The 72089-nt window shown below is 41.2% G+C and overlaps 1 protein-coding gene across 6 annotated transcripts; it reads right to left on the bottom strand.

Annotated features, from left to right (window-relative positions):
- Positions 1–36319: 36319 nt before the first annotated feature.
- Positions 36320–69767, bottom strand: TFAP2B (transcription factor AP-2 beta). Of its 6 annotated transcripts, none has more exons than XM_071807135.1 (10): positions 69539–69767; positions 66135–66161; positions 64458–64916; positions 59167–59227; positions 51309–51383; positions 50825–51044; positions 48132–48250; positions 45422–45563; positions 42879–43138; positions 36320–36385 (listed from the first exon to the last, which is right to left on the bottom strand). In XM_071807135.1, the coding sequence occupies exons 1-10, from the start codon at positions 69617–69619 to the stop codon at positions 36336–36338; spliced, it is 1494 nt and encodes a 497-aa protein (XP_071663236.1). In that variant the 5' UTR covers positions 69620–69767; the 3' UTR covers positions 36320–36335. The 6 variants fall into 6 exon arrangements, with proteins under 6 accessions (XP_071663236.1, XP_071663238.1, XP_071663239.1 ...); XM_071807136.1 differs by lacking the exon at positions 36320–36385 and adding an exon at positions 37342–41538; XM_071807137.1 differs by lacking the exon at positions 66135–66161.
- Positions 69768–72089: the final 2322 nt, after the last annotated feature.

Genomic DNA, 72089 nt, shown 5'->3' with positions numbered 1-72089 from the left:
GCCAAGGAGCTGCACCAGTGTACAAGTGACACACAGAACACATGCATCAAAGTAGCAGCTCAATCTGTACTGCAAATAACACTCTTTCATGTCTCAGCATGGTTGCTGGCCCTGAGCTGTAGTTCCAGTAATTGACATAGTTGCCCAATGCTAGAAAACAAACTCAGAAACTATTCTCATTAGACGTCCCCCTGGTTTGCTGCTCCGTTATTGTAAAACCCAAACACTGAGCTTCCTACCAGCGTGGCTCTGTTTTTAATTAGTTCTGATGGCACTGGGCAACGCGCCAAGGAAAAAAATGAACTTCCTGCGATTGCGGCTTGTTGCTCAGTATGTTGCTTCCTCCACACAGAGATTGTTTTCACAACATTTTCTGAAAAGGAGCTACTGACAGAAATAATATAAGTTTTTACTGCTTTTGATTTTTTTTTTTTTTTTATTTTGCCTTCCATGCTTATAAAAGGCAGCTCAAAGTCAAGGATCCTTAAAGTTACTGTGTCATTATTTTGCCTCTGTGTGACTTGACTGATTAAAGACATCCTAGCAGATTATTTTTTTACTAGAATACGGACAGGCTCCTGTTAAAAAATTTAAGACCAAGGACTTTTTAGTGTTTTAAATAAATTAATTTGGATATGTTCAGGCATGAGGTGGGGAGGGACTTGAGGCTTATATTCAACAGCGTAAATTGTCACAGTGTGAGTAGGGGTGAGTAAAATGACAGATGAATGTGATTCAAAAGCAGAATTAGTGTCTGTATGTGGGGATGAGATGAAGCATTCCATGTCTTAGTAGTCTCCTTTATTTCTTCTTATGACGCTTCTCAAGTTAATTCCTTACAAAACAAGGCTCAAACATGATCACTTTGTGCCAGTGTCTGTAGGTGAGATTCAGACCCAGACATCTACATTTAGGTGCCTCAGAAGTGCGTGTCTGCACTTCTGTTCTTCCTGATTTGAGTCAGAGCCAGTGAAGATCCAGATGATACCATCAGTGGAGTCCAGGGAGTAGTTGGCCTGACCAAATGCACGTAGGTATTTCTAGTCTCCATCAACTTTTACAGACAGGATTTCCATCAATTATAATGGTAGCATAGACAACTAGAACAGATGAACAGATCCAAATTTCAGATTCCTAACTACAGATCTATATCATAGACATCTGCCCTCAGGTGCATGAAACTTTCATTGAAAACAGTCATGAAGGGCTTGGTTAAGCTGCCCACACAGGTATCCAGAGCAACCTGAGATGCCCCAAAGTCTCATTTCACATCCACATGCTTCTCTAGAGGAACATGCATCTCCTGTAGGTCCAGTGTTATATCTGTCAGTCCCACATGGATGTCTAACAGACCCTTGGAAGTCTCAAGAGGCACCAAAAAAGTGTGCCAAGTCAGACTGAAGGGAGCTCTAGATTTTTATTGAAAACAATGAGAGTTTAGGCACCAAGTACACAGACAAATTCCCACAACGACATCATCAAAATTAGGCAGCTGAACAAGGGGACGAATCTCCCCTTCCATGAGACTTTCTATGGATGGATGCTACTTCATTTGATACATGGATAGGTCTCTCACAGTAAATTCTGTGTTTTATAAATGTCATTTTAAAAGACAGTTTGTGAGACAAGAGATAAACTCAGTCTGAAAGCTTCTGAACCCAGTTTGTACGGTTGAATGTAAGCTGTGACAGGCTGTGTGCCATTGCTCCATTACTGTGTGACAGTCTCATTTCTATAGGTATATGTAGAGATAAAAGATCCATCCAATTCAATTATTACATCAGTCAAGTTAAAGGAAAAACAGCAGCTCAGTTTTTCTCTGTCATTGTGTTTCTGGAATAACTTGTTTTGCTTTTCAAAATAAAAATGTGAGGTGCATCAAGGCAGATAATGAGTATGAATTATTGATGGCATTCAAGAGTACAAGATGGTAGATTTCAGAAGTGACCAGCTCCTGCAATAGGTGTATAATGGCTTCTGCAGACTGAGCATGTAATTGTGTGTTAACACCGGGGCACTAAACAGGATGGTTGATTATAAGACTATTCTTTAGTTCTGTTTTTTTCTTCTTTTTTTTTTTTTTTTTTTTTTTTTTTTTTTAGCATCAAGACCCAGTCTCTTTGAAATACATCTGTAAATAAAGAATATTATCATCAATTCAAATAGGTTGTCTCCTCTGCTAAAAAATATTGAGACAGGTAGAAAATGGCAGAAAAGTCTACTGACAACTATTAAATAGAAAGACTCAAATTCCTGAGCCACAGATCACCAAAGGCTAGAAGAGCTACCATATATTTGCCAGTTTATACAAGAAGTTAGGTACACTTGGTTGAACTCAGGCAGACACAGGATATTTGACCCAACAGACCCATTTCCATTCATGGAAGGGGTTGTCAGGCATTGGAAAAGTCTGCCCAGGGCAGTAGTGGAGTCATCATCCGTGGAGGGGTTTGAAAGATGCATAGATGCAGTTCTTAGGGACATGGGTTAGTGACAGTGTTTGGTTAATGGCTGGACTTGATCTTGAGGATCTCTTCCAACCTATCATTCAAAAGCTTCTAGGTCCTGTGTGTGGGCAACTGAACTGAGCCCAAAGTGTTCACAAAGCCATCGAATAGCTGAGGGGTGTCTCAAGATCATCTACCCCAACCCTTCTGTACAGAGTGTGGTCATCTTGAACAGGTTGCTCATGGTCATGTCCAGTTATCATCTCAGAAGTGTCTGGTTTTGTCTTGTTTACTGTCTCCCATTAACTATTTATACACATGAATACCCATGAGCCTTCTTTTTCATACTGTTATTTCTTCACAGTATTTTCTAAAGAAAAACAAACACTTCTCAACAAAAGCAATCCAAACTAAAAACATTGATTTTCTGATTAAGAGCTGGTGCCTTTACTTTGTTCTTTTTCCTTTCCCTACCCAACCCTTGGCTCCTTTCCCTGCAAGAATTTTTCCAGAAAGGTCCTTTCAAATCACCCTTTTCCTGTCCTAGCTCTTCAAGGACTTTGTTGAAATATATTGCTTTCCTGATGGTATCTTAGGTGCCTAACCACCAAAAGCATGTAATTCTCTCAGCCTCCTTTACAAATCTCAATTTTCAAATGGCTTTACACATCAGGTAACAGGAGTTATACAAGTTGGCTTAATTAACAAGGCTCCCCCTGACAGAACAGAGTATCAGAGTCTAGTCCTCAAAATCTGTGCATTTATATTTAGTTTACACTTTATAAGACAGGGTAGGTCACAGTTTTCGGTGCTGAAATTCCAAAGCAGGCACTGGAGTTACAGAAGGGCTTAATTTGATTCTGTATTTAGATTAACAGTACTCATATAAATAGCGAATTAGAGCTGATGTCAATCTTTTATGCTAATTGCTAGTTAGACCCCATACAAAAACATGCTTTACTTGGACCACTTTTATAAGATTACTATCTATCTACTGTGGAGAGATTTATGCATTTGCTTTCCATTAGCATTAATAGGAGCTGTCCACATAAATCACTCATCACCAGTAAGAAAAGATAAAGTCCCGGTAAGTTCACAGAACACAAGCTTTCCCAATTGAAAAATCTATTAATAATAAAAAATGTACAGTATAAATATCTGACATCTGAACTGTGTAATAACACTGTGATATGAAATAAAGTGGGCCGTGAAGTGATTGCTTCAAGGGGAAGCAATGCTTGGCTATTTCCAACCTTTTTAAAAACTCATATAACTCCTCTACTATTGGTAAAAACATAAATAGAACAAATAGCTGCAGAAGGAAAAGGAGGAGCAGGAGCATAGTAATTTCAATTGTTATTTTGATTGTCCTTCATTTTTTTCTGCAAGATAGTGAGAGACCCAATAAAACACCTTGTTATACATGCAGAGAGGACAAAGATTTCTAGAAATAATACAAAAAACTGCTCTTATCTAATCTAGATGTAACTGGGCATCAGATCATTTAGGTCAAGTTAAGGTGTCCGGATGCAATGCTTGCTGCTTTGCTCCTTGTTGCTGTTCTTTATGAAATGGATGCAATTTGTCTCACTAGGCCAGGAAAACACATAGATCATTGGCCAGGACTCCCTGGTACTTGGCATTGGGCCAGCCCTGATTGTGATCTGTGTTACTGTACAAGCTGATGACATATAAAAAATAAAAGCAAAATTGTGGGGGTTTTTTATTATTATTTTCCTTTCTGGTGATGTAAATCTGCATTGATTCTAGTGAGGCTACGATAAAATAACACCGAAAAATCAAAAATAACCAAGTTTCATCCATCATGTTGTCACCGCTTAATCCTTCATGTGGCACTGGGTACTGTTTTTTAAGGAACACTATACATGGATTGCCAAAAGTCTTATCTGTGTTCCAACATACGTACATACATCTATTGCTTTGTGTTTCCTTCTGCACTTAACAGGACAAAACTGAACATTAATTAGAAGTCATTGGTCCTGCACTGCACCACTGAAAGTCACCTATTAGAAGGCAAACTTGATGCAATGTTACATTTTGCAATTAATGCCTAATCACTTAACACTAATGAAACTAGCAAAGTGAAAACATTGTGTGCATGTGTGGCACATGAGAGAGGGGAATATTTTCTCTTCATAAACCCTCATTATGTCTGAATTAAATTACTTCATGGGAATATATTTGTTTTAAAATATATTTCTTAGTTTCACAGTTAAGTGTCTAACAAAATTATTTTGGTGGTTTTTTGTTTGTTTTTTTTTTTTTTTCTAATTCATTTCTTACAGTGAACACATAATTTCGGCTTTCTAATGTCACAGTGTTCTGTGTCATTTGGCGTATTTTATTAACTTCAAAACATCCCAGATAAGTTCCTGCCATGACCCCAAGAACCTGTAGTAGACCCCGAATGTCTTCTTCAGAAAGACAAACAGCCTTAGAGAAATAAAATCTGCAGAAGCTACTGTTTCTCCTGGAAAGTTATCCTGATGGATAAGAGGAGCTATCAGATAGAAATCTGAAGTTTCAATTTATCCAGATACAACGTAACTGGATCTTATGTCTCTATCTCTTTGTTACATTAAAGAGCTTCCAGTATGGCATGTAACCTCCCAGGATTGGTAACTCTGGTTGTGCTGATACAGTTCACGAACTGATATACTATACTTCATTTTGGGTTTGGCTGAGATTTTACCACTGTCCCTGGTTATTAGGTGGAGAGAAATAATTCCTCTCTCTTAAGGAACACCGTGGCAGCCAAAGGTTAGATTGATTTTGGCTGCCACAGGGCAACATCTTTCCGGTTTATCAAATGCCTGATAAGCTTGGATTCACACTCAATACTCAGCCCCAACATCCATTGAACTTGTGTAGGAAGTTGGTTGGAAAGAAATAACCAAAAGTGATAGAGATACCTTAGAAAAACTTTGATATCTGCATGAATGGATTGGCAGGGTGGGAGTGAAAGGTTGTGCTTGGCAGGGAAATGATAGAAAGAGACAGAAAACCAGTAAAATGCTTAGATATTGTGACTTGGAATATCATACTCTGAATAAGCTGCTGTATTGTATTCCTTACATTTTTAGGTTTGTCTGAGATCCTCACAGAAGTATCACTTGTTTCTTATCTGTTCAGGAACCATAAAAAGGAAATAAAGATAGACAGGCAGACAGACAGGTGGGTGCTAAGAAAATCTTTGTGCTCTCATTTATAACACAGTACTGTAATGGGATTTATAGCACAGTGGCAGTCCACAGAGCTCTATATGTAATTTACATGTCTAAAAAAAAAAAAAAAGAAGTAAAGAAGTCATGGTGCAAATGCAAAGGACAAGTAACTATTCCTTATCTATACACAAATATATCAATGGGTTTCTGGTGATAATATTTTAATTAGGAAGCTTTATTTATTACAGATGCAGGTCATTCTGAGGATGCACAAAAGGATCCAGCAGAACAAAAATAACATAAACAATTATTAGGATGACCCTTCCAAAAACGAAGAGGCTGACAATGAAAAAGAAAGCATTGCTCCTGTGAGTGCTGAGAATAACAAGACAAAACCTTTCAAAAAAGTATAACATTGATATTTTGCATCTAAACACTTTGAAACAAGAATGTTGGGATGCTCCATAAAAAAATCAGCCAGATTCTCCAGCAAAAGCAGTGATTGCATGGATACATGTATATGTAGGCAGGCAGATGTGGTGAAAGAAGAGATGCGGTGATGGAAGAAGAAAATCAAAAAAGGACAGAAATGGCTGATTCTTTCTTTGTGACATATTTTCTCTCTCATCCTTGCATATTTGCATTAAAGTGATTGTGAATAATGTACATTTGACCAGTGCTGTCTGCGGAACTAATGCCTATTAAAGTGATGGGAAGTAGCATATGTTGTGCCTTGGGCAGAGAAAGTCCAATCACCCCCACTGTGTGCAAGTCTCCAACTAAAATGCAGGACAGCCTGGGTTTTATCCTAAATGAACCCAGCAGGGAGAAACAGGACATAGTCCCTCATTCCACATTTAAGCTTCTAAACTGAGGTTTAAAGAGTTAGATTCAGAAAAAGGGAACTGTAACATCCATCATTTAATTTATACTTGGTACTGATGTTATTTTATCTTTTACTGGTGCTACCAACGCAAAGGAAAGCGGTGAGGCAGGGGAAGTGGACATGTATTCAGTTGTTTCAAAAACTGAGATGCATTTGCTTTATTGGAAATAAAAAAAAAAAATAAAGGGGGGGGGGCAGGAGGGGAAAGAAGAAAGAAAAAAAAAAAGAAAGAAAGAAAATTAAAAAAAAAAAAGAAAGAAAAGCTCCACCACTCTTCTGTTATTCTTTCACATTTTCTGCCAGTGCACAATTTTGTCAGTAATTGCAAAACGGTTTGGGTTTGTTTGGTTTCACTTTTATGTTGTTGCACTGTACTAGAAGTGTTCTGCTATTTGAACAGTTTGTAAAGCTTTTTGAGTCATATTACATAATCTTTCCAATGACCTCCAGCATCAAGTTCAGATCTAAAGCTGTCTTTCTTCTACCTGTGTGAACTTGATAGCTGAGGCAAAAAAAAAGGCAATTACCGAACTGTATGAGAATAACAAATTCAGCTGAACTAAGGAAATAAAACTTGCCGAATTGTCATGTTTAGATCTGTATCAACGAATTTTGCTTCATTACCTTCAGCATCACAAAAAGGAGAGGGGGCAGGGAATAGAAGGGAAAGGAGGCAAAGCCTTTTTTTTTTTTTTAATATAGTATTCATAGGAGGAATTTATTTCCATGTCCAGTGAAACAAGTCTGTCTTGAATAGAACCGCATCTCTTAGTGATGTGGAAAAATATTTACTACCAATATAAATCAGGAGCGACTGTAGTGATATTAATGGATGGGCATGGGATCCCATTTATTGTGGTGTAAGTTCTGAATATCCCATGGACTTGAGACTAGTGCACAGAAGGGAGATTGAAATTTCTTCCTTTTTTCAGCATAAAGGTAAACTAAATAGATAATTTAATTTGTAGTCTTGATAGCAGATTATTAGTATGCCTTAAAGGGTAATTATTGCTTATTGAGAGTTTCAGAGTTAATACTTTCTGTTATCTCCTCATAGCATCTAAACTAAATGTTCTGATGTCAAATGGATTTGAATCCTGTATTAGAGCTACCACTGAAATTCAGATCCAGATTTGTACTCTGAAATTCAATTACATCCCAGCTTCAAAATCCAAAGAAGTATGCCAGTCATTTGCACTTCTACTCAGAGACTGCAGATAGGAAATATACTCATTTTTTTCTGTTTAGTGCTGATGTTGTTTAACTTTAAAAGGTAATGGGTAAATAGGGGGAAAAAAAAAAAGAGAGAGAGAGAGAAGGTATTGCTGAGATAGTTACAAGAAGAGCTTATTCTCATTAACAGAGCTTAAATTATGTTATTAATCTTCCATTATTTTCCTCACTGTTGCCTAGGATATCTAGTGTGGCTTTGTGGGAATTATTTTAGCTTTTATTTCCTCCTTTTTCTTATCTTCCTTGAATAACTCTTTACTACCAACAACAATAAAAGCATTATTAAATACCCAGAGAATCCAGACGAATTCCACCACAGTAAGTAACCTATATCGACACTCTGTGCCTCACCATTGCTTTAAGTCACCCTAAGCACATATGTTCTTAAAAATTGGAAGCTTCATCCAAAACCATAATGCTCTGCCCTTGGATTACCAAACTGATTTTGCTTAAGAGGAAGAGGAGAAACGGAGAATTCAAGTTCAGGAAAATCATTTAGATGACTCTTCAATTAAAAAAAACAATCAATTAAAAAAAAAAAATGAAAAGAAAGGAAGAAGATATGTGGGTACATGTGGAGGGTCATCATGCTACAATCCAGTAGAGCAGTTTGATCAGTTAAGAGTAACTGTGAGATCATAGTTATAACAAATGAATATCTTATTCAAACATCTGCCAGACTGGACAGATCATGAAAAAGTGCTGGTTTCCCCTTGAAAGGAACTGAAGCACACGCGGACCTGCCCTTGGCACTGCCTGGCCATCCCAGAGCTGTGTCTATCCCCAGTTACCTCCACTGGGCCTGATCCTGACCCCATCTCCACAGAGGTATCTGGTGCCTTGAGCAGGAAGCTGCCCCCAGCTGCCCCCCATCCTGCTTCAGAGATGGGTTTCAATTCAAGATTAAGACACCCAAATTTGATGTCTACATAGAAATGTCTAAACAGGCAGGAGGTGTTTCTGCTGCCATTCACAGTACAGATATAACCAATACAGTCAGCAGAGTCATGCCAGGATCATTTTGCCACCTGGCACAGTTCAACCAACTGCATGATTTACACTCTCCTAGCACCCAAAATGAGATGGGTAGATCCATACTCCCTATTGGGAAAACTTTGGTCTGTGCTAATTCACTTGAAGTGTCTAGTGCCACTTGTGATTATGTAGGATATACCATCCAAAGAGTTCAAGTCTCTTTTATGTCCTGTGTCATATCTAATAACCTGACTTGGGTGTCTGAGATACTTGGTAGTATCCATCACCCTAACAGAACTATGGAACCAGGTGATTCAGTCAAGCCTGTTTTGGAATTTTAGCCATCTAGACATGAACACTTACATTTTGGTATATTGATCAGAAAGGGAATCCTGTGATAGAATTCTTGAGCTCACCACTGCCTCCACCATCTCAAGAAGATGAGGGCAAAAAGCTGATCCCTCACAGGTCCCTCAGTCAGGTATTGTTAATATTGTATTAACTGGGTTTGAGACAGAGTTGAGTAGTTCCTGATGATATACAATCTACAATCATGAGTTCCTGATGCAGCTGGTAGGAGTAAACTCAAGTTGAAGTCTTTGCTGTAGTGATCAATTCAGAACTGTGAAAGTTTATTTCCTTTTACTACGTTGTGAGTACAACCTGACCCTTCAGAGTTACTAACAGCCTGAATCAACCCACCATTATATTAAATGTAAATGCTGTAGCCAGGTTAGAGACCCACAAGAGACAATTTGTATATGTCCATCTCTTTCTCTGTCCCCATGCTTATTCTCACAGGAAACAATATCTTAACATGTTCCCATTCATTTTGTGTGGGCTCCAAAATTAGTAGGAATCAAGGAGAAAAGTCCAGAACCAAAGGTGCATGAAATCCAAATAATACAAGGCATCAGCTGTGTTCCCACATAGAGGACAGCCATTCTTCCCCTGCAGTAGTGAGTGCTCAAATTGGACACAGACTGTGGCTACTTCAGACCAACAAGGTACTGTTGATCTCAATGTAGTTTAAAACCTTGATTCAGGTCATTAAAGACATAGCATTGAAGATGGTTCTAGTCACTGCAAAAGCCAAGAGACAGCAGGTTTCATGGGTTCTAAGTCGTTCTAACTAAAGGCCAGTTGTCCCTCACAAAGATAGATCAGTTCCTACTGGCCTGTGCCATGTCTGAGTCTAACCTTGATGTATTAAGTGGTTTCATTCCCTAGTTTATTTGGACTGGTTCTTTGCAGTCTGTATTTTTATATACTTACCCTTTATTAGCTCAATTCTCATAGTTACTGCTCTATTTTCAATAGTGTATTTTAACTACTGCCCAGGCACCAGAGTTCAAGCATGAGATACTCTGTGCACACTTTTTAGTGTACATCTTTAGTGTACATCTTCCATTTTTTTACACGTTCTGAGATGTGTTTGTTACTGTTTTCATTGTGTTTCCATCATGTTTGTGTTTTTCCCTCATTTTGCAATCTTTATTATTCTCAGTTAAGAAACTGAAATGGAAAAGAAAAAAAAAAAAAAAGAGAGACTAATAGATGTGACTTACAATCTTAAATAAATAATTTTTGAGACAATAAGAAATCCTTACAGTTCTCCATTTTGACTTTACATATGCATCTAAATGCTATGTGACTAACATGACCATTTATGATAGCCTTCCCCAGACCTATCAAGCAATGTAATGATGATGACAAAAGGATTAAACCAAGATGATGAGTTATGTACCAAAGCTAGCTTGAAATTTCAAATCCAAGTTCAAACATACGGAAAATAAGTTTTTGAAACACTAAATTTACAGACATTAGGTGTTGCAACCCCATTCACTATTGCAAAAACTATTTTTCAAAGACATAGCACAATTGGAGGAAACCTCAGAGATGTGTTAAGTGATTAAATTCTTGCTCTTTTTGAAGTCAATGAGACTTTTGTCATTAGCTTCAGTTGTGACACAGTTTCTATCAGTTGTGACACTGATATGTTTTTGAAGAAAGGTATCTATTCTGTGGCAAACTATGAGCTGACAGAGCTCATGGTTTGGCTTTATGCTAGAAGGCAGTTCTGTGCAGTGGTAGCTCTTTTAACCTATGGGAATATTGTACCTCACCGCTAAAAATCTTCACAACAAAATTAAGGAGACAGTATAAATAGATTCAGTGATGCTACTAGGTCAGTCAAAAAGTAGCTCCCTCTTTCAAAGATGGCTGGACAGTATGACATGTCTGTACATCTTGCTTTTTTGGTCCTTTTTTATTGCTCATCTCAAAACACATATATTTCTCCTGTGAGCAGATATGTTTAGCAAAGAAATTACAAGCAGCTACCACCGAGCACAGCTGTTCATTGTCATCATTGATAGCAACGAGCATAATCAGTCCAAAACAAGATCACTCCTCTAAGGGGAAAGTATATTTAGCTATCTTTCAAAATCCTCAGCCTGATATCCTTGATAGTTCAGTAACTCACTGTTTTGCCAGTGGGGCTGATAGAAGTTTCTTTGTTGTGATGGATGCATTTGCCATTACTCACCATACCGGTTCTCCCCTCCCCTCCAGCTGTTTTACTGTGGTACAATATCCAAAACCCATGAATCTTGCAGTATCCTAGCAGCCCAGTCTGTAACATTCCAGTCTGACAAAATTAGAGCTAATAATTCAAACAAACTAAAACACCAAATGGGAAGGAGTCAAAGAGGACATTTTATTAGAGGCATCGACTGTTGGGAAACCTGAAAGATAAATGGTGATCCAGTAATCATCCTTGTCAAATCAGAAAGTGCCAATGTATTGATTGCATCTTTATAATTGAATTAATTACAGTTGTATCTCCTTAGATATTTAACTTATAGCTAGATTTTAGGACTTATTTTCTTGCCTAAAAGATGTTTTGTTTCAAGGCCCTCAGAAGTTTGTTCCATTTGTTTGTTGTTTTTTGCCTTTTTTCAATAAGATTACATGTTTTGCAAAAGAATGCTGACCTGGAAAATTAATCTCTGCTTATCCATGTGAACAGATACAACCTCTCTGCAAATTTCCAGTCTGCCTGCTCCTTCTGAGATGTTTCAGTGAACCACAGATAGAAGAAAAAGAGCTTTGCATCTGTTTCATTAGAATCAGAATGACAATATATTCCATGATGTGAGGGAGTCTCTAATGACTGCATTTGTGATGTACCTGTTGGTAAGCAAAGAACTGCACTGGGAAAGCCAACTTAGTCCACGTGATCCAGCAGGTGGTCACAGCTTGCTATTCAATAAGATGTTTTCTCTTTCTATGATGTTATGACAACATCACTTATGTATCTTGTTCTTATTTTAAACTAATGTATTTTCTACTTTTATCTTTGAAGGTGTCCTCATAATTAATCTGGAGTAAATGAGATGAAATCTGATATTGGATCACAATGGTTGGTACATCAGAGCAATCATTAAGTCAAACACTGTTAGGCTTCTTAAGCTAATTTTTGTTTCAATGATGTAAAAAAACCACTTGAAGAAGAAAACAAAAATATGTAATTCCTTCATGATGAAAGGGGTGGGTCTTTTTCAGGTGTATGTGATACTGACTATTTTTACTCATACAGGATCAGGTCTTTTTGTGTTGTTGTTTTTGTTGGGGTTTTTTTGTTTTGTTTTGTTTTGGTTTTTTTTAGGTAAAATTGTTTCTGGTGTTTGATTTCAGGTCCACAGTGAAACACAAAAAGTTAAAGAGAACATGCATTTTTAATTGCCAGGTTCAGCTGTGAAGACCGTCTTCCCATGTGGTTCTACATCAGCAAAGAGAGTCACATTATCAAACCATCCCAAAACACTACTTGACTCCACATTCCCTCATCTGAGATTCATTCGCAGCTTCTTTCACCTGAAGTATATTTACATCTCTTGGAGGTTGAGTCCAGTTAGACTGCAATATTGACAGTTTCTCCATGTGCAGAAATCGTACTTGATCTTAGCCCTATGCAGTAATAGCGCAGAAACCATGAGGTCTAAATCGAGAAACATTCCTTCCCCCCCAGCATAAATGCAGGACAATCCTGTTTGCTGGCAGAGGAAAAGAATTATAATTTGAAGGATGCACGCGAAGAAACTACAGTCATGAAGTTTGATAGCAGGGGGAACGGAGGTTGAAAAAAGTGTGCATTATTCATAGTCTCTACTTGCAAAACCTCACCAAGGCACATATCTCTGCTTCCTGATCACTGTCTATGAAAAAGGCACATACAAACTGTTTCATCACTAAAGCCAGGCACACAGTACCCTGTGGTCCTTGCATCAGGACATAGTGTGCAACAGAAATTAAATGAAGACCCTTCTTGGATGTGTTGAATATATATCTATGGCTTGCATTAGAAAAGCATATTGTGTGTTTTCAAGAAATAGTGAGGCAGACACTTCTGAATCCAAATCTTCACAATAACACCTCCATCACTTTCATCAATCTCTTAATACCTCTTTTTTTTTCTTTCTTTTCTATAATATGGTATAACTTTTACAATAATAATAATTACCTCATAAGAAAAATATGAAGCTTAATTAAATAAAGTCCGATTATCAGAAACTCAGAGCATGTGCAGGGCCTGTTTGCTGTAGCTTTTCTGCTCTTAAGCTTTTCTACAGATCATGCCTGGGCTGTACTAGAAGTGATATGAGTCATCTGTATCAAAAGAAATATGACTCATTCAAGGCAGAGCCATCCAAGACCACAAATGAGGCACTATTTTGATAATGAGAGATTTATAGAGGAGTCACAGGGAGAAGTAACTCCTGTTTCTTTTAACCTAGCCCCCATTCTAGGCCCCTACACAATCTCCTTAAAAATGTACATAATCTTCATTCGAACATCTTGACCGAAAAGGACTAGCCAGCAATTCATAGCAGATATAAAGCAGATGAGCTTCAGCCATTTTTACACCTAAACTCAAACCAGACTTCATCAAGTTCCTCTAATGTTCTTCTACTGCCGGTTGCAAGCTGGGACTGGAATTGGAAATGCCAAAGCGTCCCAAAGACAGGCGGCATTTGTGATGGGATGAGAAGCAGATGTTGAAGAAATTTCTGAAGGCATGATCTTCTCATCGAAATATCAGACCTTTTTTGCACAATCCATGTCCAAGATTTCAACAAGCAGGTGTCTCCAGCCTCCACTCAAAAAAACCTCTGTTGAAAATGTGCCTTGTGTCATAACCAACAGCTCCAGGCATTTGAAGTATCCTGAAGCATCTCACAGGTATCATGACCAATATATAAGTCACTAACTCAGTTCCTCAGTGTATTAATAAATTGATTCCACCAGCTCAACTGCAGATAGATTAAATGAGACCCATAGTTTAAAGTACTGGTACTCAGCTTTTTTTTTTTTTAATCATGAGCCTTTCATTAGTCACCTTTCATATGAGGGCCTACACCAATATTAAAGTCTTGGAAAAAAAAAATCAAGGTGCCTCAAGACAGTGGGAGATGTAGCTTTCAAGAAAAGTCAATGGGCTTTTGCAGTCCTCTGAAAATCCCATCATTCATTCCGAGTATAATCTCTGACCGCAGTACTTTGCTATCCCACTGGATTTTAGTATGATTTAATTGATGCTCAGCAGCTTTGAAAAGTTCTTCAGACAGCAGGGAGAAAGAAAGGTAGTAATTATAATATCAGTGGAGTCAAGAAGGGACCAAGACCCAACCCTCTCATGTATCGCTGCCTTTCTTTGTGATCTTAAATAGGATGTGAGTCCTGAATCCTTAATATACTTTAATTTCCAGATGATTTAAGCGTTTTATGGCTATCAGCAACATCTAGTTGCGAAGACAACTACACTGAAGATTGTCCAGCTTCTGTGGTAAGAAGTCATACATAACTATTTCAAATCAAACATAGTCGAATAGAGAAATCCTTTGTATTGTATTGGACCCATATGTGGCATTCATCTTACCTGAGTGTGTTTAAAATCTTGGTGACTTAGGTCATACCAACATGCTTAAAGGCATAGTGATCACCTGCAGTAATAACTCCACATTCCCTAAGAGAGAAAAATAGGCACTTCCAGGGAGTCTTTCATCTCAGCTGTGTCAAATTCTTAGTTTAGGCCTCTTTATCTCAGAGATTACTTGTGTTCTCCACTGCGTACAAAGGGAATCCAAAACAATCTCCTTGGATTTAATCTTCTAACTTGTAGACACCCAAACTCCACCTTAAAAAAGCACTGAAGCATAATTTAACACTTTTAACTCTAATCAGAAAGCTGGATGCAAACATCTTCCGGTAGAATATTTACAATAAGATTTGTTGATTAAAAACTACTCTTCTTTAGGAAAAAAAATACGATTTTAAGAACAAATGCATTACATTTTACATATTATGAGTCTGCAAGGAGCTAACAGAACATAGCATTCTGACTAAGGAGGTTTTTTTAAGTGCAATCAAATCAAATGGATATTAAATGAGGGTACTGTAAACACATTCATAAAAAATTATTTCTTTTTACGTGTGCATTATCTTTATTATTGCTATATACCTGAGTATTAGCATTTTTGCCTCTAACTCTTACAAAATCTCAGAGTGCTTTACAGTGATTAATTAATTAATTACAGCTCAAGCTCATTCTCTTGGATAGAAAACTACCCGATGGATTCCCTGAGGCACAGAGTCCCTTATGGTTAGAGAACAAGTGGGTGGAAAAATATCTTTTTGCCTCCTGCTTTACCCCCAAGAAGACACATAGTGCACCACAAGGGTCAGGATACAGTTTTTTGTCCCAACCCATTTGACCAGTAACATGTGGATATGTAAGGCTGCATGGCATCATGGCCACTGATGGAAGGGTTCACAAAATAAAGAGTAGCTTTGCACTCCACAAAGTACATGGTTTTAAAATAAATAGATGCTCCACTCCCATTTATTAAAGCTGAAAGAAATCTGGAGACAAACTATTTAATTTCTTTAAGAACTGGGGATTTCTCAATATATGTGAGGTGTTTATATTTCTGAAGCACACACGAAGCTCATATTACTATATATTAATACTTATTAATAATGGTACAAGTCACACTTAAGTCTGTGTTAGGCACCCATCATCCAGCTTCTGTGTTTAGGTTCAGTGCAAAAGAGATAGGAACCTCCAGACACTGATTCATTCAGTCCTAAAACAGGTTGATGGTTGATTAACCAGGACTAGGTGTCTAACCTATAGACAACCAACCTGAAGTGAGCTTAATCCCTTCATAAACAGTCAGCTACTGCTATAATGCAAGTCTCACTCAAATTAAATTAGTCTCTTCTAGTACCAAGTTGACCAGACCACTTGTTTCAAGCCCAAATAAACATCTCCAGTAACAACCAAAACCAAACATGAGAATTACCAACATAAATGCTCATTTTTATGAAAAAATAAATCCCTGTTTTCTAAGGCTGTTTGGCTTAAATCAAACACCCAGCTAACCTTTGAACCAGCATTGGGAAGTTTCCATTCCAATGAGAGCTTTAGGAATGCATGCCAACAACCTACACTCTATCCCCAGTTGGCAGGAGGTTGGCAGGGATACAAAAAAACATGTTAACAATGATGCTTTTTTTCTATATATACAGTAAACCTAATGTGTATCAACACACTTGTTTAAACAGCTTTTTGAATCTGACTCACAATCTTCATGAATACATAAAAAGTTCCAGATGTTAAAATGTCCCAGGACATGCATTTTAACCAACTTTGTTCTGCATTTGTAGCCTGACATGCGAAGGGGGCATATTGATTAGAATTACTGGCATATTTACTGCATCAGTTTTCCTGCTTCCTACTGAGTGATATTTGCCATGGAATGACTAGTCATTGTGCTTTTTATTCCTAGCATAGTGCTCTTGGGATCCTGGATGTTTTGGAAATGCCCTTTTCATCAGTAGCTGGAGAGTTGAAAAAGAAAGAAAGAAAAGGGGATAAAAAAGGCAGTCTGAGACTTCACAGGTGCAATAAGTGAGAGGCTGAAGTGAGGAAGAGAAGGGAGGAAGAGAGAAAAGCTCTTTCCCCTTCTCTACCATTACACACAGATCAGGTAATGATCAGGTAACGCACAGGTCTGTGCTAAGCTGCACTTCACCATCAGCATGTCAATTGGAAAATCCTCCACACTGGTGCAAAGTCACTGTTTACTTTACCTCTTACCCGTTATTAAATTTAAGATTCAGAATCCCCTGTAGCCATTTGCTTTTATTAACAGTGAGCATGTGTGCACCGCCAGAAAACCCAAGGCCTGGGAGGAACAGACTGCAGAATGCTGCAGCTTCAGAGAAAGCCCGTTAGAAGCAAGGTATCCTGGACGATTTGCATGGGAATTATCATAAAGGCTCAGTGGAGCTTAAAAAACAGATTTGGTGACTGTTTCTGGTCTTGCTTGTGTTGCTGTTATACCAGTGCCACTTTGCTGATATCAGTTTAGCTACTTTTGAATACAAATACATAAAGCTTAGGTGCATTTTTCTGAAGTGCCCTCATTATTCTGTTTTTAAACATGATTAAGCACTTCAGGTCCATAAGGGCTTCGTAGATCCTGTGCTGCTCTGCACTTAGATCCAAATCTTAGAACCTTATACAGATCATTTACTACAAACACCCCAAAGAGGCATCACAAAAAGCAGCAGGTACTCACTCGGCAGGGTGATCCAGACGATATTTAGGTTACCCGGCAAGGCAGCAGGCACCATCAGGACTGATAAAGAGCTCTCCAGGGACTATGTGCGTGTTTTATGCTATGACTTTTCAGTGCACAGCGCGTACATGGTGACAGGAGCAGAAGTCTTCCATCCCAGTGCACAAACCAGCTTTTTTTCCCTTTTGTTCCTCTGGCCCAATAAATTTTGTATTCCTCCCTGCAGAACTGCCTGTGCCTGGTGGTAGGAGCAGAAGATAAGTCCCTAGTTCCTTCTTTTTCCTCCTTCACATCAAATCTCAGGTTATATAATAGTTCTTTAGGTTGAAAATACCCTCTGGGCAGGGGGATCAAAGTCTTCTTCAGGGTCATGATGTTGTAGCTAAATGGGAGTGCCATAAGACTTACTCTGGCAGAGTTAGGAGCAGTCTGTGTAAGTCCAGTTTTCGAGGACCTGACACCATGAGTAAGACAGGTAGTTAAGTCGACAGCAACACACACAACTCTGGGTATTATTTAGAGAAAAATGAGAGGTGGGCCGTAGATAACTAGTAGGAGCTACACAAACTTGGCTACATTGTTGCATGCACAGGATTTTTCAGGGTCAGGAGTGGTACAAAGTAACCTACATTTGATCTCTCAATTTGAGTTTCAGTATTATCAGATGAAACGTAAATGTAAGTGTGAGCTGACACCCTCTCTATGCTCCAGTGTCAGTGTCAGCAACTTCCCATAGTGGGATGTTTAACGTTTGCAGAGCCCATATGTACCTGCATGCTGGAAACAACACTGAAGTGCCTTAACCTCTAGCTAAATCCCACCTCTCTTTACCTCTGAATGATACTTTATATATCTGCATGCTTGGTTTCATCTGTTAGTGGACTGTAGGCAGTGCCTAAGTGTAGGCATAGGATTTAAGTATGGTGGTGGGAATGGGACCTCATGCATCATGAATTTGGCTAATGGTGACAGATAAAGGACAGATGAAGGAGAATAGTGTAGCAATGTAATTAATGCAAAAATACTGGAGGTGTACAAAAGCTTGAGTAGTTCAAAGCCCTTGGCTTTCTAATATTTAGATTAGCAATCTAAGATAATGCACCTCAAACACTAAAGCAATTATTTGGATTGGAGCTGTTAACCTGGAAGCACAAGAAGAGTGAAGTCACCTCACCTAACGTTACCCATCAGAAACCTAGACATCTGTCTACACTATTACATCAATTCCTCTTCGAGTCAGTGAAGACAGATGCAAATCTCTAGAAATGCCCTAATCCATCCTAATATAAGTGAGATAAACCACTCTCTGGAGGATTGTGTTTGCTTCTATTGACTATTGAGAGATGATCAACAGCTTAGACAACTAGCTTGGATTAGGTACCTACTGCCTAGACATTTAACATTACATGAGACTAATCTACCCACCAGATACTTGGTATCTTTTTAGAAATCTCATGAGTTTTGTTGCAGTAATAAATACTGCTTTTTCATATTTATGCTTCCTAGAAGTAAGTTTTGATTTGCTAGTATACTTCTTTTTCTTCAACAATGATTCATTGTCATTTTCCTCCCCCTCTGCTTAAACACGTGTATTTATGTGTTAATATATGCGTATATATCGTATACATATAAACAAATCTATCTGTATCTGTAATGTAGCGCACATGCTTTTTATGGCACTTGGTTGTGTTCCGTTTCTTATTAACAGAAAATGGGGAAATCTTATAAAGTCAAAGTTTCTGCATCTGAATTCTAGGCACAGCATACTTTTTGTGTTAGCTGTTGACCATGGGGAACTTCTGGAACTTAAAAGTCTAACCAAATTATTATTAATTTCACATGCTTAGGGGTTATTTTAAAACCACAGTCTCCCAGGTGCTGTAGTTACCTTGTCCTGGGATACTTAAGTCATGTTAACCTTTGAACCTGTCTCATCTTTTCTTCCAAACTTAATCAGTTGGGGCTTCTAAAGTTCACACTTAAAATTAACCTCTTGACTGTTGAGTCTTATAAATGTCCTAATCTATAGCCTGTGGTCTGACCTACAGTCAGTGACTGTCAGGTGCACAGCTGAAATAATCAGCTTTTTTCAGCATTTGAAACCAGAAGAAGGGAAAAAACAAAACAAAACAAAACAATGCATATATAGTCTGTATATATCCTAATAATATCAGATGGGCTTATTTGCAGGAAAATAAATTACCAGATAAATAGCTTGCTTGGATACTAAACAGATTAGCCCTTCATACCATTTAAAGGAAGAAAACTGCTTTGTAACAGGAAAATTATTTTTAGATCTCTTATCTCACCTGGTGCATTTCCCTTCCATTCTACTGATAATTTCAACATACTTTTTATGAAGAGCAATTCCAGACCCCATTATTGTTCCAAGCTCTGACATTCACATAGGAAATGAAAAACTGCTCTAACCTTCCTTCCTGCTCATAAAGTCCTGGAAGAGGTGGATAAGACCACAGAATCTTTTGACTTAGGGTACATTTTTTTCTGTATTTGCATAAATCCCCCAGGCAGGCAGGAAGAGACAATATTTCAAACCCAATCCCAAATATTTCATTTGGAGCGGTTATCTCATAATTACAGAGCTACTGCCAATTAGCAAAAAGAGAAACCTGTAGAATAATTTTCTGCTGTTAGACATGGAGGAAGGGATGGGGCTGATGGGCTTTAACATATATTGTATATAGATAACGAACTAAAACGGGCAGTCCCATAGAGTGACCAATGATTTATTTGCGTGGAAGGTATACATACCCTATACACATCAATTAAAACACCTTTTCCTCATGAAGATGTTTTCTGTTGTGGGACAATCATTACTGCCATAGTGATTTAATAGAACAATGCAGTCTTATAGGAAATCAGAGGCACAGATTTTATTCACCCACCAAAAATACACTGAGAATTTAGAGATAATATAATTATCTTTGGCAGCAGATTAGTGTCCACATGCAGAACTTCCCTGGAAGCCTAAGGGCTGTGGGGAAAAAAAGCCTTTCTTTTAACATCACCTGAAACACAGCGTCTGCAGTGGCAGACACCCCCAATGTCATGTGGCTCCAGAAGACAGTGAGATAAAGAAGTTTATCTTTGGGCCATCTACAGCTCCTGCTGTGCCCCTCAATTCAAGAAGGACAGGGAACTGCTGGAGAGAGTCCAGCGCAGGGCAACAAAGATGATCAAGGGAGTGGAGCATCTCTCTTATGAGAAAAGGCTGAGGGAGCTGGGTCTCTTTAGCTTGGAGAAGAGGAGACTGAGGGGTGACCTCATTAATGTTTACAAATATATAAAGGGTGAGTGTCACGAGGATGGAGCCAGGCTCTCCTTGGTGACAACCAATGATAGGACAAGGGGTAATGGATTCAAACTGGAACACAAGAGGTTCCACGTAAATTTGAGAATAAACTTCTTCTCAGTGAGGGTAACAGAACACTGGAACAGGCTGCCCAGGGGGGTTGTGGAGTCTCCTATTCTGGAGACATTCAAAACCCACCTGGACGCCTCCCTGTGTAACCTCATCTGGGTGTTCCTGCTCCGGTGGGAGGATTGGACTAGATGATCTTTCGAGGTCCCTTCCAATCACTAACATTCTGTCATTCTGTGATTTTGTGAGAACCTTCCTCTTAAAACATCTCAGACTCCCCACTCCCTTACCAGCAGATTGAAGTTCATGATTTAAGGCCATCACTACCTCATGTCTTATTCTTGAAGGTTTCTAAAACACTTATTTACTCAGATGAGCACACAAGCTACTTGGGTTTGTAGAACTGGTAAGAACACTGGCTGCTCGGGTCTTTTGCAGATGAACACATGAGGCCAAGGTGAGGAGAGGATGGAGCAAAACTGAAGAGCTCTTACACCTTTGAGATATATTTACCATTCGTGAACCAGACAAGTCCTGCAATATCTATGTAAATAAAGAAACCCTATGGCATTTTTTGCAAGCAAATGAGGCCAGAATTCCCTTTGGAAAAATGATTACTGGCCTTTTGGCCAAACAAAAATGTAAAGGATTACCTCACCCAATATAAAAGGTCCATTCATCACATCTCAGGCTCAGGGATGATGAAGGCACCTCTCAAAGCAGGGCTATGTCTACAGCAGGTTACAAGTAGAGCTGCCATAAGCATGGGATGTTTCTTATCCTATGTATCTTGCTAATGGTCCCAGTACAGACTCCTTATAGACCACTTATACCATATGTATGCAAAGCACATGGGATCTAACTTTGCATGGAGATTCAGTGTCAGAAGGATGAGTAAACATAATGTTCGATGTCACCTCATGGCCAATGCAAATGAACAATAGAAATTATCAGATGTTACAGTACGAGATCCTTCTTAATGTAGAAATACCATGTCACCAGTGCCTGACAGTCAAATCACTTACGTCCCAGTCCCAGAATGCTTGAAATGAGCTGGTTCTCTGGATATGGTTGGATAAGAGATGAGGGAACTCTGTAGTTTTTTGGATACTGAACAGTGTATAATTAAGTAGGTTCATTCCTGCAATGGACTGAGGATGTTGAAGACTATGTGCAAGACAAATTTGATGACTGCAAATACGTCAAAGCAGGAAGAATGAAAGACTCCTGCCCTTTAGCCCTCCCTAACTGAAAGATGTCCACCTGTGAGTGTTTCCAGCCCAACCTACAGTGATGAGGTTTCTGCTGATTAATTCATCGACCCTATGTGGTTATAACCAGAACTTGACTGGATTACTTCCAAAAAAAAGTCCTGGTTTTCCATATATATTCTACAATGAAAGTTATTCACACATGGGGATAATAAAATTACATCTTTGAAAGAGATCCTATGACACACTGATTTTGGTCCACCCCAAACGACAAAGTTGGGTCCTCCTCTATGAAAATTTAAGTAACATACTGTGCTGCTTCAAGAGGGCAGCAATGTGAATCAATTACTTCACAGTGGACAGGACTGAAGAAATTAAGGCCAGGCCCTATTCCTACAGAAATCAATTAGAATTTTGCTACTGACTGAAATGAAAGCTGAATCAGACTTCATAACTACTTTTCTGAGTACTTTAATAGCCAACTCTGTGTTTTTATTATGTCTGTGTTTAAACAGCTTATTCATTTAACAACATCCTTTCTCCTTCCTTTATACTCCAAATAAACAGAAATTGTTGAGCTGATGCCTAAAAAGGAAAAAAAAAAAAAAGTAAGTATTTGCTACAGTATCAACTAAAAAATAGGATTCACCTCTGGCTCTGCATTTGTTAGGGATAAATTAGATCCAGTAATTTTTATTGTGCTCATTATAAAACAGACCACACACCAGCTTCTCCTAGAAATGTTTAATTTGGGCTTTAAAAACATTTGCATGATTCCTAGGACCACCTTAGGATGTACAGAGGGTGTCTACTGAAAAGGCTCACTCCTGATCTGTTCAAAAAAATACAATTACTGGTACAATTACGAAGAATTGGGTACTGGAAGCATTGTGTACTGACACCAGAAGGTGTGATATTGGCTGGTTTTTTGCATCGAAGTCACCCAAATGAAGAATAATCTGCCCCATATGGATACTGATATGACTAGATTGTGCCATTTGGGCTTGGTGCCAAGCAAGCAGGGACTCATAACTCCAAGCTGTCTGCTGTGAAGGATGGACTTATAACTCCTTATGCTATAAATATCATTTGAGTTTCCTACTGGTTTTTGGTCTTTTTTTTAATGATGTCCAGAAAAGATCACCAGAAGGGACACAACCTGACATACTTTTCTTCTTTCATGTGAAGCTTTTCTAATGTCTTTTCCACATCTCCAAGCAAAATGACAGTCGGCTAAATGCCATCTTGTGGATTTTTTAAATAATCTACAAAAGCAAAGAGAAAATAAAGTGGAGGAAAGAAAAAAAAATATGGAAGAGCGATGAAAAAGAGGAAATTAAGATATAGAATAATATAATTAACAAACAGGGAGAATATTAGGAAATTACTAGGATGGCCTATAATTATTTTTTTTTATATTGCATTTCAAGTTAGTACAAGAAATGGAGGAATCAAGACAGAAAGGCAAAGAAATTCTTATGACTGATGTTATGACTCCTTTTTCTTAGATCCAACCACACTCAACCTCTTTCTTGTGCACCGCTTCATGTTATTCTGCTACCTGGGAGAGCAATGAATTTGTTTATGTTAGAAAACAAGACAAATAGGTGTTGTTATATACAAATGCTAAATGCTGTTGTTATCATGTGAAAACTGCTGCTCCGTCAATCTTACAAGATAGAAAAGGAACCTGGTATGGCTCTGGGTATTCAAGTATTCAAGAAGAGACTGGACAACACTCTCAGACACATGGTGTAAACTGTGGGGTTGTCCTGTGCAGGAGCAGGAGTTGGACTCGATAATCCTTGTGGGTCCCTTCCAACTAAGGGCATTCTATGATTCTATGGGGACATAGGCTGAGCGGTCAGGCTGATGTCACACGTGTTGTGTAGGTGTTTAAGGATTCTGCCAAAGCAGGGACTATAAATATCACGTGTGGTTTCAAACCATGGGTCATGGCCAGCCTGTGGAAAATTTGCTCATGTTTCAGCCTGCGGGTTAACCAGGGAGATTTGAAGGAAGGAAGGAATCCTGACCCTGTTTCTAGTGCAGCTGCCAAAAACTCTTGCTGCAGTTTACACCTCTGGACACCATGGGGAAAAAACACCTCACAAATTTTCAGCTGGTGAGTACATCAAGAAGGCCTCTCCCTGTCTCACTGCCACCATTCACACCCAGAGTTATGGTCTCTAACAATCCTTCACATGGCATGAGAAAGGCCCGGACAGTTCATCTCATTTCCCCATAAAAAGAAAGAGCAGGAGAAACTTTGCAGTTTATGGACACAATAATCTCATTAAAGCTTCACCGTGGCTTCCAGAAGTTTTAATAACCAGCTGGTTAATCACAATAATACGTCTCCCCCTTTCACTTTATGGAAAGATCCTGCAGTCAGGAAATATAAAACTCTCAACACGTTGACCACAGCAAGGATTACAGCCTCATGCAATGACACTTTTCCAACTGTAGATCTTGTGTGCTGCACAAACCTCAAACAACCTCATAAACAGGTTTGAAGCAGACCTAACGCCAGGCTTGCCAAGGAGAACATCAAGAGTGATTCTGTTAATGAGGTCTGGCTGCAGCTGAAACACCTCTCCTAAGTGTGTTATTTTTAATCAAGTCATTTCCAACAGGAACCTTTATAGAAGTGTGCAGTGATTCATTCCTTAAAATTTATACTTGAAGCCCCAGTCTTGGGCCACTGATGTCACTGAAAGGTTTAGCAGTGACAGGTGGGTGTTGAATCAGACACCATAGACTTGATGCTCAGTGAGAGGCATCCCAGGCCAGGCTGGACGGGGCTCTGAGCAACCTGATCTGGACGAAAATGTCCCTGCTTGTGGCAGGGGATTGGACTAGATGAGCTTTGAAGGTCCCTTCCCACCCAAACTATTCTATGATTCTATGACTCAATACCCACAGATCAGACTAGAATCTGTGTCCTCAGACTCTCATACCTGAAAGAGAAGGCTGGAAGCACTATCCAAGAGTTCATGTCTACATCAGGTAACGAATCAGAGAACTATCCTGATTCCACCATCCTGACCTGAGCTGATGTGCCACCTGCCTGAGGCTCACAAGTGGGGTGTACCTAACCACCCCAAGTGTCCCAGTCCCACACGTGTGCTCTGACCTGAGCAGGGTGGGTGAATAACAAGTGGTGTCACAGTTCATGCCTACTTTTATTCAAAGCTGAAGTAAGAGCTGCTTTTGCCCAAGAAGAAGGTGACTAGGATCAGTGTCCTGCTCCTCTTGAAATATTTCGGGCCCCTGTATCTGTATCCCAAAAAAATCCCTTAAACCACCAGGTCACTTTTGGAAAAAAAAAGAAAAGAAAGAATCTCACTCCCTCATGCTGTGATTAAGCCACTGTAAAACCAGAAGTGAGGAAACAAAAGGGAAGATAATTTCCATTTGGATAGCTATTTTGCATCATGGACCTGCTGCTATATTACAAATTGTGGCGAGTGTTGAATGTGGAGGCTACATTCAAAGATCCTCTGCTATCAGTAGAAAATATGTATTCCTCCCATCAAAGCATACAAAAGAAACCAGAGGAAGACCAAGCAGCTAAGAAGGTGTCAGAGCAAAGTGGATGTGATGAACACATCTGTGACCTTAAAGATATTGTGAAAGTTGAACTGATGTTTTACCCTTTAAGCCACGGACACTGAATCCTCCTAGGTCAAACTGAGGAAATCTCCCCTACATGCTGCAAGTTAAATCCACTTATGCAAAGAAACACAAGACAAGGAAGGAGGAAAGTCTGAAGTAGCAATGAGATTTCTGGGAAAGTGCAATTCTTTATAACTCAGAGGGCTTCTTAGCATAAAGTAAGCAGTAACAGTCATCTTTTTACCATTTATCTGTACCTAATTTAGCAGATGTGGCTTCTTAGTTCATTAACTCATACCATCTCCTGTGAGTCTTCTGGGTCCCTGTCAAGTCCACTGAGAAACAAAAATGTACAGATGATGTTCATCCAGCCTATGTAGATATTCATGTCAGGATAGAATCACGCAGCTGCTGGAAGAAGCTCTATCTGTACAGAGGCAACTTCTGCAACTTAAACAGGTGCCTACCTTACGGACAAGTAAAATCTAGTGAGATTAACTTCAGTTCTTTAGTAAACAACCAGAATATCCCTCTTTATCCCAGTTTATGTATATTTTCAAAACGAGACAAAGCAGCTGTTCCAGTAAATCTGAGAAAACACTGTGTTTTTTCTTTTTTCCCCTGCCATGTCTATACTCACTGAGCCTCGTTGTTCCTCTAAAGGTTTTCTACTCCTGGAAATTTACTATTTCTGGATAATGAGTCCCTAGTAGTTGTTTAATTAAAGCCCCCATGTAGCCAATTTTATTCCAGAATTCTGGAATAGCTATTCTGGTAAATTCTGAACTGTCAAGAAGCCCTAAGGCATGTGAAGAGAAGTGTGTGCCTGTCTCAATGAGAAGCTGTTAAAAGGAAGGTGAAAATAATAGGAAACTTGCGTACATTGGTAAATGGCGATGAGAATGTTGCTGGTAGCATCATTTTCAATCATTCTGGCACACAAACAACTAGAGCTGCACAACTAGTTTAGAGGGGGGCAAAAAAGAATTAATTCAACTTCTTTTTAGATTCACACATGATGTTAAAGGTTACAATTTATTCATTATTTGAATTCACATTCCAAATAATTTATCTGAGGCATCTTGGTCTCAATTCTACGAGCTGTTCATTGTATATGTTTGATATATGAAAATCAAGCTGGCCTAATTAGTTTTGATTAGATGCATAGTTTATGATGTGTTAGCTCTTTGCCTTGATTGGATTAATTTAGTTCTTAGAAACATGTGTTACATGTGAAAAAGTGTTTGAAAAATACCTCTGCCACAAATATCCTCTAACAGTTATTGGAAATTCCTCATTTGTACAAAATTTCCTGCAGTAAACTTATAAGCTAAAGTGTATATATATATATATATATATAAAATAATGCACTGGGAGCACAAGCACGGGAAAAAATATGTATAGTATTTTATGTGAGCAAATAGTCAATGTTTTGTAGACTAGCCCAGCACTATTCACTATTGGGTTCGTTAATTACATCCACTGATTTTGCAGTCCTTGTTCCTGGTACTTATTCATGCATGTTCAGCTACAGTAAAGTCAATGAGATTGTTTGTGACTTTGAGCACACCCGTGGAAGGGTTGTCCCAGCTAACACTGCAGTTTACAAAACCCAGGCTGCATTTTGATTACAATCCCCATGCTTCACCTTTCCCACCCCTCGCTCCAGAAATGGGATTTCAGCCCATTTCTTGAGGTCCTACTGCTGCCACCCTGGTTTCTGAGAGTCCTTGGATCACACACCAGCTCTGTCGCATCCACGTTCACCTTCAGCTTCAATCACAGCCTCTTCCCTCCACTAACATGAACTCACTCAGACACTTTCACATTTGGTTATATACCCAGTTTCTGGCACTCACATTCGTTTATGTTCAGCATGCTACACCCACACTTAATTACAATCACACCCTCACACTCCCCATTCAGTTACACCACCAGTGCTGCCCACCTCCCCCCACACTCAATTATAATCACATGTGATTAAACCTGCAATTCTGCACCTACAGTATAATCCTTCACTGGCATTCGCATCCACTTATGCTCAACAGCCTTCACTGGGATGCACGTCTGCTCGTCACATTCATGCATGCATGGAAACACCAGATTTCTTCTTTCATCCTGACAGCAGGGTGTTTTTTAGTTTTCCTTTCAGCAACAAAAGAGCACCCACTTTTTACCAAGGAAGAGACAGACCTGCAGTTCCTGTGGAATGTTGCCTTCCCAGGAAATCACCTTGAATCTTTATTTTATACCTCCTGAAGAATATATGCTGCGGTTGCTTTATTTTAGTACGTAATGGGAATGAAAGTCAAGGTGCCATTTCATAAAATGCTGGGCACTTCAAACAAAAGACAGTTCCTACCCTAAAGAGATGAGGGCTGTATCTATCTTTCAGCTGGAGAAAGGGATGGAGTTTCTTATGTAGGAATGTGAAGGTCACCAACTCAATCCCCTGTTGCATCTATGGAAATGTTATAAAAGCAAATTACTGATGTTCCCTAACACATGGCCAACCATTCACCGCTGTGGTGACTGGATGCCCAAGCAGTTTGCCATTGTTTGAGACTGTGTGTGCAGTCCCTTCTGCATGACTTCGTGGCCATCTTTTGCATTTTGGTAATGATGACATGCAGGTGAAATCCTTCTTCTCCTAAATTCAGCAAAAAGGTTATTTCAGTGATCATGGACCTTGCCCTTAGACCCATCAGGTCTTCCTAGTGATAAGACCCACCTGAGAGGTGTGTGAAGACCACACAAAAATACTAACAAGAAATGAGGGCTGTTGTGGGACTGTTTTCACTGGATAGATTTCATTCCAGCAACACCAACCGTAGTCACCCATGTGCACCCACATGCACAGATACCTTATTATTTTTTCCAGTGTTTAAAACCCATAGCCAGTCTGAATCAGACTTAAGAAGAAGCTTGTATAATCTGGAGTGGTTTCTAAAGCAGGTTTTGGTTTAGAAAGATAAGATAAAGCTCTGACTAAGAAGCCAAATTTCCAGTTGCATATTCCTTACAGAGACTTGGGTTATTTTTTTAATCAAGACATTAAAATCCCAATGAAATTCACACTGGTTGTTATGGAAGTAAAAGCAGAGGTGGGGGGGGAGAGAAAAAAGAGAAAAAAAAAGTAAAAAAACACACCTAAAAAAAATAAAAAACACCCTTCAGAATGAAACAGAGCCTATGGATAAGTGCCTGCCACCTCAATAGGATACACATGGCCTGTTCAAAAATACCTTAACAGGGAGCCAGGCCACAAATTAAGGAAAAAAAAAAAAGAAAAGAAAAAAGAAAAAGACATGGTTTGGGGTTGAATTGGTCACTTTTGAATTAAATAAACAATTGATCCAAATCAAATAACTCTAAATCATTTAGGGTGTCTTTGTTGATCCTAACCAGAACTAATATGTGTAGATAAGCTGTGCTTGGTCTTATAATTATCATTCCCTGCACGGCTACCACCCATCAGAAATCTCACTTCTGTGTATCTCAGGGAGGCAGGGGAGAAGATGAGCGAGAATATAGGAAGGGACATAAACAGGAGGAACAATCTCTTTTCGTTGTCTGTCTTAAGCAGTGTCTAAGTCTGAACAGACACAAGTGGCAAAGCCAGGGAGGACAAGTCTCAGTGTTATGGGGGTGGCATCCTCAGCATCGTGCCCAACATTACGTACAAGGAGGACTGAAATACCATGACTGCCCCTACCATAACTCCTGGCAAAGTTGACAGAAGGGGGTTAAAAAAACTAAGAAGGACAAAACACATCCTGTCATTTGTTCACAGAAAGATTGAAAAGCAAATATTTGCCACAACCTGATGACATGAAAGATGCTGTTTCTAACATAAATTATAACGCAATATAAAGAAATCAGAGGGTATTTCACAACAGCAGTTTTCAAAATCAACAAAGAACAAAAGGGCAACAGAGAAATAATGTTTTGACCAAAAGACAGGAAAAAGTCTCCCATTTGAAGAGGATGAGATTAGGGTTAGGCTGCTGTGAACACTCCTGGTTCACTCATGTGATTATTGTAGCTACAGGTGATAAGTTACTTTGCTGTTCTTGGATGATTTTTATAAGTCAGAGACCTTTGGTCAACATTTTTCAAAGCTCCTGTGGACTGCTTGCTCCTCATTCTTTTCAGAACCCCATATTTTAGCTGCCTTAGAGAAGAAAACCTTTCTTCAAAAGGAATGCTAAATGTTACTACTTGATAGGACGGTCTTGTGTGCCCCACAAAAACGAAAGCATTTTGGCAAATGTAATTCGATCCTGATGTGACTGAAATAACACTGTGAGTTTCTGCTTATATAAGGGAAGGATTAGGGCAAAAAAAAATCAAAGATCTGGGTTCAGAAGAGTGAAAAACATGATGATGAAAATAAGGATTACTATTAGATAATTTGCTACTAATATGAAAAATAAAAAAAATAAATGGTGTCACTGTCTAGGACATGTATTCTTCTCTTCAGCAGATGATCAGTCAGTGCCTGGAGATGAAGGTAGTGTCAAAATACAAAAAATGCCTTCAGAATAGTAGTTTTCTGGAGACTTGATGGACTAGTCCCAGCGCTGAGGGTCCTTCAGGATCTCAGTAGAGTTTCTATGGCACCATTGGCATCCCAGTGCTTAGTTAACCTTCTCTTGTGAGCATTTTTGTGGATTTGCACCCAAAATGATCCAGATTGGAAGATTGTAGTTGGCTAATTTCCTATGGAGTAAAGGAGAAAAAGCAAGGAGAGCAACCTGTTCTACTGTTAAAATCAAAATTATAGTCAGGATGGAGCAGAGAGAAAGTTTGCAGTTTAAAGGTCTCAGCTAAGATTTTGGGTTTATACCTCTCAAACGGCTTGTGGGGAAATAGTAATAATGACAACAATAAACACAGGAGCAATGAAAATGTGGGATCCCAATGCCTGTGCCCACAGTGAGAATAAAAAATGCAAAGCCTGGGCCACCTCGCCTTTAATTTCCTAACTGCTGTTTTGTAAGGCTGTGTCATGCTTCTCAGTTCAAACACGCTTTGGCTCTTTATTATTCATGGGCCTTTTTCTCAGTCAGTGGTGTTGAATAATAAAACAGCCCAGGATCAAATGGGCCAATTCTCCACGCCTGACACCAACTGCTACTGTTCGCTGGGCTCTGCCAAGCGTTGCCTCTGATAATGAGTGGGATTTGGTTAAACAGTAAATTAATGAATAATGAAATATCCAGGTTGATCAGTTAGAGAGCACGCTTGCTTTGCCCCCGGCCAAACGCCCGGGGCAGAAATTACTCTCAAACGGCACTTGCCTGTGTGCTGGGCTGGATAACTATTTTACAGCCTATTGCTTGACAGGATGTTGGGAAGGGGGCGAGGGAAGCGGGGAGGTCGGGGGAAGCAAAGCGAGCAGAGCGATCCCCTTATCACCCCTCACGAAGGGGAGAAGGGGCCGGTTTGGGGCCGTGCAGACCCCACTAGAAGCGGGGAGGGTTGCGAAGGTAAAGGAGCTCGGTATGAGGCTGGGGGAAGGATGAGCTCCCTCCTAGACCTTCCTCTCTCCCAACTTTAGCAGGGGATTACCTTGACCTTGGCTATCACTGGGGTTAACCCGACTTTTCTTTCCCCTTCCACCCCCGCATCAAGCTGTCAGTTCTTGCTTTGTATCAGCCTTGTCCGAGTGTGTTTCTGAGCGGAGTCCACCCCTCCTGGCAGGGGTTGTAGCCCCAGACTGCAGAAAAGAGCCTCCCGGAGCAGTGTGTCAGGTGTTTTTGGCAAATAAAAGAGAATGTGAAAGGCTGCCTGCACGGGGTTGGGGCAACCGCATATAAACAGGGGGAGATGGAGAAAGCATTGCAGCAAGGAAAAAAACAGCCCTGTAGCCTTCATTTTCTGCACCGGGAGAGATAAGTAGCTGTAAAATATTTCCCGCGGGTCTGTAGCACAAGTCCATAGATACACACAAACACACACGCACGATTTCTACAGCTAGATGAGGGGGAAAAGCCCTTCTTGACTTTTCACATTCACGCTCCAAAATTGCACAGCGCCCCAGCCCCATCTGTGTGTTTTGGGGCACGGGCTTTGCTCCACAGTGGCGAGAAAACCGCTATAATTATCACCTTTTATCCAGTAGGGAAATTCTCTGTAACTAATTCTCCCTACTTTTTTTTTCTTTCTTTATCCTTTTAATGATTATTCTTTCTAAACTTTCTAAACAAGCCCAAACTTCCTAAGCCAAGCCAGAGCAAGGAGACGGGGTAGAACAGGAAAAAAAAAAGAGAGGGCGGAGGAAAAAAAAATGCTGGTTCCAAACTGCGACTTTACAGGTCGGGGCTGAGTTACTTTCTCTCGTCTCATGTCACTCCTAAGTTAAAGTTTAAAGAAACCTTTGAAGCGTGGTGAAGAAGGAGGACCCTGCTACGCCTCGGCCGTCGCCCCCGTTCTCCCCCGGCAGCTGCCGGGTGCAAGGAAAAGCTCCAGGCTCCGGCTGCAATGGCAAAGACCCAGGAAAGTGAGACTGGAGGGGTTTAAATGGTCGTCTCCTTGATTTTCTCAGCTTTCTTCACTCACCTGTCTGCAGAGTGTTCTGTGACCGTAAGGATGAGTAGCGGATGAACAGGCTCTCTGAAGCAGGTTAAAGCCGGTGTTTATTTTACTCGTCAAACAAAAGCATCTCCCGCATTCACTGCCGGATGTTAATATTAAAATGCAGAACTTTTCGTTTTGAAATACTTCGTCTCCTTCCTTTCAATTTTAAATAGATCTCTTAATCCAGCCTATCTGCGTGAAAAGCATTTATCCAAAAATGCTTTCTAGCCCCATTTGCAGTTCTTACACCACCATCTCTTCCCATTGTTACCAGTTATTGTACTGTGATTTTCCATACGGAGCTGGAAACAGGCTCCCTTTCTTTCCCAGCTAAAACAGGATCTACTCTGTACTGAAACTGTATAGAGGAGACCGGGACTTACTGTCGCCCCAATCGTTTCTCACAGCTTTTGGGAGGAACTGCTACTGCAACTTCTGGGGTTTTTTTTTGCTTTGCAGGCAACAGCAGTTTTCAGCTAAGTCACTGGGAGTTTTTCAGGAGCGAAGACTATCGGGTGATGCTCTGTGCACCAAGAGCGAGATAAACTATTGTTAATGCTGGTTTCATGGGGCAAAAGATCCTCCCTGGTGCTTTAATGTATTTTTACAAAGAAATGTCCACAAGCACTTCATTCACCTTGGCGTCTTAAAGCGAATAAAACTCTGGCTACAATTGCAACTGTACCCAAAGCTCTTTGTAAATCTCAACACGCACTAATTTCTGTTTTGAAGGAAATGTTCCTCCTCACATGTTGTCAGAAGGTGACGGGTATTTCGAGCACGCCGCTGTTTATTTATTTAATAGCACTAATAATCACCGGCACAGCACCTCCCCACACCGGGGAACCCGGGAGGTCACACTGCACCGGGTAGCGCTCAGGATCCTGCTTGTCTTTGCTTTAAAAACACATTGCCAAGTGTTAAACATTCTTTTTTTTTTTTCTTTTGAATTTTTATTTGGTTGGTTTTGGGGTTGGTTTTGTTTGGTTGGGGTTTTTTTGTGGGGCTTGTGGTTTTGTCTTCTATTTTTTTTTTTTTTGGCTATGGGGATTTTTCCATTTGCCCCGTCCGGGGCAGATCCGGGGCAGGGGAGGGGACTAAAAGGATTATTGTCTCTAGATATTCGGGTGAGAAATGCACATGCATACACACACACACACTCCTTTAATTTCAGGGTTGTTTGGAGGAAGCTCCAAAGTAATTGCGGTGATTTCGCAATTGCGTGAGATTCTGGGTTTTTTCCTAGCTCCGTATTAGAGAGAAGGTATAAAAACACTCTTAACTCGTAAATCCCCGGAGATTTCCTTGTTCCCCGCGACCACAAAGCGTCCACAGGCAGAGGAACGACTTGCTGGAAGGGAAATCAGGGCAGCGCTTTCCTAGGGCCGTGAGGTGCGGGGAAATCAGAGCCCTGGTCCGTGGAGGGAGGAAAGACCCTTTGCACAGGCTGGAGTCTATGGCAAGGGTTTAATTCCGAAGGCAAATAGGGGGAACGTATTTTTTCCACCTCCCTTAACTCATAAACGTCAGTAGTGGTGCGCGAATGGGACCGGCTCTGCACGACAAAGCGGAGCTACACGCAGTTGTGACACGATGTGTAACACGATGTCCTGGTACAACTGTGCACTTACACAGACACAGGTCCAGCTGCGAGGGAAAAAAAATACGTGTGGATGCCTGTTTACGAGAGAGACAAAAAAAAAAAAAAGCAAAGGAATTCAGTAAATATATTGGTACTGGGGGTTATTTAAGACATTTGACTAGTTCCATCATAGGGACACCAGATGTTATTTATGAGGTCTCGTATAAATGTGGGCCATACCATGCAGGTGGGAAGGGAAAAGAGGAAAAAAAAACGGCAAAAGGAAGAAAGACAAGAAAGGAGTTCACCCCAAAGGGATGAAAGACAAAAATGATGTTTATGACTATATAAATCAAGGTGAAGTTTTGTAATGGAAACTAGAACTACCTAGAGCTTTAAAAAGAGACTGAGGCAAGAAAGGAGAGACGGAGAGAAGGTCCCCGCTGGTGATGACTGGGAAAGCAGATTATAACATCAGACTGGTGGGGAGGGGAAGTTTTGATGAGCTGTATTAGTGCTGCTATACATTTATTTTTAACCTTAGCTGGGGAGGAGAAGCTAGGAGATGAAAAAAGACCGGGAGGTAAGGGAGAGAGAAGAGAGAAAGAGAGAGAGGGAAGAGAGAAGAGAGAAAGAGAGAAAGTAGAGGAGAAAGAATGAGAGAGAAAGGGAAAAGGAGAGAGAGAAAGTGAGATAGAAATAAAGAAGGAGAGGAAAATAGGGAAAGAGAGGGAGAAAGAAAGAGTGAGAAAGGGAGGAAGAGAGGGAGGAAGGGAGGGAAGGAAGGGAGGGAGGAAGGGAGGGAGGAAGGGAGGAAGAGAGGGAGGAAGGGAGGAAGGGAGGAAGGAAGGAAGGGAGGAAGGAAGGAAGGAAGGGAGGAAGGAAGGGAGGAAGGAAGGAAGGGAGGAAGGAAGGGAGGAAGGAAGGAAGGGAGGGAGGAAGGGAGGGAGGGAGGAAGGGAGGAAGGGAGGGAGGAAGGGAGGGAGGAAGGGAGGGAGGAAGGGAGGGAGGAAGGGAGGGAGGGAGGAAGGGAGGGAGGGAGGAAGGAAGGAAGGAAGGGAGGAAGGAAGGAAGGAAGGGAGGAAGGAAGGAAGGGAGGAAGGAAGGGAGGAAGGAAGGAAGGGAGGAAGGGAGGAAGGGAGGAAGGGAGGAAGGGAGGAAGGAAGGAAGGGAGGAAGGGAGGAAGGGAGGAAGGAAGGGAGGAAGGGAGGAAGGGAGGAAGGAAGGGAGGAAGGAAGGGAGGAAGGAAGGGAGGAAGGGAGGAAGGAAGGGAGGAAGGGAGGAAGGAAGGGAGGAAGGAAGGGAGGAAGGAAGGAAGGAAGGAAGGAAGGAAGGAAGGAAGGAAGGAAGGAAGGAAGGAGAGAAAGTGAAAGAGAAAGAGAAAAAGAGAGGAAGAGAGAGAGAAAGAAAGAAAGAGAGAGGGAGAAAGAGAGGAAGAGAGGAAGGAAGAGAGAAAGGAATTGAGGGAGGAAGAGAGGAAGGGAGGACAAGAAAGAATTTGATCTTGTCTTGTTGAAGACCATTGGGAAAATCCAGTGGAACAGAGATCAACAGGAATATTCCTTCTCTGCTGACACCAGACCCGCGGTGTCCCAGCGCCTCCAGCACCGCCGGCTCCAAAACGGGCGAAACGGGGGCAGAACCCGGCCCGGGGAGGCAAGGCGCACCGGCAGCCTCCCGGAGCAGCTCACTGTACTTTATCGTAAATATATACGTATACGTGGTTTGAATTTGCGACCTCGACACTGTCGCCGGGAACCTCGGAAACTCGGGGTGAGCCTTTCCTCGTCTCGTTGGGTCCCATTTTAAAGGGACCTCCCGGTTTCCACAAGCGGCTGTTTCTGCTGAGTTATAAAGAGCTTTCCTTGGTGCATTTTTTTTAATCCCCTATTTACATAACTGTTGCACAGTTCTTGGGCAACAGAGGAACTTCCTGATTGCCTCGTCCCCCAAACAACCCTCCCAGACTCCTCTGGGAACTGCGAGAGCTGTTTTGAAAAGCTTCATGTAAAACATATGCTTTACTAAAAATAATACCATCGGTGCGATTTAAACAAAAGAAAACAAACTACAAAAGCATGGCATGCAGCCTGGCTTTTGGAAATCTGCTCCAGTGTCGCTGGTCTTCCCATTTCTCTCTGCCCACTGGCATCCTTCACCCCACACCTGCCCACAGGGGCTGGGGAGGTTTGGGGTGTCCCTACTCATCGCCCTGCGAACCCCCGGTGAAAAGGAGGAAAAGGGGGGGTTGAGTGGGATTCCCTTTTCTCTTTTGCCCGCAGCTCCGCTGCTCCCCCCACCTCTTTTTTCCCCTGCCCGGATCCCTGGCGCTGCTGTGTCCCCGTCGTCCCTCCTCCCCCGACCCGCTGCCTCCATCCCGGGTCCCCCAAACTTGCTCTGGGCGATTTTGCCATCACACCGAGGCGAGAAAGTAGGTCACGGCTGAGTCCAAGCCTGGCTGAAGCCGAGGCAGCCGAGCCTCGAAAGCTTCCCCATAAAACAGACTTTGGGGTCGTCATTTGCAATGTTTTTTGTTGTTTTTTTTTTTCTTTCTTTTTTTTTTATTATTACGATGATGATGATGATTTATTTTGGACACCTCAGGCGATCAGCTGAGTCGGCTCCTGTAGTCCAAGCTGGAAGGAGAGGGAGAAGGGAGGTAGTTTGGGAGGTGGAGTTGGACATGGATTTATTTTTTGCTATTCCCCCACCCCACACCCCTCGAGATAAATATTAAATTGCAAAAGCCGATCCGCCGCCTGTTATGGCTCCTGTATCTCTCCATCTGCCCTCTTAAACTACCACTCTCTCTAAAAACCAACAGATAAAACCCAGCCCAGACAAATCTTCAGAGCCGGTATTTAACTACAACAGGTCACCGCAGTAAAAGCGATGCTTTAAACTGGTTTCCACCCTCGGGGCTCCCCGTTTGAGCACACGTTTGTGTTTGTTTTCAGGGTGACTGTGCGGGAGGGTTGAATTGACGGTCCTTTCCAGCCTCTGACTTAACAGGTAAAATAAATAAATAAAAAGGTGCTTTTCATGATATGGTGCTTTCCATGATAATACCTAAAAAACCAAACCAAAACAAAAAAAGTCCTGACAGCCTCCTCTTTCACTCAAGCACAGGGTAAAACCCGAGTCACTCTGGAGTGGCTCCGGGTTAGCCCTGGAGATCCGGATTTCCCCTTGTCTCTTCTTAATGAGTGTCGGTTACAAACCGAAATAAAACTGACTTGGGAATGGAGGGGAGGAAGGGTGGAGGTGGAGGAAGAAGTTGTTTTGGTTCGAATATTTCCTTTTGCTAATTAGTGGTGCTGCAACTGGAGACCTAAAGGTAGAAAATAATCCCGCGATGTGGATACGATCACTCCCGATCCGTATATAAGAGTATCTATATACATATACACACTCACATCCACGTATACATAAATGAAACATACAGTAACAATAACACAGCAGTGGGGGGAAAATAGATTCCTGATATTGAAGGCTTACATAACATTTTCTTTTAATGGCTAGTACTTCGAAAAGGAAAAGAAGATTTACTCCTAATTCAGCTGGTAAAAGCAAAATGAAACGAAAGCTCACGTTAACATGACATGAGGTTTATTATAGGTCTGCTTAGAATGAAGAGGTAAGAGTGTTAAAAATATGGACACTTTTGAATCAGACAGAAATAAAATACCAACATTTCTGAGAAGCAATATTTATTGTCTTTTTTTTTTTTCTTTTTTTAATGTAGAGACATGTCCTGAATTTCCCCAAAGCCTAGACTGGGAAAATAAAGACTTCCTGGTGTTATAAGTAAATCCGTCTGCAGAACCGAAGCAGCACCAACATTCAAAAAAACTGAAGAGGAAAATACAACAAAACACAACAATCTCTTTTTTTTTTATTCTTATTCTTATTATTTATGTAAATCAGGTCATCACTGGACAAGAAACCAATTTCTACCCATTACCATAACAGCTTGTCTATAAAGAACAGAAAAGATTCAGATAGGATACTATCTATTCAAGCGGGATTTTTTTTTGTCGGTTTTGTTTTTTTCTTTTTTGTTTGCTTTTTTTTCCTTTTTTTTTTCTTTTTTTTTTTACTTCTTGTTTTTAAATTCCCTCACCCATTCACAGAGGTATAGATTCACAGATAAATAACCCAAAAACTACTTGCTCGCCATATTTACACATTCCCGTTAAATTAAGCATAAATAAATATATACAAACTCAATACTGAATGCCTCTCCGCATTTCTTCTCAGGAAGAGTCAATAAACTGATATTTCTCACTGCATGGTCAGATTTTCAAGAGGAGGAGGTGAAAGGGATGGTTTGGGGTATAAAAGGAGACTTTCTCTTGTTTTCTTTTCTTCCATCTTTCAAGTTTTTCATTAGCTTTTTCAGAGCTTTGCATTTGGGATTGTTTTTTGCTTTATTCCTCGCTGGCACACAATATTTTGTTTCTCACGAATTATTCAAACGCTTGCCAGTGTGTTTGGGGATATTTTCTTTTACTTTTTTTTTTTTTTTTCCCTTTCTATAAGAAAATATACTATTTGTAAAAAGCCTACGGTCTCTCTTACATAGGGAAGCCGGAGGGGAGGGGTGAGTTTGGCTGGATCGATCTGGCAATGCCTACTGCAGCTGAAACGAGCACCATATTCTCTGAGAAACATATTAAAACAAAGCCGAATAGGTCTGCGTGATAAACCGGTCAGAAAGAGATGAGCAGGGGAAGGGAATAAACCCTCTGGGCACAGCTAAAGGTCTTAAAACCATCCTCCCTCTCCCCTCCCACCCAGCCCCAAATGCAAATTTGGGGATTTTGGGGGAGGTTGGTCTCGGATGCAAAGGGACTTGAAACAGCTTCTCACAGAGAATTTCTATTAGGTGAGACAAGACACGACCCGATTTTAAAGAAATCATCGGGTTGTAAAAGGATTCCCATAAAATTGGCTTCTTGTTTCCTTCACACCTTGTGTGAACAACAACCAGGGGAAAAAATTTTACAAAGTCAGGGAGCATACGAAAACAAACAATTTGCCCATGGAAAATAAAGAGTTGTTATTAAAAAAGAAGAGAGAGAGAGAGACTAAGAATGAAATTAAATTTACAGCAACCCACCTGTTTGTTTTGAAAACAAACTTTTCACGGTCTCTCCTCCAACTTTTCCCTTGAGTTAAAAAGCAAAGCTGCCGTGTTAATCCTTTATTGATTTATGATCCCGAGGAAACGAAATCTTTGAATAACTCGATTATCAGATAAGCATCTGAGGTGCATCGCCAACACAACTAGTTGGGTTGGGAAAGTACAGGGGAGCAGGGAAATGCCTTCCAGGGGGAGACTGAGTTTAGTTTTGGGGGGATTTCAGTCCTCATCATTGATAGGAGCCACTGATAAATGAACATTTCTCTCTGGGACCAGTACTAGGCTGGGAGAAAAACAGAGATGGGTATGCTCCTGTGTCGTGTTTCAATCAGAAAACTGGTGGATTTTGTCTCCCTGCTTCGGAGAGCAAACAAGGAGCTTCCCACCAAAATCAATGGGAATTTTACATTTGCCTTTATTTTGCCTGAGCAAAGCATAGCCTGGCTTATGTCTGCCTATTCCAAGAAGAAGGCACGAGGAGTAGATTCAAATTTGCCAGGAGTTGCCAACTGAAATTCTTCACTCAACCTTCTCAAGGTTTAGGTCCTGGTCCAGGTGACTAAACCTGTGCCTAAGGGAGATATCAGCAGCTGGATCAGGCCCTCACACGTGTGTGCATGTGCACATGTGTGTGCAGGTCTTTCCCCAAGAAGATGCAAGAGGTCCTCCTCATTAACCAACAGTGGTGGTGTCGTGCTGTCTTCTGCAGTTAAAAGGAGCATCCCCAATGTCCCTCCAAAGACAAGGAAGGACCATTTCCAACATCCCACCAAAGCCTTCAGCTGGAAGCTCTGGGATGACAAGGATCAGGTTCCTATGTCCCTATGTGTGTAGGAGGGGAGGTGGAAGACTGTGAGTTTATTTGGGGTCTGCCTACACAGGGCTGGATCATGGAGGAGGGTTGGACCCATGGGCTCATCACAAAGGCTATTTGCAGAGGGTGGGCAAAGCAACACGTTTGTGCTCAGCTCCAACAAACAGAATAATCTCATCAGGAGATAAGCTTTCAGGTGGTGCCATTCATTCCTCCCCAGACACACACACATGCAGCCCTTCCATCAGTGCTGGGACATGCCCTACAATGGAGCTTGAATTGTCCTTCTCCAGGTCCTACTGAAATTGTAGACAACTGGCAAACGGTGGGCTTTGGAGGACCAGTGGGAGGCTGCTCTTCAGTCTGGGGGTCCTCAGCCTACTGATGTGGAATTCGTGAGATCTACATCACCCAGGGATCCACATTTCCTCTGGTGACATCCACAGGGGCATGTCAATCACCAAATCCACTGCCAGGGTCAAAGAGCACCTCCAACTCACCCCAGCAGCCCATGGAGAAGGCTGTCTGCCTCAGTTTCCCCCTTTTCTCACATGACATTCCCCACAATACTGTGCCCCAGAAGAACCAAAGGTACTTGAATGAGGAGCAGCTCCAAAGGGGTCAGTGCTCCTTGGGGTTGGGTGATTCCTGAATTTCTATTGGCACACACATTTCCCACTCACAAGTAGGAAACAAGAACCAAGACCTTCACTTGCTGCACAAAGATTTGAAAAGCAGAGCAGGCTCTCAGCTGTAGCCATTTCTCAGACAGCTAATGACACTAACGGTGACAATCAAGGGGCTCATTTGCTTTTTTCAAGAGAATTTTGTCAGGGGAATATGTAGTGTACTGCTGAATTATCTCTCCCTCACTGTCCACTTCGGAAGGTATAGAGAAACTAAAACAAGGCTAAAGCTTCTCTTTTTTTTGCTCTCTCTCTCCATCATTCTGGCTTCAGGTGTGCCCACTTGGGTGGGTGGGATTGCTGAAGCTTTAACAGGGATCCCAGAGGAGGCCTGAGCCCAATGGAGTTTTGCCAGTGACTCGCGGAGATTTACCCACACCCAGTAACTCTTCTGACATAAACAAAAATATGTGCTAGTGCATGAACTCTGCCCCACTGAGAAACATAGACAATTACCCAATACAGCAGAATCCAACTAGGAATTCACATCCTTACACTTCAGCATTATTTATACAATAGAAGACAAAGAAATGCATGTTAAAAAAAAAAAAAAAGAAAAAAAAAAAAGAGGAAAGAAATCAGACTCCCCCTGCACCCCCCCAAATCATATGCATAAGACATCCTGTCACACACCAAACCACCAAGCAAAGCATTAAGTTAAGAAGGATTCTCCCCCCTACATTGACTTGTTCTAAAGCAAGAGTCACAAGACAGGTCTTTTTTTTAAAAAAAAGCTTCCTAAGAGAAACAGATTTCCTCAGACTGAGCTTAGAAATCAGGATATTCCCTGGCAAGCCCTCCCCACTCCCATCACGAGGAGCCAGCTCACATGGCAACTCTTTCCTCCCTGGGTACAAAACCCTAGTGCCAAGCAAATGCCATAACATTCAACACAGCTCTTATTTTCTTTGCAGCATTACACCTCAGTTTCAACTTATATTTTTTTATCTCATTCAAATTATTCCCTTTGAGCTTCTTTAAAGAAGTGCACCTACAGAATTCGGAAACAACTGGCTTTGATTTGAAAAAGAAAAAAAAAAGTATCAGAATATCAGAATTGTGGATTTTTTTTCTCTGTACCTGATATATTGTGTAGGGATCTCTAGTCCTCTTTGAAGAAGCTCATAAGCCAAGCGGGCAAAGCTTTAGGAAACAGAAGAAAATAAAATAGTGCATACTCCTGAGAAAGAATTACATACTCATATCACTCATTTTTTGTTGCTGTTAACAGTTCTGTAAAAATGGGGGAAGATATCTCTCACACACACTGGTCAAGGAAATTAAGGACTGAAACATTGGCATAGTTAGGAATATAAAACTCCCTAGAGAAAAAGAGGAGATCTCAGAAAATTAAGAAATCAGGTAGCACTGACATTTTACCAGACCCTACTTTGAAATTTCGCAACCCATTATAGACAAGGTATTTTACCGTCAAAGGCAAGTACTAAATTACAAAGGTATGTTTGCATGCATAAATATGTGTGGCTATGCACACATACTAAATATATATGTATATATTTATATACATACATATATATACAAACATACACAGGATGCACACGCACCCCAACAAGTTATGTATGTGCATACGCATATACACACACATAAGCACACACGCACCCATACACGCCTGTAAACGCTGGAAATCTAAACAGAGAGTCTGTCTAGACCAGGAAAAACAAAAAAAAAGTTCTTAAAAAGTACAGTCAGTTAATTCAACTGAGCTACAGTGACTTGAAACTTGCCGTCTAATGGCATTAACGTGAGATGCTGCCATGAACGCAGCACTGAACTGGCTAGTGTTGGTGACTTCGGCTCCTTTCCTAGTCTAGACAGAGCCAGGGTGGTGAGATGAGGTGGGAAGAGTTGCGAGGGGGAATGATGTGATGGGGTTGCTCAGAAAGGAACGCTCTGGAAGATCGTTTTAGCTAGAGGAGTGGAGACAGGACATCATTCAAAAAAAAAACCAAGAAAAAAAGCAAGACAGACCGTGCAGCTCAATAAATCAAAGCACTGACACCAAAAATGTTTCTCCGATTTCTTCCAATAAGTTATTCATTTCTTTCTTTTATTATTATTATTAATTATTATTATTATATTCCCCTCCCGCCATCCCCCCAATCATTATTTAAAAAATGTGAAAGAACAGAAGCGGGAAAAAAATCCTGGTGGTTGTCTTCCAATATTCCTGGCAAGAGACTCTTAACCACTGATCTTGCGCCATTGTGCTCCTCTGATCTTAAATTATTGTCTTTCTTTTATTATTATTTTTATTAATATTATTATTTTGTCCTACCTAATAGAATTCTTCCAAAGCCCAATCCAATATTTTTAAAGCTAAAATTAAGACGGTTTTGTTTTAAAAGATTATCTCTCTCTTTTCTCCTTTTATTTAACTTTTCTTTTTTTTTTTTTTCCCCTCTCTCTCTCTCTCTCTTTCTCTCATTTTCTGTGTTTCTCTTCCTTGTCTCCAGTTTTACTACCTGGTCCTTCGCCAGATGTGTGCCTGTTAGCAGTGTTGTTGTTCAAGAACATCTTGTCCATGCCTTTGAGAGCTTCAGTCAGGTAGTTTTGAAGGGCTGTGAGGGCAGCACAGATAGCGGGGGCCCCAAAGCCGTGAGTGATGAGGCTGAAGTGAGTCAAGCAGCTCTGAATGCCCGGTTCCAAAATAGGGGTGGGCCGGCTGTTTCCAATGGGCGTCCTGTCCTGGGCCAAGAGATCTGTAAATTCTTTACAAAGTTGCCTGCACAGAAGAAATAAAGGCAAAGAGAGCACAAGAGAGAGAGAAAAGCAGTGGTTAGGCTCATCCCACACTTCTCCAAAACAACCAAGGCTGAAGAAAGAGGTAAATTCAAGTCAAAGGTGATCTCAAGCCCCAGAATGGGACCTTTTTCATAGACAGTTTGGAAGGAACCTTCAAAACTCATCTAGTTCAAGCCCCCTACAATAAGAAGGGACATCTTTAGCTAGATCAGGTTTTCCACCTTCCCTTCCTCCAGCAGTGCTTGGGAACTGACCATGGCAAGCCAGCAGCTCCCTGCTCAGGATGATGTTCTTCAGGAGAGAGGTTTCTGCAATTGCAGGATAACAACAGGTCTGGAGATTGAAATCTCTCCAGCAGCCACAAGAATGTCCATTGTCCCTGCTCATTGCAGGGGGGTTGGACTAAATGACCTTTGAAGGTCTCTTCCAACCCAAATTATTCTATGATTCTGAAGCACTATGAAAACCCAGCCCTGCTTCGTGGCTCTAGAAATAACAAAGGTTGAAAGGGAGATGGTTCACATGGTGTGAATTTTAGGTTGTCCTATGTAAGGACAGGAGTTTGACTCAATGATCCTTGTGGGTCCCTTCCAACTCAGGACATTCTATGATTTTATGAGATGTTCCATGGGTCTGTTAGCTGCCCATCTTCCTGGAGGCTTGATCCTGGCTCAAAGCAGCTCCCACCAATGCTGTTACTGGAGGAAAGCACAACCGTGTGCTGAGAACTACTGGGTGACACAGAGACAGGGTGCAGGGAAGGGCCAAAATGGAGCATCCTCTGAGATTGCTCAGACTGAGCCACCTTATTGAGAAAGATCACAACTTTGGGACTCCATGCTGGCTTATTCATTGCATGAGGAGCAAAGCAAGCACCTCCTATTTTATTTTGGGGAGTGACATCCCAATTAACACATCAGAGTTGACCTCTGGCTCTTGTTTGTTTGCCCGCACCTTTGAAAACTCAGATTTCATTTTTATAATTAATTCCCTCACCACCACTTTCTTTTGCATTGCTCTGGTCCAAAAGGCCTTCAAGTCAACGGGTGCCTGAGCAACGTACAAACCCTGAGGGCTGGTGGGGTTCCCAAAAGAATAGTTTCTTTGAGGTAGATGCCTACCCAGGGACTGGAGAGAAAAGGACTGGAATTAAAAAAAAAAAAAAAAAAACCACAACCACTTTAAAAAGGCGTTCATCTCCCATCCTCTGAAATTCTCTGAAATGTCTGAAATTCCCAGTGGTTTAAAGGTTTCAGAGGGTGGGGAAAGATAAAGGTCTACTTCTATGTGTATTATCCATTAAGAAAGTGCAAGAGAGGAAACTTTGAATTTGGAGAACAAACAGTAATGAGTCCAACATTTTACATCTTCAAAGAGCAAAGCAGGGTCTGCGAGCAATTAAAGTTCTGGGACATTAATATCTTCTGACCCTGCGGAAAAGGGCAATCAAATTCCAATCACGTCTAGAAAACATCTGGACAAATTTGAGCAAATGATTTTTCAACCCTCCATATATCTCTTTAAATTACACTATCATCTGAGGCAAGCCACATTTCAGAGTATGAAATAAATGAGAGTTGCTTGGGCTGGTATTTTTTTTTCTTTTTCTTTTTTTTTTTAAGCTTTTTTTTATCATTATTTCTTCCAGATAGACACAGATATGTGGAGACACAGAGCACCCAGCATCTAGGACTCAAGCAAACCACGAAGCACCCAGTTAATAGCCTGGGAGGCAGAGCCAAGTGTAAATCATCTGATACAGTACATCCACCGAGAAAGTTCCAAGAGAGAATAATGAGCTGGGAGGACCAAACCGAGCATCAGTACAAGTACATGGTGGTGGTAGAGGGTGTTTCTTTTTTGTTGCTTTTATGTTTTTTTTAAACCCTATGGTAAAGATATTGCAGTTTGGTAGCAGACAAACAGGTGTGTGTGAGCAGCAGGAGGGACAGACGGACATGCTGCGCAGGCAAAATATAGATTTTTGGTCTCATTTCCATAAAGATTTTTGAATTGGGGAGGGGCTTGGAAGCGATGTATGGTAGCTAGGGAACAGTCACCTACATCCTCTATAGGGACAGCGTGTGTGGGCAGAAAACCCACTGCAGAGGGACGTTATAGGTTCTCCCCTGTCCATAAGAGGTTACGAGCAACTTTTCTCCCCACGGGGCCAGTATAATTTGGGGACCGGAAAAATCCGTCGGCTTTCAAAACGAGCCCAGAGGGAGGGTGTAAAGAGCAGGAGAATTTTCTCTTTACTCACTTTGTAGCAAGCAGCATATTTTTCCGGGAGTGGAGGTCGCTGGGGTCCGTGTGCTGTCTGTTCAGGTACTCAGAAACAGCTTTGGCTGGGAATTCCGTTTCGCAGATGTACCCAAAATCCCGAGCTAAATGTACGGCCTCACCTGGAGGAGAACGACAAGGACATTAGCACCTCCGGGCACCGCCGGTCCCGGCCTGGGCTGGTCCGACCTCCCGGGCACCCGGGGGGGCAGCGGGGCTGTTGCCCACCGCTCCCTCCAGGAGATACCAGCTCCTTCGGGCCGTCTTTAGAAAACTTATACCATCCCTTACATCTTAGGGACAAGCTCCGAGTATAGGTTTTTTCCCTCCACAAGCCCTGTTTTGGGGGTAGAAGTTAGTTGACAGAGCAGATTTTCAGCTGATGGGGTTTGACTTTGCTACAATGCACTTGTGATGGTATGTACACGTGGAGCTGATTGTGCAGAACTGTGGGACAAGTGTGCACGCATACACACACAAACACACACACACTTTCAAATGAACTGGGACCAAAACAAAAGCAAAGGGAAACTCAAATCCCGAAAGACAGAAAGATCCAAACTTCCCTTACAGCAGAGAAACAGTTCCTGTTTCAATACATCAGAACACTGCCCAAAATTTTACAGATTTTGACATAATGTTAATATTAATGTCAGTTCTTTGTGTGTATGCTTATATACACATTGTTTGTATACAGACCACTTGCATCACTATCACAATTGTTGCCACATCTGTAAATTACTGAAAATAACTGATTTTCACCCGATAGAAATCATTAATCTTCTTTCTTAACTGACCATCATGCAGTAGGAACTCCTGTCTGCCCGGTGGGAGGATAGCAACTAATGACAACCTTTTCTGTGAAAAATAATTATTATTCTAATTGTCACTTTTCCTGCCTGTCTGCTTTCAGGTTTCTTGCCTTCAGAGGTTCGTGTCATCCAACTCCTACGGATATACTTTATGTCACGAGAAGAAGACAGTAGCTTCAGAAAAGAGGAAAATAGGAAGGGGAGGGGATGGAAGGGAAACCCAAACTCAAGGGGGATTCCACCAGATTATAGCTCAGCCCCTCTGGAATAAAGCGTTAAACCCTTTAAAGCACCGCCTGAGGGACCAGAGGGGGAAGATTTCCAACCCTCAAAACAGATATGCCTAATAACTCCAGGACCATGTTATTTTTAACGATCGAGAGTTGCTTTCCAACGTCGTCTTCTGCTTTGCAAAGCTTCTTGCTAATCACCAAACCGCTTAATGAAAGCGAGGGCAGCCGGAGGAGCCCGGGGAGTCCCCGCCACGGCCCCACCGCCCCGGGCAGGGTCCCCCCGGGCACCGCTCGGGTAATCCCGGCCGGAGCGTTTCTGCTCTCGGCGATACAATTGCAGCGACGCTAAAGCCTGGCTGGTGGCAGGGAAGAAAGATAAATCTCCAGCAGGTGCAGCTGCTTCCAAAATAGAGGGAGCTCTCTGGAGGTAAACTGTTGATTTGTAAGGAAATCAGGGGAGAGGAGGGTAATGTACACCTTACTACACACTTGACATAGATTTTACCATCACTACACAACCTCGCAAGCTTTGGAACCTCAAACAAATTCGAGGAGGGGCTGATTTTTCTGCGAGTAGGATAGTCTTATTTTTACATATGTGCACGAAATCGGGTATTAAAGGGCTGTTCTCACAGACGTCTCCTATAGCGCGACCCTAATCCATAACCTGCGCTGTGCTTTGCACACTCAGCATAACCTACAAGCAGGTACCAGGAGCAGCTCGTTAAGACCAGCCCCCGTCTTTTTACCAACCTGCCTTCAGCTCTGCATGCGGTAAGGTCTTATCACTCACACAACTCAATCAAAAGAGTTGAAAAGTTAATATCTAGCACAAATGTTTATGCATGCGTATATGTAGAAGAGATAAGTGGATTATTTATACGCCTCTCGGTGTGTATGTGTAATGTAGATACATATAATTCATAAATGCACCCATATTATTTCGGTTATGTGTTTTTTGGAGAAGGTCCAACTTCTTATAGCATAAGCACACACATATCCTAAACATATTAGTGGCTCTACATTTTACTTTTCACTACGTGAACGATAGATCAAAGAAACACGCCGAGCACCAAAATGACATTAGTTTACTCGAAATGAGGTGAAACTTCAGTCTCCCCTTCCCTCTCTCCTTCCTCAGGAATAGCTTGTCTCTTCTAGCCACCTTAAGGTAAACCGTGCTCTGCTACTCTTTGATTGCTCTGATTTCTGTATATATATATATAACCTGTATTATTTTTCCTGGCTGAGCGTCCCATAGTGGCCAAAAATAAGCGAATTAGCGGAAGGATGGAATAGACATGGAGTCGGAGAGCACAGACTGGAAATCAATAGCAATGAGAAATGGGACAGCCATGCAGAATCACACACATATACACACATATATACATACATACACACACTCACACAACCGCATTCTTGCCACCAAGAGGCATCAATGATGATTTCATTTTTGGGAATGGGATCCTTAACCTTGCCGGTTTTCATCTTAATCCGCCCTGAATTTCACCTCTGCAAGGTTTTCCCACCTGATCCCTAAAGTTTGGGGGTTTTATTTTTTTTTTTTTTTATTTTGGTTGGTAAAATGTCAGACACGAGTTCAGAACAGGCAAGGGTGTGAAGGGAGCTGCGACCCTCGGCTTACCTTCCACCAGGGAGGTGAGTAAAGTGACATTTGCGGCCTTACGCCTGCCGGCTGGTAAATTCAAACCGATTTTTTCTAGCCTTTCTCGCAAAGATCTCCCCCCGTTTTTCGATTTGGCTCTAGAATGGCAAAGAAATTAACATCGTGATTAACCCCGCAAGTGTTTCTGGAAGAAACGTTTAGTCTGTGTAGTCAGTGGAGCCTGGGAGGGTTTTCACTCGACGTGATTTGAGTGTGTTGGTTTCTGCTCGGGTTTGCTGAGATTTGTTTAATTTCTCGCAGGGGTGAGAGTGGGAATGAACCCACTTTTCTGCCTATATTGTCCAGGGAAATCAAATAATGCCAGATAGCAACAATTAATGGATAGGGTTCTGATCTAGAGAACTAGGGGGTTTCTACTGTATGACACTAACTCGTATTAGGATGGAGTGGGGACACAGGCAGAAAGATAGAGAAGGAGAATTAAATCTTCAGTTATTCCAGGAAAGAGCCAGAATGGGAAGAAGAACAAGAAAAAAAATCTGAGAGGCTCTAAGGAAGAATGTATGTGCCTGTGGATAAATAGAAAAGGGGCGAAATACTTATGAAACTTCAGGAACCCTTTCGTGAGTGTGTATGAATGTGTTCTTAAGCAAAAAGGCGATGCTGGGAGGAAGAGCCAGCCCAAAGGCAGAGAGCGTTATACAGGGGGAGCTGAGTGCCTGAAGGAAGATTTGAATATCTGTCGGAGGTTGCTGATAAGGACAATAAAAGGATGAGTTAGCTATAGGTGGGAAATAAAGACCTATTGTTCCGACACTTATACATATGTAAACCCTCAGGGATAAAACCTTGCCACCTACGAAATCAGGGAGAGTTTGGGCACTAAGATCGAAGCTCATCCCAGATATCTCTTAGTTCTGACTTAAAATTTGTTTAAGAGTTAGCGGTTACACTTAGAGTAAGGAAACCAGAAACGACAGAGAAGCCAGACTGGCTTCCCACTATTTTATATGAAAGTAAATAGGGCGAGATGGCAGAATTGCAAGAGAGCAGCTTTCTATATTTCATCTGCTCTGAAGCAAAAGCTTGTCTAAAATTTAGATTAAAGATAGGAACTGAAGTCAGCAGCAGCCAATGATTATGGCTTGGGCCATCTCCAGAAATCCACTGAAGTTCAATAATTGTGTTTCTTTACCTTGATAATAACATTTTCTATCGTGTACCTCTCAGATGTTCTCCCTATTCCATTTGTAGTTGTACAGAATGAGCAGGCAGGTTAGCATCTGTAAGTAGAAAATCTCTGCTGCTCTCACTGGCAAGGATCACAGCTGAGCAATGATTACAGACATTCACGTGGAACAACATCTATTTTGGGAGACCCTAATTCTCACGTGCATTTTTGGGTGACTGACTGCATGTAGCAGGACTTGCCCTCTCCTCTCCAGACACGGGGCTGGAGTCCCTGACATCATCACAGGGTTGTGTGTTTGTTTGTTTATTTGTTTGTTTATGTGAAAAAATTAAAACCTCCAAACCAACTTCATTTTAAAACATCTTAAAGTCAACGTTGCCCAACTTTTGATGCAGGAGCTGGCAATGTATTTCCCCCCTCTAAGATTAGCAGCTTTTAAATATGATCTGAATCTTATCCAGGGCCAAAGTAATTAAATGTATTTCTGTCTTGAAGTTATGCTTTGCCTTCCAGTCTGGCATCTACCTCACATGTAGAAAATAAAGTCTTATCCCCTCTCCGTTGGCTTGAATGAACTGGTACCTCGTACCATATCACTACTCCTTCCCTGTTCTGACTGGAGATAGAGCCTTAGCCCACCTTTCTTACAGACAAGTCAAGAAGGACTTATCAAGAAGATAAAAGCCTTTCTCTTGTCAGTCTTTCCAGACGACGACGTCGGAGCTTAAATCCTTGTTTCTGGTACCTAAATGCACCATCTCTCACTTGATAAGATGGAGTGGGAACAAGACCTCCAGGTTATCCCTTGGTCTTCTTTTTCCTCGGCATTAATAGTACCAACTATTTTGAAAGCTTTCAGCAAAATCCACGAGGACATTAGTGAAGACCAACTGTGATTAATTCGTCCAGCTACCTTATCTAGATGAGGCACTCAGTTTCTGACTTTCAAAGCTATCTGTTACTGGCTTTTCTTTAGTCAGGTATTTACCTACCTTACAGATTGCGTATTAATCCCCTGCCAATTTCAATAATGTCTTGTGTGACATCACGTTAATTACATTATCATTATTATCATATAGAGGAAGCCTCATCAGTTTTTCAAGAAAATGCCTAGAAATACATCAGGTCCTGAAATACATCCAGTTCGTCCTGCAACACTTAACTGCAACATGCCCATCATGACATTTTATTTTTGTCCATTTTCTAAGAGAGAAGTGTGAGAAGAAGGAGAAAAGATAGAAAGCATGTGCGTGTGTGAGTGAAAATTCCCTTTTCTCTGTTCCTTCATTTGGGGATTCTTTGACAGAAACTGCACAAGGCCAAATCTTACTCTAGTCTCCACACATTAATCTCAATACCCGGATACAGCGTATTTTCACCTTACCCTGAACATTACACACACAGGTTATGACAAGATCAATGCATATTTGCAATATTCTTTACCGTTGATCAAATTTTTCTGGTGCATGCACGGATGCCCACACAGGGGCATGTTCACACACCCACCCCAGCTTCTTACCTTCTAAGTACTCCTCCTAGGAGGGATGCATTCAGACACTCGGGAGGAGAAAGGCGTCTTTGAACTTCTCCCACAGTTACTTTATACTTTGAAGTTGAACTAAGCAAAGACAAGCGGCCAGGTACAGAGCAAAACACCTCTCCAGTATTGACTGAGATTCCACCCAGGAAGCCATCTTTATTCATCATCAAAGAAGTAACAGATTTTGGAGGAACCGGAACTGGAGAAAGAAAAGGGGAAGAGGGGAGAGAGAAACCATTATGGCACGAAGGAAGAGAGATTAACCACAGTTTCTCTGACATGCACAAAACAGCAAAATGAAAGGGAATTTTGAATCTCTGGCTACCTCCAGCAACCTAAAGGGTGCTGTTCCCCCAACCTCTAGGAAACTGCTCCATGAATGATGGATGGAGAGAAAGGTGGTGCAGTACAGCCTCTATGCGGGGTTTGATCATTGGGAAATAAAATACATATTGGCAAGCACCTGGCAACTTTCGGGTTTGAGCCTGTGTCTCAACCAGAGCCCCCCGATGCCTTTTGTACAACGGACAGCGCCTTTCTGGAGGGAAAAAAAAATAAAAATGAAAATTTACCACCTTTTTGTTTTTCCTAGTGTTTCCATTAGTGCTAAGCTGAGCCAGGATTAAATTCACCAGAAGGGAATTGCTGTCTTAAATAAGTATAAGGCTGCAGGATACAACAACCAGAAGACAGCTCTATTATTGCTTTGTTTGGTATTTTTTTTTGTTTTGATTTGTTTTTATCAAATCTGGTTTATGAAATAAAATGAGTCCTTCAGAAAAACTAACACCAGAAAAGAAAAAAAGGAATCTGTTCTAACCGTGGCATTTGCCACCCTGATCATACTGTGCTGTCCGTGAAGTAATAAGAATTCTCCCACCCCTAAATTAAGTTGATCTAGTTACTATAACACATATTTGAAGGTAGTTATGGGGGTGGGGGAGGGGTAAAAACAGAACAATAAAGTGAAACTAAAGAAAATAAAACCACGATAAAATGCAGTATGTATTGTCTCTGAGAAACTAGTGAGGTTATTTTAAGAGTAACCAAGGGGATTACAACGAACAAATTCCTATAATAACAACCAGACACACAAGGAAATAAACAAAACACCCGGCTAAACTAAGAATGAGAGTAATTACCCCTTGACGTGACTTTTGTTTACAAATGAACTTCAATAATTGTGTGTAACTGTTATGATTTACAGCAGGTGCTCTAATCTATCAACCAATCACTTTAATTTATAGGAAGCCTCGCTGCATTTTCCCAGTTGTTTCATTTCTGCAAGTAATTGATAACACACCGTATTTAAGGTATGTTTTATGCAAGAGTTAATAAGAGCTGACAGCTGCTACTGCTGCTTCCTCTCGAAACCGCGGCAACACGCGTTTCCTTATAGAAAATATAGTCCGAAATTGGGGGGTTTGCTGGTGGTAGAGCCCTGACAGTCCAGCGGGCATGTTTCAGAGGAGAAGACTAATTGATTACACACCCTCGTCGAGCAGATACTACTTCACAGTCTCCCATTTCCACTCAATCAATTGCAAAACCAATTCGGCAAATAATAGGGTTCTATTATGCACATATGCCAGCTATTTAGGTAGTTATAATACATGTCAGTTAAGCCATAAAAACCCTGTTTATTTGCAACATATCTGGAGAATCAAACCATTAGGGTTGAGGGGATATTTAAATCGTCTGGAGCTGCTAAACAATAAGATCGGGTATCCTAATATATTACCAAGTGCTAACTACTGGGCAATTGCCAATTTTATAACCTCGGTGTATGGAATAGACACAACCGTGTTTGACTGTTTTTATTACAGATCATTTCCTACTGCCAGACCAGACCCCCACAATAAAAGCTCTATAACAGCTAAAAACCAAAAGGCATGTAGGGTTTAGATATACATATTGCTTCATATGCCTTGTATATAGTCTCCAGTATAAACAAATTATTTTGAGTGGTTTTACTCCAGGGAATCGGAAAGTGAAATGGATTCCTATTTCTCTATTATTTTTAGTTAGGCACTTTATGCAGCTCATAAAGGAGGTTTCAAATAGTTTGAGAACAGCATAGAAACAGTTATAAAATAGTTAGAGGCCTGCTCCTGCTTTCCTTGCTATTAATAGGATTCTTGTCATTGATACTATAGGAAAAGTCTTTTGCGGTATCAGATGTAGTATGGGGGCGGGGAAATATATATATACACACACATGTATATAACTTTCCCCATTGTACATAGGTATATGATTTGTTTAATGCAAGATGTTCAGCAGCGTCATTTGATGGAAGCATCAAGAAAAAGTTAAAGAAAAAAAAAAGAAAAGTTATATTAAAGCAGTGCCATCAGACAGATTTTCATGACTGACATTTTTTTCTTCGGACAAACACACGGGCTCAGCGGTTCGAGTACACGTTTGCAGTGGCTATATTTAGTGACCGGTTTATCAGGTCACTGTCCAGTGAACTGAGAAATTAAACAAGAGGCAGCAATTCCACGACCATCTGATCTTAGTCCAAACTCACTAAAGAGAAAGGGATCCGCGCAACGCTTAAATGTACCTCACCCCACTCGCTTTGGCCTTTTGGAGCACTCATTACATTAGTTAACCTTTGAAATATGGATTTTCACGTGCTCTTTTACTTTTTTGCCTTGCAAATTGCTTTTGGGAAGCTGACTGGCTCCCTTCCTAGCTATGCTGAGAGCTCCTTAGCTTTTGTTCCTGCCAATGCCTCCTCGAAAAGGACCGTAGGAACATACTCATCAATTGGAGTCTAATAACTCTAAACCTATTTTAGAGGCTTACCAGGCGGTGTAAGCATATCTATTGCGATTTCATAGCTTCAGAGAGATGTATTCTATCTAGACTCTATATCTTCTGTAAATTACCTAATGCTGCCTCAAAAAAGTGTTTGCCATGGAATGAATTATCTCTATCTATATCATATCTATATGTTTATCATAGCTATAGCTTTTCAGATATAGCCCAGGCATTACCGGAGATAATACAACGTGGGTGAAGAGATAGACACGTCCGTGTGTGCAGCTGCATGTGTCAAATCCCTGAGTGTATGTAAATAAACTGTAATGCACAGTACATTTTTAGTCGGTGTCAACTTTCCCAGTTGGTTAGAGATTGCCAGAACTGCTGAAATAACTCTGAATAACGCACACGGATATATGCAGCGTCTCCATCACTTCTGCTCTAACTTTATCCTATTTACTTCTTGTTGTCTCCAGCAGAAACTATTCGATTTTCTTTCACTCCTAAATTGGTTTTGCTGTGTGCATTAAGCACTCGCAAATGCATGTTCCCCCCGCTCCAGAATTCCTCCTCTCTTTCTTTACTTCTCTCTCCTTCCTCTATTCTCTTTCTTTCTTTCTTTCTTTCTTTCTTTCTTTCTTTCTTTCTTTCTTTCTTTCTTTCTTTCCTCTTTCTTTCCTCTTTCTTTCTTTCTTTCCTCTTTCTTTCTTTCTTTCCTCTTTCTTTCTTTCTTTCTTTCTTTCTTTCTTTCTTTCTTTCTTTCTTTCTTTCTTTCTTTCTTTCTTTCTTTCTTTCTTTCTTTCTTTCTTTCTTTCTTTCTTTCTTTCTTTCTTTCTTTCTTTCTTTCTTTCTTTCTTTCTTTCTTTCTTTCTTTCTTTCCTTTTCTGTGGTTACTTCCAGTCTCTTTGTCATTTCCCCCCTTCCATTTCTCTTCAGCTTATCAATAAACCGGGAGAGCAACAGTAGCCGCTTGATTTGTTAGTAATTATAAGCATACTGTTCCCGCAAACGGGATCTCTAGATGAGTGAGATCGCTTTAAAACGACAGCAGGAAATGGTGGGGAAATGGAGCATGGCGAAACTCAGCGTGAAGCTTTCAGTTCTTTACATGTTTACAATTTTCTGTGCATACATTAAGTCTTAGGTTGTGGTTTGTTGTTTTTTTTTTGTTCGGGGTGGTGGTGGTGGTTCTCTGTTGGGTTGCTCTCCACAAACGCGTGAAAAGGCGCAAAAGTGCATATACGGACAAGAGAAAATGGGAATAAAAGTGCATTTCAGCAGCACTAGAACTAACTAATTAAACAATAATAATAAAAAAAGAGATAGAATTATTCCTTGAAAATAGCTGCATAACAAGGCTGTAAGCTATGAATACCGTTGCAAAACCCCTGGTGAATGATAATTGATTAGGCAATCAATCAGTTAATTAGAATAAATATTTTTTTGTAATAATTACTAACAAACGTGATGAAGAAACTTATTACTAGTGAGCTATCAGCCCACCTCCCCCCCCCCCCTTTTTTTTTTTTAATCTATCTACTGGGCCTGAAATGAATAAAAAGTTTTTTGTTGTCCATTATAACCATAGGACTTTCTTGTTATTGGCTATTTGGTCTGACATGGTAGCCAAACCCAAAGTCCAGGGACAACATCTTACCCCTTGCCACTAAAAGACCCCGTTCTTATTTTAATTTTAATGAATAAATACAGAAAGTGAGTGCTCATGTTCCCTTCCCTCCTGTCCCTCTTGCCTCCTCCTCCTCTCCCCTTTGCTCCACCGCAGTCCCATTCCCCTGAAAACCGGGACTAAATTTCAAAGTTAAATGTATTCCCTCGAAATTGTTTTGCATTCAATTAAAGGCGATCCTAAGGTTCCATAGGTAATCCAGGAAAAAGCACGAAACTGAGTGGTAATGAAGCAACAATCTCCGATTCCCTGATCTATCACCTGAAAAGCTGAGGCCAGAGTGGTTTTCAGTTAATCATTTATCCGGATACTTCAAGAAGAGGTGGGGAGGAATCTTATACTGTAGTATTAGGAGTTAAAACACCTCTTTTCATATGTTTCTTTAGAGTGTTATGAACAATAGACAGTGTTTGCAACGAGACAATGAGTGAAGGTGTTAGGGCTAAAATGGTCTGTCATGCTAAATCAGATGTGAGTGTGCACACGATCGTCAGAAACAGCTGAAAGTAAATAAATACATCAGGATCATTTTAAGGTCACTGACTGTGCCCCAGAGTCACAAAAAATTAACTTGGGACTTGGACCACGCAAGATTTTGCAAGAGGACAACTTCTTGTGCCATAGACGGTGCCAAGGGAATTTCAGATGAGCAGTTGACAAGGGGACCAGATCTTTTATTCCTGATACAAGGAAAATCCTCCTTCTATTTCTGCTGAAAGGCCTCAAAACGTGCAGCCGGTAAGCTCTCAAAGCCGAGATAAATCTGGTATTGATGCTCTTGGTGATTATTATCATCTTGATGATTTATCTGGCTCCCTCCCTCCCATTTCCACCACCCAAATCTTAATGGAACTAGGAGTTAACGATGATTTTTTAATGTCTCGTTGGATTTTTTAGACTGTTAATGTACCGCATCCTCCTCATTATTAGTTTATTGATTGTTCATTGACCAGCCCCCTTCAAATCGTATTAACCACCCTCTGCCACTTTAGATTAGGAGAGTTTAAAAAGCACCTTTCATTATTCCACCACCACCACCACAGTAGAGTTCAGGCTTGGTAGCTTAATGCTCGCTCTAATGGGGCAGCTAAGAGACGAGGGGCCACGGTCCCTGCCTATTGCATTAATAGCTCAAAGGGGGCTAATACAGAAAATTAGCCTTAAACGAGCTCTGGAGATCTCCAAATGAAAGAGCCATTTATCACGCTGGCTACCTTCACTCCACTCGTTTGCTCTCTCTACTGGGAACAACTCATTTCCTCTTAACTAAATTACTTCAGAAATGTCAAGTAAGCTCAGATAGCAAACATAACAGGAGACTGTGGATATGTAACCTATTGTGCAGGATCGATACGCGAGATCAATCGATAGCCGCGTATGAATCCCTATATAATTTCCTGAATATTTTTGGCAACCTTTTGCATAGACAGATCATTCCCTCTGCAGGTCTCAGAGATCATAAAGAAACAGACACTTGCAGTCTGTTTGATATGGTTAAGTTTAGACTTCAAATCTGCATCACACTTTTTTTCCACTATATTGTAATTAAAGCCTTTTAAACACTAAACTAGGGCTTGGTGACATAGACTCCCTCCAATCCTCTTCTAGCAAATACATATAACGGGGAGTGCTCCACTGCACAAAAATCAGTCAATACCTATCTGTCTGTCTGTCTACGCCATCCATCTGCAATGACGATTTACAGAGTTTAAATAACTTATTCTTACTTGAAAGTACATTCTCACAGCGACAAGCTGCAGGGAACAAAGCGAAATTGATACTGAACGCTCTCTGTGTTGCTCCTTCTCTCGTCCTGATTAAATATTGTCTGCCACAAATGTGACCTACTATTTATTACCCATTTTTCTCCCTCCGCACCCGGGCAACTCTCTGTGCAAAAAAGAAACTGAGCTCACAATATTCCTTTATGCTGGAAAGTCACTTGGAGCTCAGCATTACTTCTAAGAAAGAAAATCCTGCTACAGTGGCTTTAAAACAGCTGCAGACGAATCTCAGGTTCTTTTTTAGTAACCTAATTTCCAAAGTGCATATGTATCCTATTCATCATGGATTAAGCTCAGGGTATCTCTTCCTATGGCTGCAAATAGGCACATGTAATCCCACCTATATGGGACTGTGTCTCTTTAGCGGCAGGTGCTCGACCTGTGGCCGTTGCCATGCCTATACACAGTAAACACACCTAAATCTATACTTAATACATGTAATTATTCACATTTTGGTGCTATTCACTATCTGTCTGCACCACTCAGCATGCACATTAAATGTCCCTCCTGTCCTCGTCATGTGAAGGAGGGAAAGACACTGAGGGAGAAAGAGGGGGTAAAAGGTAATATTTTAGACTAGGCGATCAACAGAAAGAGTTCTGCGAAAAAATGAAAAAAACACGTTGCGAAAGGCGAATGAGAGCACGGAGCAACGTTAGAAAAAAATGACTCAACCACAAATCAAGCACCAATTAATGAAATACACCCAAGAGAAAACACCGTGTACGAGGTGTCAAGAGGGGGTGGGGAGGGGAGGTAAGTGAGAAAAACAAAAAAGAGAGAGAGAAAAATACATCCCAAAACCATCAGGTTACAGACCCTGAGAGGAAAACCTGCTAAACATCCAAACTGAACTAAACCAAGAGAAATAACTTTTTTTTCCCTTTTTTTTTTTTTTTTTTTTTTAATGTAAGTAATTTTCTGTTTCTCTAAAACAGCTTTGACTTTTCAGCCGGTGGTCATCAATGATTCTGCCAAATGGTCTTCAAGTTTTCATCTGTCCTCCCTCAAATAAGTAGAACTTGATAGTGTATGTGTGCGAGACTGTTGTACATGAGGATTTAAACTAAAAAAAAAATAAATACACTGAAGGACCCCATGCTGCCTTGAACACGTTTTAAATAAACACCCTCCCTGTTACTTTGCTTTACATTCTAGAAGATCTCTATTAAAGCATTTGTGCACATTTGACAAATAAGAAGGTCCTGGAGATAAGTGCTGTTGATAGGAAGCATAAGGGACGGCATTTCTAAGCCTCATCTCTGGTACTTAAAATTGAATCTAGAAATAGAAACTCCTTAGATAATTAAAGATAGCTTTCCCTACATTTGCAGTGTGTGATCTGTTTAATGTCTATCAGCATAACACAACACTAATCGCCAAGCATCTTCGAGTGACTGTCAGAGAAATGTAAAAAAATTAAGCAGCTGCAATACGCCCAAAATGAGTTATTGTAATTACATTTAATTAGTTTAATTAGTTAATTATTTTGCTTACAGCTGTACAAGAGACTGCAAACATTTGTTAATATCACATTCCCTTTAACAGTATGGGGTGATTCTGCAGTTACACTAAATCATGTGCGCATATGTAAGAAGATTTAAAAAACCGGCACGGGGAAGGGGGGTTTCTTGGGGCAAGGGGGAAAGGAGGTCGGGGCTGCCTCTCCACCGGCATTTCTTTCTCTCCCCTTCACGTTTGATTCGCCTGGGAAATGCATTTAAGCCCCAAAGGGAACCAAACCCCTTCCCCCATTAAAAGCCAAAGGGTCCCCACCGAGGACTATCGGGGGGCGAGGCGGGGTGGGGGGGGCGTGGAAACTGCATTTGAGCGTGGGGTGCTCCATCTGAGAGCATTTGTGTAATTAAACCCTTTGAAGAACGGGGGAGGGGGGAATGTCCACTCTTACTTTCGCATCTCTTTCCTTTCCCCTTCCTTCTATCTGCCGATCCAATCAACTATTCATCTTGCTGCCATGTACGTCTGCTTCCCGCACAAATTAATTGACTCAAAGTAAAAACATATCATGAAGATATTGCTACACAGTAAAAGTTTGTCTAGCTTGTTGGAATAATCCATACCTTTTTTAATGACAGACTGGTCCAATAAGTTCATACCGCTGTTATTGGCATCTTCAACTGACTGTGGATATAAAAACATCACTATTCAAATTGACTGGATATTAAAGAATCGCGCACATAAATCATGTCATTTCAAACTGGAGTTTCTGTTATTTCCATTTATATTAATTCACTAGGGGAGGAGGGATTATATTATTATTATTGTTATTATTATTCCCCCAAATCGACAAGGAAATGAAATTCTTACAAATCATATAGTCTTCTAATAAAAAAAAAAAAAAAAAAAAAAAGAAAGAAAGAAGGTGTGAAGCATGTGGGATGCAATACTGGTTTTGTTGTCTTATAAAACACAGATATCACATAGACTTCTTTGCATTCGATAAAGCTTTATATTTCTTTCTTTGAAAATCTGGCAATCTGGCAACATCTGCAAGATCTATTGCGTGACATAAATGAAGACGATTAAGGACAACTTAAATTCTCCCTCTCCTTTCCTCTCCTCCTCCCACTCTTTTTTTTTGCTTTGTTTTGTTTGTCTGTTTAACCCTGCTACATCTTAATAATTCAAGGGCCATTTACTTTTTATATATAATAGTTTACATTATGGACTTTTAATTAAAGCCTGAGCAATTCGGAGTGCGGTGCAACGCCCACATCGTACAGGGTACAAGCAGAAAGAGATTTACAGCTCCCGAGGTTGCTTCCATGGTCTGAATGAGTGGGGACAGAGAGGAGGGAGTGGGAATATACATTATCAAAAGTATGAACTATTAAATTGATTGCCTAGAAAAAGTCCCCCGATCTCATTTTCAAAGCTTTCTGCTCCACACCTTTTTTTTTCTTTCTTTCTTTTTTTCTTTGATTTTACCAGCCAGCTTAGGAGCACACCTGTTATTATGGCATTAACTTCTTCATCAGGGGAGAGAACAAAGACAGGCAAGGAGGACAGAGCAAATGCTGGCTTTCGTTTCTCAACCCGAAAGTGGGGTATACAAAGTCAACAAAACAAACAAAAACTACCGCTGAATCAGCGGGCAGCAGAGTATAAGAGTCTCCCAAAGAGAAGTGTCATAAGAATTATGAGAGGTTCCATTTCAGAGAAAAATGTGGGTTTCTGAGAGGGAGGACCTGTGGGTTTCTTGGGTTTGTTATTTTACTTTTCTCATTACTATTTAGGGTTTGGGTTTCTCAGGGTTATTGCGTATTTGGGGAGTTGTCACATTTTTTCCATGATAAGGAAAACATCTTCACAGCAAAGCGACGATTCCCCCCCTTATTATTTTAACTTTATCTTTGCTACACGGAGAGGCTGTACTTATCCGGATCCAGCCCTTATCTCCGTCTCTCTATCGACTCAGCGGAGACGTTCAAGATGGAATATGATTTAGGAGAAAATTACATTTCCCCAAAATGTGACGGAACAATATTTTCTTGAGGTCTTTCCTTTCATTTTCCTCGAATACCCACTCAAACGAGTGCACACACAACGGTTCCTTATGCTGTGTGTTTGTGCGTGGCTGTGCCTCTCTCTCATAATCAATAGGCTTCATACCTAAAGGGCACAAAATAAAATTACAAAGTCTTCCCTCCTTTCCCTGAGCAGCTCCCAAAGAGGGATGATGAGTAAATCCTGCAGCCAGCTGGGGTGCATCGTGATGCTCCTCGATGGCACAAAATTGGAGGTAAATATGAAACGCCATCTTTCCCTTTCTCTTTTTTATACACATTTTTCCCCTTCTTATCTCACCTTATCTCTGGAGTCTATGACTGCGCACACACTTTATGTGTGTGCGTGCCCTCCGCTCGCTCCATCAGCAACGTGGGTTAGTTGTTGTAGTTAATGAGAAGACTCCTGTCTGATTTTCTATCTAATTACGCCCTCCTGCTGGGTTTTTGTACAGGATATTCGCTCAGCATGCTGGCAGTTAATAGTCACAGAGAGGATCGTAAAGATTTAATTAGGACTGCATGCGGAAACGTGGAAAAACAACTCAGACTTTTAATTACTAGACTTCTTTAGTTAAAAGTGATACCAGGGGTTACTTTATAAGAGACTTGGGTGTTTTGGTGTAACTTAACTTTCCGTGCCGCTCACTAGCACATAGGAGCGGGGACGGCAGTGTGAGTGAGGAGGAGGAGGAGGAGGAGGAGTGGAGATGTGTGTGCAGGGAGGGAAAAGGTGATGAGTTTTCAGATATACTTAGAAAATTTAAAGAGGAAGATTCCCCTCCCACCCCTTCTCCAGAAATCTGATAGCACAGAGCTTCCCGTAAACCGTATATATACAATTTATCCAACAGCTAGGGATATATCCAAGGAAAAACTCTGAAGATTGATCTTTTTGGTTTCCTTTAAAGAGGCTAAAGAATCTAGATTTCCCCCTTTATATGCTCTTTATTCTATCTTTGACTAGAACAACCCTATTTTCGCCTCGCCGTGGAATAAACAAACCAACCAAATCAAAGCAAAAAAAAAAGGCGTTGTAATGCTTTCAGAGTCCCTATTAGATGATGTAAATTTGTTTTCAATAAGTACGTCTTGGATTCTCTGTTCCCTGTCTGAGGGCTGTAAATCGCAGATTGAAAATTCCTCTCGAAAGGGGCAGCAATAGCAATACAATACGTCCTGTTTACAATAACAGGGCGCTATCGTGTTACAATCACTTTAATTCTACCCCTGGACAACGGCTCACACATGGCCTGGATTTGATGTTTATAAAATAACCACTGTTTCTTTCTGTCACGCACTCTTTTCCTCTGTCTCGTTCTCCCTTGTCAGCCCAACCCATTCTCGTGGCACGTATTTGATCAGACATGCATGAGCTAAAGCAAAGAGACACGTCTTTATACAACTATATACCTAGATATTGCTTCAACTTTTTGGACTAAAAAAGTCCAAATTACATTGGTGGATAATAAGTATATGTCGCCTAAATAGGAATCCCTGTAGCTAGAAATGAATCCTTGTATCTAACATAATTTCGTATTAAAAATCAGAGTGGAAAACTGCCCAGCCTCATCTGTCACTAGCGAGGGAACACGAATAGAAAACGCTGAACGGTAGGAGCGAGTCCTGGGCTGTTTTCCCTCCTGCCTGTGCTAAGTTGTAGTTGGACACTTCTTCCTTCAAGTGTTTCTCCTTGGGATACCCTCCTTTCCCTCTCCCCCTCCTTTTCCAGCCTGAGACCAAAACTTTTAGAAATAAAAGGCCTGTTTCATTTCCAAGTGGCCTCAGCACCCCAAAACAAGAACCCCAGACTTGCTGGCCCACAACCTCGTTTAGCCCGGCCCATCCCCACCGCCATGCCCGGACGAGCGGGTGGCCGGTGACCGGGGGCTCAGCGCTGCGTTCGGTGATGTCGGGGGGAGCCTCTTCCGTGGGTGCTGTGCCCTGACCACAAAAGGGATGTTTTATTGGAAACGGGAGGGAGAGTTGCTTTATTTGAGCTGAACAGGACTCTTCTTTCCTTCTCTTTCGTTTCCTTTCTTTTCCCCTTTCTTTTTCTATTTCCTTCCTTGTCTTTCTTTTTTTTTCTTTCCCCTTTTCTTTCTTTTTCTTTTATTTTCTTTCTCCTTTTCTTTTTTCCTTTCTTTTATTTATCTTTTTTCTTTTCCTTTCTTCTTTTCTTTCTTTTCTTTCTTCTCTTTCCTTTCTTTCCTCTTTTCTTCTTCTTTTTTCTCTCCCTCCTTCTCTATCTCTTTCTTTCTCTCTCTTTCTCCCTTTCTCTATCTCCCCATCTTTTTCTTCCTTCTCTTTTTTCACTCCTTTCCTTCTCTCTACCTCTTCTTCTTTTTCTTCTTCCTTTTGTTCTTTCTCCCTTTTATTTCATATTTTTTTTTCCCTTTCCTTTGCGCTTCTCCCTCCTTCTCACAAGAGCAATTACCGGCTTTTGGGGAAATGTGTAAGTACCAAAGCACAAACAGTAGTTAACATCTATCGCTTGCAGAGAGAAAGACAGAAAACGATCCCCTTTCTGCATTCGCGGAGGTAAAACTCGCCTTGACCCGCAAGCCAATTTGCCTGAACCAGGAATGCGAGACCAGACCTGCGCATCGCGCCCGTGGGGGGTCAGGGGCTGCCCCCAGGTCTCAAAACCAGCTTGGAAACCCACAGAAACCAGAGACCCGGCGGCCACTCAGCTCGGAGTCTTCAACCAGAAAAACCTTTCTGTTCGTAAAGCAACTAGCCCCAGCAAAGCTCGATTTTCCTGTGTAGCCCTAAAACGAATCTCAAATCAATGCAATAACACCCCCCCACTTCTCTGCCGCTGATTCCTGTAATGTTCAGCAAGATCCTTTTTCAAGGCTATTTTTTTCCTTCTCATCCTTCTCCTCTCTCCTTTTTTCCCTTTGTAACTTGGAAGTCCGTATTTCATCCAGTCATTCATATCTTTATCTATTCCAAGTTTAAATCTATATATTCATGGCACACGTGATATACAAATTTGGAAAAAAAAAAAAAAGAAAAAAAGAAAGAAAATCGAGGGTAACCCCTAAATCCCGATTAGTGAAACCTAATGCAGGACCTGGTCCCTGGAGATCCATGCCTTGCTCCAGCAAGGTGCAAACACCCCAACACCGAAGCTGTTAAGGGCCTTTCTGTTTTTAGGAAATAACACGTGATGATGAGTCTCGCGTGGGATGAGGGAAGGCTGGGCAATAGCATGCTATGAGCCCGGTGAAACTTCTTTGTTACCCAAAAGAGGGAATAAAACTATTTACAATCAGTGCTACCCTACCAACTACACCCTCCCCCCCAAAAAAAAAAAAAAGAGAGGTTGACTTGTTCCTGATCACCGGTTATTGCTTTTGGTTTGGGTTTTGTTTATATTTTCTCTTCCTCACGGATGAAAAATGTAGCAATTTGACAGTTTCATCAAAATGACTGAACTGCAGGAAATTGGCGGGGTGGGGGGAAGGGAGGGGCGGGAGGAGGGTTGGGATTGCATGGGAAATAACTGGAATTTGAAAAGCGAGGCTTAAACTTCGCCAGCTTCTGAAACACGTGGAATATTTAGTGTGTCTGCCTTCCCCCCTGCATTCTGCTGGCTTGCCATGTAGGGGAGGGTTTGCAGAGCAGAGCCGGTGCGTGACATCAGTAAGATAAATTATCTTTAAAAAAAACATGTCGAGAAGGGGGAGTATCACAGCTATAATCCCAGTGAGGAAAAAAAAAAGCATGGTAACCCACAGCAGTATTGCTGTAGAACCCTCACGGATCATTTCTAGCCGAGGGATGAAGCCTGGAAGGCATCTTGTATTGCCCAAGGAGAAAGAACCGCGGTACCTTACCTGGACCTCCTCCATCCCTGGGTGTCCGATGCCATGCAGAGAAAGGCTGTCCCCCATGCCAGAGTCAAGGCCATGGTGAGCTGAATGTAGAAGGACATCTGGCCTCCTTACTGAGTGGTAGTCCCGCCTGGGGTCCAGTCCCGAAAGCTGGGGCAGGGCGGCCCGAGGCTGTGGCAGCAGCGACCCGGTTTCTGATCCCACCTCTTGCCTCTGCCTCTGTCCCCAGGGGTGTTGCTGGGGTTGATGCAAGGGGTTTAGGGAGTAGGGGTCATTGACATGGGAGTAAGGGTCCTGGCTTTGGTGGTAAGGAAGAGGCTGGTAAGGGGGTGGGAAATAAGGCGGCTGGAAATCCGAGGATGGGGTATGAGAGAGCGGAGGAGCGCTGGAGTAGGGTCCCTGGGAGACGGATCCCAGCTGGGACAGCCTGGAACTGTGGCTGGGCACTCCATCATGCCGGTCCTACAAGCGGAATGAAAGAAAAACGACAACAACAACAAAAAAGAGGACCTTTAAAAAAAAACCAATAAATAAAAGGAGAACAATCCCACCCCAAAATAAACACGTAAACAGTTGTAAACTAACGTTCTGATCTGTTCCACTCCACAGCCGCAGATTAGAAATATTCCGGTGTTTCGCACCCACATCGTGTCTATTCCCAATAACTATCAAGAAGAGGCAAGGGGGGCGTGTGAGAGAGAAATGCTAAATGTCAAAATTAAAAATGCAAGTCTAGTGCTCCATATGCGAGCATGATCTGTAACATCAGTTCAGGAGCACGATTCCCCCTCCAGCAGCCCCCAAATAAAAAGAAAGATTAAAAAAATAATAATAATAATAATAATTAAGAACCCCCAAACCACTCATCGTTCCAAACAACCGACCCCTTGTCCTGTTTAAAGTTTCCAAACATATGTTTATTCCCTTTGCTGAAGTCCTAAAACTCAAAAATCACCAACTCATCTTCACGTGGAAAAGACCAAAAGGAAAGTTGCACTTCTCGGAGGACTCCGAGGTAAGAAGTTCTGCGAAAAAGGACTTGAAAAAAATAGCATAAAAATCACGGGGGTTCTTCGTATAAAGAGAGTTCGCCTCTAAAAAATTAAAATTAAAAAAATCGAAAATGAAACATCGGTATTGAACAAATCCAGTCGCTATGATTTCTGCAGCAACTTCCAGTGTCTTTTGTTTCCTTTTCCAATATGATATTCCGGAAAATGGGGTGGGGGTTAATTGTAATGAAAAGTCTTTGGGGTGTGTGGAAGGACGTGGCGGGGGGGGGGTAGTGTGTGGAGGCTTCAGAGAGAAGGTGGGAGAGGAGTTTTGTCCAACTCCACCGCGCTGAAGCTGCGAGGCTAAAGTAAACAAGAAAAATATCTGTTCCACAAAGTGCAGCTCAAACCCCCACAAGCAATGGCACACATGGTTTAAAAAAAAAAAAAAAAAAAACAAAACAGGAAAAAAAGTTTGCCCCCCCCCCCGTTCTCCCCCCCTCAAACTCCCCTAGCTCAAATCGAGAACACACAATGCAAAAAGGGAGAAGCAGCTGCAAGCCTCCTCCAATTATTGTGCTAAATTACCAAGCCAAAGGCGTTTAAAAAGAGAGAGAGAGGGAGAGAGAGAGAGACAACAGATCGAGAGAGAACATGCAATTCTAGTACAACATGGATCCAAACTCACCATGGCGGAATAGGTGTGGACTAACATCTGGAAATAAAAAAAGTCTTGTAATAGCTAAAAATAAAAGAATGTTGATAATACTAATAACTGGAGGGAAAAATATCAAGGAGATCTGCAAAGGGACGTGTTGGACACAGGAGAACAGCTTGAGATATTTCGAAGTCTATCCATCAAAAAAAAAGAAGAAAAAAAAAAAAAGACGAATGCCCCCAAAACCGAGCCTGGAAACCTCTATCTACATATATGATTTACCCCTCCCTCTCTTTCTTTTTTTTTTTCCTTCTTTTCTTTCTTTCTGTTTTCTTTTTTCTTTTGGCTTTTTTTTTCCTTTTTTTTTTTTTTTTGTTTTTGTTTTTTTTTTTTCTTTGAGCTCGCAGATACAATCCTCTTCAACCCAAGGCTAGGCTCAGACTGCTCCGCTACCCCTTCCTCCCTTTCCTTCTCTACACCGCCTCATAATAATTGATATTCATGACTATTAATATTACACGACTACTTTAAAGGGAGAATGCAGGACCAAATGGAGCGTGAAGCTGGCAGCCAGCTCGAGAGCTCCCCTACTATTGTAAATGACGTTCATTCAGTGGAGAATTACTAGATGTAATCAGACGAGGGGGGCTGGCAGAGGCAGAGTTTGGGGAGAGGGAGAGGAGGGAAAAAGTTTAGCAAGGCAGAGGCATAACTTCAATTAACTCGAGCGGAGGAAGATGAGGAAAGTAGACACTGCTGAGCTGGAGCAAGGAAGTGAGAGGAAGCAATGCTAGAGGCGAAGAAGAAAAAAACCATATTTCCTTTATTTATTTTTTTTTTTGGTACCACTTAATTATACATTCCTAATACGAGGAATTGATTGCCTTTGGTGCTTTTGTTCTTGTAGGTTTTTGTGCTTTTTTTTTTTTCCTTTTTAACAAATAAAAAGGAAAAAGAGTCTTTTTTTTTTTTTTATGTGCGGTCCCTTTAACATTTTCAGCGGAGATTAAGCCCTTCTGGTGCATGTTACAAATCGTACTTATTCGCAATAGTCAAATAAATACTTGAATCTACGTGAAGTTGGGCTCCACTTCTTTTCTGAGTTCTGTTCCTCCCACCCGATATGAAAAAAAAAATATTTATATACACACATATATCTCCCGGTTTTCACCCCAAAGTAAGTGTATGCAGTGAATTTTAAGGGATAGTAAATTTATAGTTTTGAGGCAAAGCCAGGGGCGATATAAAACCTTTTTGATGTTGCAGGAACCCGTTCAACTGGACTGTCTGCCATTTCTGTTAAAGTTCAACTTACGTTCCTTCCTAAATAGACTCACACTTCCCAGAGCAGCACCCCCACCCCCCTGCCCCCGCCGCACACACATACACACACTTTTGGTTTAAGAACAGATTAAGTGGCTGAGACGCCCTTGCCATCGTGTTGTTAATTATAAATTGGAAAAAAGAGAAACATTGTACATATCTATTTTGAGATATATCTGGAAGGCTTCAGCTCTTAAAAAAAGCACACAAAAAACCCTTTTCTTTCCCTTTTTAATTTTTTTTTTTTTTTTTTTTGGCTACACGTTACTGTTACTGTTTTGGAGCGCACCCCCGAGTTAGGGTAGACCCTCAAAGCTCACCAAACCACTCCCCCACCTCTGCCTCTCTCCCACGGCAACCTGGAAACACGAGTGTCCCTAAAACACACAGCAGCTTAAAAATCCTCTTCAAAAGGACGGTGGAAAAAAAAAAAAAAAAGAAAGAAAAAAGAAAAATAACACAAACCAAAACCCCAAATCCCCGGCATTCCCCGGCCTCACTGGCTAGAAAGGGGAGATGTTTTGTCGCCTGCTGCTGCGGGCACAGACAATGACCAGGCTGTGCCTGGGGACGGGGAGGGAAAAGCAATGAGGGCTCAGCGGGCTGATCGCCGGCGGGACACACACAGACACGCACACGCCGGGCTGTGCTCATTCTGCATGTGCTGGGCTTTGCCAGTTGATAATTAGCCTGACGGCAGCTTTGAGGAGCGGAGACATTTCTCCCGTGCGGTTGGTGGAACCTTTTTTCCCCCGCTTCCCTTCGTCCCGTCCTTTCTCCGGCCACGAAAAGCCGGAGCTGTGCCCTCCCCTCTGTCTCTTCCTCCGTTTTTTTTTCCCTCTGTTTTTTTTTTCCTCGGGAATTTACCCGCTGTAAGTGCGAACGCGCTCCCGGAGGGGAGGGATGCGGGAGGCGCGACCGAGCCTGGGGTCGGTGCGGCCCCGACGACGCTTCCCCGGGGTGCGCTCCCGTTCCCTGTGCGGTCTCCAGCTCCTGGCCCGCTCCCAGCCCGGTCCGCAGCCCCTGCCCGGCCGCCTCCCCACGGCTCAACCCCCGCGTTGGTGGCGGCGGATTGCGCCCTTCTGAAAATCTCCTCCCTCCCCTGCCGCAAATGCCTCCCCCGAATTAACAAATAAAAATTAAAAAAAGGAAAATATAATTTTGCAAAACGCCTTTCCTTACACCTTTATGTTTTTTTTTTTTCCCCTTTTCTTTCCTGTTTCAAAGCAAATTCAGCACGCTAGTCAACTTACAAGAAATAAATTCGCGGAGCCCGTTTGGGAAAGATCCGGGTCAGGAAACTGTGTGAAATTAAGAAAGGTTTCGTGGTGTTTGCGCTGTGATTTTTTTTTCTCTCTTGGTCTGCTTTTTTGACCTCGGAAATAACGAGGAGGTCTGAATAAAGCGCGCAACTTTTCGTGTCCGCGGTCTATGCGGAGCTGCCTTGAATGTATCAATTCGAGTGCGTGTACTCACATAAGTGCAAGAATGTATGTGCCGCTTAGTTAATGTGAGTATATATACGCATGCACATCATATCTATTGGTATGTAAGTATGAAAAGTGGTAAAAAACGTAACCGATTGTGAAAACAATAAAAAGAAAGAAAACCCCTACACATTCACGTTGAGCTTAGAATGGGTGCAAAATAAAAATAAAAGAAGGAAAGAAAGAAATGTATCCAGTCTCTGAATACTAGACTGTGTTTCTCTTCTATCTTCAGCTTTTTTTTTTTCTCGACATTTGTCCATATTTAATTGAATTATATTTAATTCGAGGTCTAAACAATTAAACTCTTGCCTTTAAGTTGCCTCATTCCAACCCCCAGATCATTTCTTTGATGTTTTAAATCGCATCAAACAGCTTTTCCGTGGAAAAAAAAAAAAGTTTAGGACTTGGCATGCTGAATACAAATATGCAAATAAATAAGCATTTAAGCATTTACTCTTGGTTTCCCGTCTCTATATATTTGTTGGTGTATGCGTCTCTATATCTGCCTGTATGTATATGCAGAGCTATATCTGTATTATATAGTCATACCTACATCTATATAGTAGATGTATATTTAAATATACATATACTCTCTTACTCATATGCATATAATATACTCACCTCATAGATATCTTCATACTTGACATTTTCAACCAGTTTCCAGAGCATGATGGCAGGCTGTTCTCTAGGAGGTGAGTGCATTCATGTGAAGAGCAGATGTCTGGATTCTCAGTACTTCTCTGTCTGTAATGATCCATCTATAATTGGAAATGGGGGACAGACACCAAATCCGACGTTCCTCTTCCATCGCAACTTATATCTGTTGTCTGAAACAATAGGCTGCAGAAGTCTGCCTCAATAGGACAGTAAAAAACATTATCTGTTACATAGTTACATATATCTACAGACATATATGTGACTATATATACATATACACACATATATAGACTTAGACCTATGCACAGGCATATAAAGATATATACATATACACAGTTGCACAGACGTACATATACATGCACATATGCACACATATACCTCAGAACACAAAACTTTTTCTATGTACTGACATACATAAATTGGCACACTTATATATGTAAATTATATATATTCTTGCATATGTAGGCACATGTATATTACACGTTAAATATGCATGTATACATACAAACCTGGTAAGTTTATATAGGGGTGTATATAAATGCATATTTGTGTATATATTTATACATCTGTATATATATGTGGATATACAGTGATCAAATATATGTATTATGTAGTGTATATATCCGCTATTTTAGTAGATAGATAGATAGATAGATAGATAGATAGACAGACAGACAGATGGACAAACAGATAAAGAGAAATAATGGATAAATGAATGAATACTTTTCGATGCTATTTATATTAAAATATAGAATAGGTTGCCTCTGCACTAGGTGATTCATCATCTACAACGAGATATTATGTTTTTCCCCCCATGCAAAGCACCTTTATTTACATGTCCAGAAATTATCCTCTCATATGCAATAAAACACCAAAACAGCGTCTCACCAAGCACATTCAAGCAAATCTAAAAGGACTGAATTTAGATCTATGCTTTCCGTTTGAAAGCCTTACACTTCAGACTCGGGCTGTATATTTTATAACTTGGAAACACTTTTTTCCGGGGAAAAATAAAAATCAGTCTAGCAACCCCTCCTCTGCACACGTTTGAATAGAGCTTAGCTACTTTCTGAAAGCGAGTAAAAAACAGAGTTGGATTTGTGCCTTTCCCGGGTAGCTGTTGGTTTGGAAGAAGAGAGGAGGAGTTGGACCATTTTTAACCTTTAATTTTTTTTTTTTTTTTTTCCCAGGCAAACCTTCCTTCGCATTGTCCGACTTTTTTTTTTGACACGTTGTACCGCAAAGAGGCGACCTGCAGGCAAGCAGAGCCCATCTCTGCCTTTGAAAGGAAACAATTGAGCTTTGCAGTGGGCTGGTGCAGCAGGAGGGGAGGCAAAAAGGGGGAGAAAAAGAAAGACACAGAGACAGAGAGACAGAGAAAAAGAAGGTGCTCCTAAATCCAAGGTCCTGTCTCTGGAAATGTCAAGCTCTAGACGGTTCCTACAAATCTTTGTTATTCTGCATGGGATCCTATAGGAAAGTGCATAATGTCCTTTGTACTTCCAAAGTTCCTACAGGTAAAGATGCTTTTATATATATATAATCTCGGAAACGAGGAGAACTTCATCAGAACACACTTCTGGTGGTTTGTTGGCTGGTGGGAAGGGTGGGCTCTTTTTTTTTTTTTTTTTTTTCTTCACTGTGGCCTCAAATTAAAGTAGAAAATCATCCCTTTTCCCCACAGCCTCTAAAGCTGTCGTTCCCCCCCCCCCACCCCGTTTCAAAGTGTACATCTTGTGAAAACTCAGCCCTCAAAAGGCAAGAGAAAAGCAGCAGACAGATATTATAACAGGAGCTGGACAACGATGGAAGTTGCTAAAGCAGAGATGAGTCTTTTTTTTTCTCAGCACAGACACGGCTGCATGGAGGAGGAGGAGAAAAGGGCACATCTTTGAGGGGGTTGGACATATCATTTCAACCGAAGCAGTAGTGTTAAATAAATGCTTAAAAAGGAGAAAGGATGGATGAGATTTGCATGTGGATGTGCGGAGATACCCGTGCAGCCACCCCCTTATGCACCTATAGATCTGAATGACCCTCTTAGAAAAATACCAGGCTCATAAATGGACAGTTTGCCATCACTTTTGTTAAAGTCTTTGAGTCATGTCCTGGAAGGCTGGCATAGGGCAGAGCGAATGTTCTTCCTGTCAGCTAATGCTTTACAGTTTCGTGGCACTCTGAATTAAATATGCTGGAGGAGGGGAGAGGAGGGAAGAAAAAGAAAGAAGAAACTAAAATAGATTTGACGACCACTGGCTTTCTGCTATCAGAATGGTATAGACTAAATTCTTACTTTCAAGTCCCACTACTATTACATTTCGCTTGCACTTGCAAAACATGACAAGAGTGTCTGAAGTGATAATTTAGAAAATCAAATTGAACAAAGGTACTTCGCGGTTTTTTTTTTTTTTTTTTTTTTTTTGCGCTTGTTTTGCACCTCCCATCCCCGCAGCTTCTTTAAGCGATTTCAAATGGGGAGACTTGCATCAATTTATACCCGAGACGTGCAATAAAC

Source organism: Patagioenas fasciata, chromosome 3, assembly GCF_037038585.1.
Source record: "Patagioenas fasciata isolate bPatFas1 chromosome 3, bPatFas1.hap1, whole genome shotgun sequence".
Lineage (NCBI taxonomy): Eukaryota > Metazoa > Chordata > Aves > Columbiformes > Columbidae > Patagioenas > Patagioenas fasciata.
The sequence above is the reverse complement of the archived record's forward strand: the minus strand, read 5'-3'. Positions and strand labels throughout refer to the sequence as shown.

What these genes read in the sequence shown, in the direction of transcription:
- TFAP2B (XM_071807135.1), bottom strand. Translation starts at nt 69,619, where the DNA reads ATGCACTCACCTCCTAGAGAACAGCCTGCCATCATGCTCTGGAAACTG. An exon ending in CTAGGAGGAGTACTTAGAAG is followed by an intron (nt 48,251 to 50,824) that starts GTAAGAAGCTGG and finishes TTGCCATTCTAG; the next exon opens with AGCCAAATCGAAAAACGGGG. An exon ending in CACATCTGGCGAAGGACCAG is followed by an intron (nt 36,386 to 42,878) that starts GTAGTAAAACTG and finishes CTCTCCTTCCAG; the next exon opens with CTTGGACTACAGGAGCCGAC.